Genomic DNA, 72,089 nt, shown 5'->3' with positions numbered 1-72,089 from the left:
AATAATCACTTCTCTTGCACATTCACTCCTAAGTTACTGTTGAGAACAACTGTCAATGGCTCCAACTTGCTTCCAACAAACTGCACTTTCATGTGTTGAATCCATTCTCGCAAACACTGTTAACACGTGGCAGATGATGTACAAAACAATTAATAATCAGACAACCCAAAATAAAATTAAAAAGGCAAATATTCACCTTGACTGCTACAAGTAAAGCACTCCAACTACTTTCTAAAGGTGAGGATGTTAACAAGGATATTCCTGAGCTTAATGTCTTTTGACATCTTCATTTTCCGGCCTCTGGCCTTTCTCCCCCTCTGTCTCTCGCACACCCTCTGTCTCCATCTCTCTCTGCTGTTTACAGCTTCGTGGCAATGTAAAGTCGAACCCTATTCACCCTTCCTGTTGATCTGCATACCATCTAATGCATCCTTTCATGCTCTGCCACCTCCTCACCCCATGGCACGATGCTGCTGACTGTCAGTTCACCGGAGGAGCCTCTGATGTGGCAACTTGTGCTCTATTGCTGCTGCTGGGCCCCTGGTGGGACCGAGGTTGGAAAGTGATGATGATGTGTTGAAAGAGGGACTCTAATACAACACACAGGTTTGCATGAGCAGGTATGCAGCAGGTGGCATCAAACAGATTTGATGTCAGTGTTAGGTTCCAAGGTTGGCTCCAGGATTTGAGATGTATTAAAACAACGTAACGCCAAATGATTTTTATTTTTATTTTTAAGTGTGCCTGTGAGAATGTGCATATTGCAAAACATAGCAATACCTATAGCTATGTTTTGCAATGTTTTATCTTTTGATGAAAACTGAACTATGAAGGTTGCTATGAAGTCTTTTCTTTTATTGTGTTCACCACAGTGCGGATATGGTAAATCCACTTTGATAAAAAACTTTTCTTTGACAGGATTACAACGCCAGACAGCTGTGTCTCTATCTTACTGCTGCCTTTTTGCTTGTGCCCAGGACTTCATTAAACCTATCTCAAAGAAAAATCCAAGATGTTAATCTTCATTGAGGACACAAAGATGTGTGTGCCAATCCAAGACAGAAAAAAAGTTGCATCATGTATCATGGAACAACAGGGACACTTAAATGGGATCTTTGATCATTTTGCATTGTGAATCATACGCCACCCATTTAGACCATTGTCAGTATTGATTTCCTCACCTCCTCTTGAAAAGGGTACTTAAAATAGAACCTAATCAGACATACCGAGCCCAATATTTGCCTGATCTTGATTACAAAAGTAGACAATTTATGTAGTGCATCCAACACATAACAGTCAGCCAGTCATAATTTACTTTGAGAGGATAACTGGATATTTATGTCAAAACTCCTTCTCCTTGCTTTCACACTATTGTGATTGGTACATTTTTTTCTCAAACTCTAACAATAGTCTTAACTTTTCAGTTTAATGATTGCATCGAAGCTGTGGGCAGGCAAGGAGTGATTCCCATCTGTTATCTTGTCAACACCTTCACTAAAGAGTAGCAGTTGTGGTTCTGCAGCACAGCGATCCCCTTCAAAGTTAAATGACAGTTAGTTAGCACAAATTGTTCTATTATACAGTGTGATGTGATTCATCTTATAAATGAAACAAATCAACCATGAAATTACTTGATCATAACCTGATGATAAGTCTGATGATGTTAAAGGTTGACTGGGGGAACTGGGACTGAGGTGTTGCTGGTAATGGTGTGTATGCTGGGAATAGCATGAACTGATGGCACAGCATGCATATGAAGCAAGGGTGAGTTAAGAAAAGCGGAAATGTGTACATATGGATGAAAGACAGAAAAGTAGATGGGTGGTTGATGGGAAATATTTGGTCAAACATGTTTAGTATCTTTCAGTGAGACTTTTTTTTTATCTGTCTGTGTGCCATGACTACGACTGAGACTAAGTGATGGCACAAAGAAAGATGGTCAAAATGGGAATGCATGCCCAGCTGACAAATGTTAAGTCGAACATGCTAAATGCAGTGAGACATGTGATACTCAACCTTACAGTTAATGTGTGCAGCCATGGGCCAAAGCGAAAAGCTAAAGTTGTCTAAAAGACAAGCTGCAGTGTAGAGTGTTGCTTTACACTCACACTTTTAAAGACCCTTTCACATTACAGAGACTAATTTGACTCAGTGTTAATATCTTAAATATTGCTTGTTGAACACTGGTTGAGCTGCGCTACATCAATAAAAACAGCAAAACCGACTATTTATATGAAAATGTTTGATTAATACATTCGACAACAATTGAGGTTTCTTTCGTCTCGCTTTTTAGTATTCATTTACAATTAGTCACAGCGTCTCAGTACATTTTATATGGTTTATTGTTCATCATTACACAATGCAGTATATTAAGCAGTATGTTCTGCATCATTTTATTGTTCAGCCATTAAAATATTGTCTAAACTTCTGGCTTTGACCTCCGATTGTTTCTTTCCCCCCAAAACTATAATGCAGGTGTTCTGCATGTCAAATCCATAACACAGGATTAACAATTAAGAAAAGTACTTCTTAACTTCAGGGCTTTTGGTAATTGCCATAAAAACTACAAAACCCAAATAAAATGCACTTCACCCTACTTGGAATCGCCCTTCTGTTGATAAAGACATGTTAATCAGTTTTGATGAGCAATGAAGAGTGGATTTTGGTATGAAACACTAATAAAGAAAAAAGTATTTTAAGGGCATTTTGCGTTTATTAGATAGTATGCAGGAGAGAGTAAATGATGGGAAAGAGAGGGGGGTGACATGCAGCAAAGATCCCATTGCAGACTTAAACCAGACCACTAGTGGACCACAATGCCCAAAAGGCACTCTTATTTACACCACATAATTACAATAATTTAGCAAATGCAGTAACTTTCCATTTTGCTTATCAAAGGCAGCATTACAGCTGCTGTCATGTTAAAGATGTACAGGTTATACACAAAGCTCTGATTGGTTAATTGTTTCTCACGCCAGTGGAAATAGCTGTCATTGGGCCAGTACCAGGCCTCTTTAAATCGTTGAACAAACTGGAGATGCGGGCCGTGATTCAAAGGTCTGGAACCAAGCTAACAATTTCTCAATGGCTGCATAGAAATTATACCTGATTCAGCATGCATCACTCACAAGCACTGGCAGCTTAGTGAAACTGTCAGTCGAGGATCTGCACAATTCGTTATTCCATGTATCAATTTGAGAAATCATGTTCCAGTTCCTGAGCTGTGACAAGCCAGAGACATCTTGAATGAGACTCATTACAGTCTTAAAACACAGATACATCTTTGAGGTTTAAATGTTTGATACCTGCTGCACACTGCACAATGTGACCTACAATCTAAATGTGTGAGCACTTAAACATTTTTGAAAATGTCACATTTTATGCCTCTTGAGTAGGGTTAAGAGTATAAAGTTTATTTCTCAATTAAAAAAAGCTTTCTTGACTCTGGCTGCAAAAGAGTATCAAATAAAATATGTGACAAAAGATCAAAGCACTACCTCTAATGGCATAAAAAGTACTACAAATTACTTAACCAAACCAGTGCCAAGGATATATATAGACTCAGACTGCTTTCACATACACTGGGCATAGACTGTCAAATAAATTGAGAGCTCCACCAACTTCTGGAGATATTAGCATTTTGGCAGCTTTAAGTGATGTCACCTTAGCCTCAAGTAATCTTTTAATAGAATCCCCAAACGCTGATGTTCTGTCACTTAGATCATCAAATTAAATCAGCAAATCTGTTTATGCACAAAATCCAATTTATTCTATTTCTATTCATAGCCACTTTGGCATCAAAACACAAATGTTGGCAATTAACATTATTTGATAGCCTTCAAGTAACTATCTGAGCTCAAATCACATATAACAACTATACTTGACTCAGTATCTGTGAAAATTAAACTGAGTTCAATACCAAAAATAAATCCAGACAACCAGGTTATTTATTAATTATGTTACCAGTTAACATTTTTTGAGCTACTAAAAAGGTTAAAGGTTGGGTCTCTAACTTAATTAATTTGACATCCCATCACCAGAAAGTCCAGGATGCTATCACAGGATACACAATTACAAAATGTGCCTTATTATAAATTAATAGATAAATGACAAATACACGTCTTTCTTGATGATAGAAAAAAAATATTTGAAAGCTTTTGAGCCACATTGTTGACCTCTCTCTCTTGAGATTTTTTGATGTATTGTGGGGTGTTTTTCATCAAACATCTTCAACTGAACATGATCCCTCCTTCCTTTTACCTTTTAGTAGTCTAACCTGACCATGTCCAAGATAGTAGCAAGAGCACAAATATTTCAAATGTGATTTTCTTTTAGAGGTGGAAGATAAATTACTGCTTGCACCTCCATTCTGCGTTCCATACTCAGCATTTCATATGTCTTCAAAGACTCACAAGCTGTCTGAAAAGCTACAGTTGGTATAGATCATTTTTACTGTCAACACAATACCAGTAACTGCAGGCTTGTAACAGCAACGTCTGCTCCCATTTCGTCACTCGCCCCAGAGCTTTCAGGTTTTTACTAGATCCTCATAAACTTCAAGCAACATTTCCACCCTGTCTTTGATTAGTTGTATTGGCAATTAAAATAAAACAACCTTCTCATGTCGTTAATAAAAACAGTATTAATGTAGTTACCACTTCTATTGTTTAAAAATGGGGAAATGATAATTAACAAAAGATGCTGCAATAATTGGCTACATGATGTTTCATTGCTCTCCATTCCATTGTGCCACGTCCTCTGCTCTTAACCTCGCCAGGACAATCTGGGACTGCTGAATCGCACAGGAGTTGGCATGGAACTGAGAGCTGCCCTTATCATGTTAAGCACAATGACACAGATTGGTAGATGAGAATAGCTTTAATGATTCTGTATTTGTGTCCCAGTGCTGCAATCACCCTGACCAACCCTTGTGTACCCATGTTTAGCCCTTAGGGGTGCAAGTGTTGGTGCCTCCGTTTTGAGAGTGCTTTTGAAAAACAAATACAGAGTTCCATCAGTGTGTGCATCGCTGTATTGTAGAATGCTACTACAATGTGAAACAACCCTGCCTGTATAGAAGTACACTTACTTGCATGACTATGCAGCAATAATCCTACAAGGTTATGAGTGAACTGAATTACAACCACATTTCCAATGCTACAGAATGACTAAATAGCATATGGCTGCACTAAATACTATGGATTGAAACGCTTCAAGAGGGATGTACAGTAGCAAATCAGAGCCTTAATTCTAACATTCATTACTCTTTTTTTTTTAAACATCTTTTTATAATGCTGAGTTGACAAAGAGATGTCAAATGCAATCTGCTCTGACTGTCAGCAGATTCAAAAAAGCAGTATATGAAAAGAACAGTGTGTTCTGCTGGCCTATTTTGAAAAGCCACCCACGGATTCACCCACTATCAGTGCACCTGCGGGTGCGTTTGTATATAACTACCATTTTCAAGAGGGAATCTGACATAGTGCATGGATACCAGGAGCTATTTCACAACCAGTGACACATCATGTCACAGTTTCAACAGTGTTCAAATTCCCTCTCTTCCTCACAAAATATGTATAGACAAACAAGAGGAGGAAAGCTTAAATAGTCTTGGTTTCCACACCCATTTCCCTAAATGACAGGGACTCTTATTTTCAGAAAAGCTTTTCTTTTGAGCAGGTAGTGAATGGCACTCCTTGACCTGTGCCTATTTAAAGCTCTAAGAATATTCATGGCCAAATCTATATCTATATCAAGTCATGCATGAAGCCCTGCTGTTTTTCCCTGAGGAACACATTTATTCATGCTAATAGAGACACAAAAGATTAACTTACCATACTGGAACAGAGGCAAAGAACATGTCTGCTTTCTGCCAGGAGAGCGGATAGGTCCCTACACAGACTCAGTCTGAAACATAAAATGGAAAGACTTCTGTAAGGACACACAATATGAATGACTTGTGTTATTCCACAAGACAGACACATCAGAAATATTTGGAATGTCAGCACGTAGGAAGCTTGTGTCATCTACTCATTGTACTCTACGTCACACTGAATAAGTGCATCAGCTGGATGTCTAAAACATAAATGTAAATCCAAGACCTTATATAACTCCCATCCAAGCTTCCTTGTATATTAAGATGTAGAAAACATTATTAATGCATAACTATATAACATAGGTTTTCAAAATTTGATTTCAATGAGTGTATTGATTCATTAAGAGATAATATCCTTCAAGACTCAGTAAAGCAGTAAAGGTCTTTAAAAAGGTCTATTTAATACTTCTGAACACGCTCATTTATAGATCCAAGAGACATACTGTCACTTCAATTTGCAAAAAGAAAAAAAGAGATATACTGAGTCACAATCTGCACCCGTTATAGCTTTCAGTCATTTGCAAAACCGCCAGTCACAACATATCCTATTTTTTTAACTGGTGTAGCATTTAGATACTAGTAAATGATGATGGCCTTCCATCAGAGTTAGGGTTGGGCATTATGATAATGTATTCCATGACAAAATAAAGATTTGGCTATTGTAGAGTTTGCACTAATGTTAATACAAGTATCTCTAGTTGCATTAGATCACTGCAGACAATGCTAGAAACTGATGAGCAGGTCTGATTTATGACAATATTAGAGTCACAGAATTTTTTGCAACAATGTGATGAAATAGATAGAGAGAGATTATGAAATACAAATACATATACTTAATGAAGAACGACATAAGGCCCAACTCCATCTGGAATTACATCAACCCACTTCATACAAGAGGCAAGTTTCACTGATATTTTGTACAAATTCGGTGTGTACACCTGTACATACAGTGTCAGGCATTTTACAAACAACACAAAAGGCACTTGTTGTCATTTTGGTTGAACTGCTTTGCCAGTTGTTCTCCCCGTAGGTACACTACCAGCGGCACTGGGTGACTTCTACTGCTGTCAACCTGAAGCACTTTAAACCTCTGTCATTTTCAGTTTTAAAACAATTTACGCTCAATATGGAACGCTTAAGTTTTGTTAGCAAAAATTTTTTTTATAGATCCAACAATATTGAAGTTCTTGGTTTCTGTGCTCGTTCCAAAATACTTTACATTCAAATTCTTAACTTTTATTTTTGACTGTAACACGTGTATTATGTTTGATGAGACTGTGTTTGACGTGAAGAGAAAAATAACAAGTACAGAAAAACCTCAATCTGCCATTCACTGCATTTCCACATTTCCGACAGCATTTTCAACATGTAACCGTCTTAATGATTGCATCTACGCTGTGTTATTCACATTTTGAGAGACTAACCACTATCCTGTCCGTTTTAATCACAGCCTTGTGTCGAATTAGTCAGGTGAACAATAGACACGCTGGCACCTTTTCCTTTGGATCTGCTGTACCACTCTGGCTCATAACCACAAAGGGAGAAGAACAGTACAGTCCTGGGAGGGGATTTGGGAGGAGCATGGGTGAGAGGACGAGGAGAAAGGGAAGGGGAAGAGAGGGATGAGACACCACTGGGATGAAATCTTGAGTATGCCAAGGTCAGCAGAACTCTCACTATGAAACGAAACACTGCCAAACACAGACACATACACACAAACACAGGAACACAAAAAGGCAAAAACACAGACACACGCACACACTTAGCACGTAGCAACACACTGCCCATATTAGCTCTTCCCTGAAGACAACCTGCTGAGAACTGCTAAATTACCACTGGGCTCACACTTGGCTATATGTGCCTGTACACCTACGCACACAAACACACACTCTCTTTAGCTCTCTCTTTCGTATCATTACATTGGTTTGTCTGGTCATTTTGAGATCTTCACCTTTGCCCTTTGCCATTACTGCAGTGAGATGGGGTCTGTCCTTTCTTAGTGAAAACCAGGATATTTAGGCTTTTGTATGAATGTGGTCTGGGGGTTACTAGTTCATCTGGTCCCCAGATTTTTTTTACTTTATTAATAGACGCCTTCGTAAATTCATGCCTTTGTTTGGGTTATCTCAGGTGATGACATATCCGTTGGGGTCATACATGTGCTAGGCATGTCGTGGTTGTTTATTTCACCCACAACACCAGCAAGTATCACTGCTGACTTTAAAATGGTTTATCTCTGGCTACTTTGAACAAACGCCCTTGACAAACACTTGGCTCCATACATTTTTCACAACACATATTTCACACATAAAAGCTTTAAAGAAATATGGCTGACTACAAAATAAACTTAAATAAAATCTGGTTTCATGAAAATTTTGATCTCATACCTTCAAATGCTGGTGTGTGCACAGAAGTTGGATTAATGTTACACTGGCATGTTTCCATTTCTTTTGGCAACCAAATACACTCCCATAATTTAGCTAAAAAATCACACCTTCGGCTGCACATCAGAGGACATTACATTCTATCCTTCCCACTTGCAACAGCTATTTATATTTGTGAATATCACTTTTATTTTTTACTGTTTTACTGATTTAAATGGTAACTGATGTTGTTTGCTGTGCTTCCTGAATTTAGTGGGCATTTCAGAAAATCGTTAAATGACGGGGCAGTGCAACGATAATTTCTGGTTTCCATCAGCTTCTCCCTCCACACACTAAAACAATATTAACTTAATCTTCCGATACAGTGCAATCCAACATAGCTGCAATGCAGTCAAAAATTCCAGAGATGAGCCAACACCTGTTTGACAGCATCCGTTGCAGACATGATGTATTACATAGCACAAGTGTTGCTTTTATTGTGTCAATGTGTACGTTATGTTATCAACTGAGTTTCGAAGAGAATCCAGCTCTCTGAGTCAGTCTACATTTAGGATGTCATGGTCTCCCATAATAAAAAATTATGGACAGCACATATTGTGACATAAAGGTTTTCATGAAAACAGTTTAGTGGATGTACAGAATGCGTCAATCCAATTTATCTTAGCATTTTGCTCCAACACAAAGTTAAATGAACTCCTTCTCTACGACTGAATTTTAACTTTACTTTTGACTAGACCTTCTTTTAACTGCTTGAGACTTATCACACATTGTGCTATCATCTTCCTTCCCTTTAGCAAGACTACAAATGGTGTGATAGGATGCATGCTCTCAACCCTCATATTACTTTTTCCAGTGATGCCATTTCAGATCCTCTTCTTTACTATAGCGTGAAAACAAGCGAGACTCACATATTGTACACTGCTGTCATACCCCAAAAGGAATGTCCTAAACTGTACTCTAGAAGGTTATTTATTATTTCAATATAATCCATATAGTCCATTAAAAACTCATCCTTTCGTCTTCTTATTAAATTTCAATGAGAGACAAAAACAATGTTCTTGTTTGGCTGCATGTTGAACTAGTTATCAGTCTTAAAACATTCATGCTTATTCATAATAAAGGACTCAGAGCAGACAAGGAGAATAGGGGAAACATTTCAACACCACATGGGTATTTACCCACTATAAACAGAGTGCCTTTTGTGATCCTTTCAAAGACTTCCCTTAACTACCAAAGTGCTTTTTGTGATTTTGCATTTTTTTTTTGTCCACGTATAGATAGGGAGTTCTGCAAAACATTCTGACATTCTGTCACAGCATTTCAATCAATCTTTGCCCTCAACTCCTGATCAAGAGACATTAAAATTACTATGAAAAAGGTAGATTTATAAATATACATTTCCTGTTTCTTGATTGCATTCATCATCATAATTTCTCAGGAGTTCCCTGAAGGCAACAGGCGCTAAATAATTGATGGGCATGAAAGCTGTTTGGCTCTGTGAGGGAGTGCCTGCAACTCTCTTGGGAAACAAAAAGCACCAGCAGTTTTGAAACCAGCGGAAACAGGCAGGCCTCGGTTAGAATTAGTATTGTCTTCTGTCATGCCAAACATTTGGTGCTGAGACAATGCAAAACAGTTTCATTACAGTGCTGAAGCCTCACAGGCTGAGACATCAAAGGACCGTTCTGTCTCGGGCTCAGTTTACCAAGACAATGAAGAGATGCAGATATAGTTAAGACTAATTTCAAAGAGAACTACTGACAGTTTCATTATGAAAATGTAAGGAGCTGAAATAATGAAACATTACAATATGCTCCTCGAGATATAAAACTGTGTGGATGTCCAACCTTAAATGGAACACATGTTTCGTATCTCTCTTCTTAAATAATTCACTCATACGCAAACATGAAAAACTCGTTTACAAAGCAACAAACAAGAGACCCCAAACACTGTGGAGTAAGTTCATCAATTGTGTATGATGGCTGATTTGTGAAACCATTTATTTTTCACATTCAGATTTATGTACTTCCAGTTTAATTGAACTGAACAAAACAATCTGCTCTGAGACAGGAATTTATCTCAAAAACAACTGGGTAAAAGTTGCTCTTCAATTAATTATCAATCATCTAGCTACAAGCTGTGTCTTCATCTTGTGACTTGTGTTGCAAACTTTGGAAACAACTTGTTCATGCTCCGGAATTTAGACTCCACTGCCCCGAGATCAGACAAATAACTGATTTTTTTTTTTTTTTAAATTTTATAGCCGACATTCACATTAAAACAGCATGAAATGATGATTGGCCCCATAATTTCTAAAGCATGTTATACTGAAAAAAAGTTATCTTCAATTTGTTTAAACTGGATGACACCCGTGATTGAGATAATAATTGTTTAATAAAATATCTGGAGCAGTCTTGTAAACACGGTCACATTTCCCATTGGGACCCTGGCAGCATACTTTGGGGAGGCTTTAAATCTCAAAAATCAGTATGTAGGCCACAGCACAAAGGCTGTAGAACACAAAGAGAACACAGGATTCAGTCAAGGTTTTTAAATGCCACATCAGAGACAGATAGTGCTGGAGAGATCTGCACACTGCTGAAGCAAAAGTGTTGTAGCCAGTAAAAATCTACAGTATCCAGAACAGCCCAGCACACAGACTACACTACCCCTTTGAAAGTTTTACTCCCCCAATTGTCCAGGTTTTATTGAAATTCACGCAGTTCAAGTCCAGTGAATAATCTTAAATAGTGCAAAGGTAAGCAGTAACCTGCCCAAAGTCAAGTGAAGTTCAGGTCACCAAAAACAGGAAAAAACATGTTAATTTCATTAAAAAAAACAGGCCTTTTTCAGGGATTAAGAGATTGGTTAACTTCCTGCTTTCCTTCAGGAAATGAAGTAAATGAAGCCTTGAAAGTTCATGCAAACAATTCCAGGTGCCCAAACTTCAGTTCGTTACTTACAAACCCTCTGTCTGCACAAAGGTAGCGTTGGAACAACTTGTGTTCCTACACTCTGATGCATTTTTAGGACAATACTGTACTGCAGGAAGTAGTACTATAAATTGCTATCACAATGGTGAGAAAAAGGTGAGTAAAAAAGGAAGACAGACTGGTTGGTCAGGAGTTCATCCGACATGAAGATAATGACCCAAAACATTAGAAGATTTAAACCCTACACATTCGTGGGAACTTCTGCAACAGTGTTGGGATGAGCTTTCCAAACAATGTTTCATTTCAATTGCAGAAAGAACATTCAATGTTTAGCTGCCAAATTAGTTTTTTTTTAATCTTTATTATTTAATACTATCTACACTTTCATTTCAGAGTGCACTAAGACACTGAAATTTCGGGAACAACTAGACAAAATGGAGGTAAAACGTTTGACCGGTAGTGCATGTCAAGGGTGATTTGGAGGTATTCCACTAAGGGAGGAAGGAAATTGAGAGTACAGATATGAAAACATTTCCAACTTCCTATAGTTTTACATAATTCTAGGAAATCCAATTATGAAACAGTTACCATCATAGTATATGCTGGTGATCTCATCTCCATAGCTACATGTAATTAATAACATATCAAAGAAAACCAATTCGTCATGATAAAAAGCCAGTGCAAATTTAAGGGTGCCCACACATACGGAAAAGAAATTGGTTGGGGGAAAATATGGCTCATGGTAAATCCTTTCCTCAGACATGGAAGACCTACAAATTTAAAATGTTAAAGGGTTAATCCTGTTCTCCTGGATTACAAGTCAAAGGAAAAATTATAATACTATTGCCACAATTTTCAAGTATCATCTGTAGAATGGGTGTTTGGCTTCTACTTCAGTGGTTAAATCCAGGATTCGTTTTACACACTCATGTGCTACCAACTGAGGCAAGAAGTTGAGAATAGTGTAATGTTTGCATTTGAAATGTATTTCTTATAGTCCATGAATTGGATGTATGGAGGAAGATGATCATTCAGCCCATTTATTAGCCAAGTTAATGTCTGGAAAGAGGCTGTGTTGAAATGGAAATACTGCCATTGCAATATTAATACATAATAGATCTGCATGGTCATCGGAGCATAAAGTCTAATCAGAATCATCATATGCTGTGACAAACGCACTACAGATGATTATATTTCCCATTTTCTTTTGTGAATATCTTTCATTTTAATGAGATTTGTTGGACTTTATCTCAAATGAAAACTGTTATGTCCCAGAAATGCATCACAATGTATCAACTACATTTGTTGCTTATGAAAGTAACTGTGGGACAGTCTGAACTTCCAAACATAGTTAAAATCTAATTCATCCCCAACAACATTTCCATTGGGCTCATTTTAATTAATTCAGACTGTACCAGACAAAAGAATGAATACAGTTAATTTTCACATGACAAGGGAAACAGATGATCTGAAATGATGCCATCCATAAAGAAAAAGTCTGTTTCACTGAAGCGCCCATATTTCCCTTTTACTTGTTACGCATGAAAAAGACCATAAGTTATGTGAGGGCCTAGTCCATCCATTTATAAATTCATGTGTGACCACAATACTGTCTCTGAAAGTAAGAGCCTGAATGTTACGGTACTTACTGAAATTTGAGTCTCAGAGAGGTAAGATCTCTTATGTAAAAACTAATTCAGCATTTTTTGTGCATATTTGTGATCCTAACAGGAATAAATGTAGTGATTTCCTGCATTGTCACCATCATTGCTGCCCTTATATAACTATTCCGTCCTGTACAAAATATTATTTTAGTCACAACAACATGTTTTGTCAGTCTTACATAACAATTCTACCCTATCAAGAGTTTCCCCTACCATTGTAAGACTCAGTTGAAGCACATAACTGTTTCCGGCAGCACCTAAGCCAAATGAATGAAAAAAAAAAAACAAAAAAAAAAACACACTATGCTGAGAGTTCTGTACCACTCTGCAGAGGACAGGACAATATTTTTCCTGGATTGAGAAAGTGGGGTCAAGCAGTTTTTACAAGTGGTTTTATGAGTCTTTGTTTGTAGGATAATATGCACGTGTGAGCAGGTGGGCAACACAATAGACAATTCTGCTGCCAGCTTCATGCTGTTCCAGTGAACGACAGTCGGTGGCAGTAAAGAAACGTAGTAATACATATAAAAACGCAGTGTGGAAGAAGACTGCTAGCAAGAAAACATAACACTGGTAATCCGGTATGTAAATATAATTTAGTTTGTTCACAAAGAAACTCCACAGGTTACCTGGGAGGCTCAGTTCTTTTTTTTTTTTTTTTTCAAATTACAATTTTATCCAAATGTATGTCTCCACTCATATTTAATTGCAAAACCTTTGTAAATTATGTTAAATTCTTGAATGACTTTCAATTTCAAGATAATGTTTGAATATATTACAGATTACTGATCTACTACAAGATAAAGCAAGGATTGCGATGTTTTACTCCAAAATACTCAAACCATAGAAAATAATGTCATACAAATGGACATGGTCAACAACAATACTCAGGGAGGCTGTGGCGTTTTAAAAGATGCTCAATTGGTACTAAGGGGCCCAAAGTGTGCAAAGAAAATATCCCCCCACATCATTACATCACCACCACCAGCCTACACTATTGATACAAGGCAGGATGGATCCATGCTTTCATGTTGTTTACACCAAATTCTGACCCTGCCATCAGAATGTCGCAGCAGAAATCGAGACTCATCATTTTTCCAATCTTCTATTGTCCAATTTTGGTGAGCCCCTGCGAATTGTAGCCTCGGTTTCCTTTTCTTAGCTGACAGGAGTGGCTCCCGGTGTGGTCTTCTGCTGCTGTAGCCCATCTGCCTCAAGGTTTGACGTGTTGTGTGTTCAGAGATGCTTTTCTGCATACCTCAGTTGTAACAAGCTCGAACCAGTCTGGCCATTCTCCTCTGACCTCTGGCATCAACAAGGCATTTTCGCCCAGAGAACTGCCGCTCACTGGATATTTTCTCTTTTTCTGACCATTCTCTGTAAACCATAGAGATGATTCTGCGTCAAAATCCCAGTAGATCAGCAGTTTTCTGACATACTCAGACCAGCCCGTCTGGCATCAACAACCATGCCACGTTCAAAGTCACTTAAATCACCTTTCCTGGGGAACGAAGACTACACTTTCTTGGAACAACCCTTTCTATTCTAAAATAATTGAAGGAACACTTTAACCGAGTTCCTTCTGAGAATAAAGGTAACGCAGTTTAAGTTACATAGTAATTGCTAATGACTCAAAGCATTTGAAAAGTGTTAATTAACCTTCTACAGAAGTCTAAAATTGTTTTTGAGCAATTTCTTCTTTTTCCTGCCATGTGTTTCCAGCATGTCAGCAAAGATAGGATTTTGATCACCAAGCTGTGATGTCTTTTGAACTATGCTTTGCAGACTCATGTCATAGAACAGACAACCCTCACATTAGTAAAGCAATATGTGCTCTCCATCCTCAGGGCATGCTTTTTATAAAAAGGTGCCTTGGAGAGTTAGTGAACATTATTTCAGATGTCAATCTTACAAAATCTGTCACAGCTCTGCATAGCCATAACCCGAGTTCAACAAAGACACTTTGCGTCATTCAACAGATTTCGCATGTGTCTACACCTCATCATGCTGCAGGACAATGATCCCATACTGCCAAACACCAGACTATTGGCAAGAAGCCCCCATAACAAGCAAGAAGTGTCTGCAATGCAGACTGAGCAGATGACCAGGAAAGATATTACAGATCTGCTGATACTGATAAGGTGTGGATTTAAGGCAGGTGTGAATTGCAAAGGAATTCTGCATATATGTTGGGTCCCTTAATAGTGGGGAGCTAAACAGGTCACTTTTAACCTGATGTGGATGTACACAACCTTGAATTTTTGCTGAGTTGTCACTTTAAACTGAAAGTCATGATCTCATTTCAAATATATTTTACTTGACATGTCCATGTCCATGTACATGTAGCTTTACCATCTAATATGTTGCCTTATGTAAAAAGATAGCACTGAACAACGGTGAGTTGCCTTGGTTCTGCTCACTCTATTTCCAATGTAGGTTTTTGTTTTTGCCCTGTTCAGCATGAGATTGCTTTTAGATTGGGCAGGTAAATTGCTCTGTATTTGTCATAAAAATAAATTATGATGAAAATGTTTCTGACTAGAATTATACCTTTGTGTCTGCTCATAGTAGAGGGCAGCCACAAATAATAAACACCTACATGCCAGGTCAGGTTTATAGGCCAGCACCTTCCCATTACATTCATTTAGAGAAGTTGAAAATAATTACAGAATTTTATTGTGCTTTTCCGTGCTTTCTTTTTTACTTGACATGAGTAGAAATGCTGTGGGTACTTATATAACTGGGCTGTGTGCCAGACAGCAGTTGAGAAGCTGTAACTAAGAGATCACAACTTGAATATGTATATGCATGTATTTTGAAGTTGCAAACAGACTTTGGCTCTGATGTTGAAGTGAAGTCACTATAGCTGTTGCTTCGGGCTAATGTGGCATACAGTGCTGATATATGTGAGTACTTCTTTGTGAGAGTTTCTTTCCCTAATGCTGCCATGAAATAACATCTTCAAACACTCAGAACACAGAAACAAGCAGCAGATTTCATATGTTTGTGGCAGCAAGTGACGACTAGTTTCCCCTTTTCAGCCCTTTCTTCACTTATTTCTGACAGAATTTTCAACTGCAGTTCTGTTTGTGCTAGAATTTATAAAATTAGCCCCATTTTTTTAATCCTTCACTAGTGCGCAGGATGTTACACAGTGCCTTGTTACATAGTTAGACTGCATGCTGCTGACTGGATCATAATGAATGTTTTGATAAAGACAAAAGGGTATTTTATATTGTGTTTTATTGTTTTTTTTTCCCTGTAATAAAATGTCTTATCAAATTTCACTGTAGAATGGTCAGAGCATTAAAACAAGACTACACCTGTGAGATCAAATTGATGATCAGATCAGATCACAAGATGGTAAAGTAATTACCGGAGACAAGTGAAATGGTGAGGAATCAAGCCACAAGCTCCTACACCATGTCAACTCCAGCACTCGCTCATTTAAGAGGGAAGTGTTGGGTTCAAGTCAAAGAGTCTAAAGTATGGGCTGTTGCAAGAAAGATTCCCTACCATAAAGCCCATGAAATAACAAAGGGTCAAGCACACTTTACTCATGCTGCTGAACTGATTCCACAGTTGGACAGCCTTGGTTGGACAACTGATCGGTAAAAAGACGAACAATTGATCAGTTTGCCTCAAGCTCTGAGTGCACTGAATGTATTGGGCCATGGCCCTGATTGGATGCAAGTAGGCGTCAGCTGCTCAGCTGCTCAACCACCTACCCCTCCCTCAGGAAAGAAGAGCGACTGCAGCTCATCTGACGAGGTTGACTACTTTTTTTTATCTAGGAATTCATAAGACAATGACAGACTTTATAACAAGCCGCAAAGCAAATGACAGAGTTCAGCTTCGTACCATATCACCTCTTAACTAGGTGGTTCTGTGTGACACTCGTTGAGGCTTGATTTATTAAGGTGTTCCAGTTTGTGACTTTATTATAGTCAGGTGACAATGTTGTTGCAAGACTATAGATATTTGTTGTAGTATTTGTTGTAATGATCTGTGGTACAATATTCACATAAAATAAACTATATTCATATTATCACATACTGTACCTTGTGTGCACATTAATATTCCTTTCCAACTGTATACAAGACATTTTAGATGTCACTGCATAACAGGATAATCTTAAGACTTCCTCTAATTACTGTGCAGCGAGATTGTTGAAAATGACAAACCAGTAATCTAAATCAAATCTACTGCGGCATAGAGGACATGAGATTTGCTTTGATATCACCCTTTTTACAACAGATAATCGTGTGTATATGATGTGTCATAAAACCTATCTATTAAGGAAAAGTAATGAAAGAGAAGTTTGGTTTCCCAAAATTGAAATATTGAATATTCTTGCTCTGTGTTTTATTAGTCTAGTACCATGGATGAATGTCATTTTGCACAGCAAACAGTGTCATGTGTGCGCAGTGTATCTGCTTTAGCTATCATACTCAACCCCAGTTTGTTCACTGACCCAAACAAACCTAGCAATGTCATTGCATTACTGTATGGAGGTAGCAGTGCTATGCATGCATGCATGCTCTTAATGCTCCCTGTGTACATATTTGAATGAATAAAACATGTCATCCAAAAAGGGTCCATTCCACCGTTGCAAACTCTGCAACTTCCCCTGCCCCTATGGTTCCCTGTGGTACTATTCTCTGTAATAGGTCAGAGTGACTGCCATAGAGGAATAAGGACATTAAAAAAAAATGAAAATAGTACTCTTGTTTGATTTAGAGATTACGCTCTTGATGTGGAGAAACTGGTACGTAAAGTGGCTGGTGAGAGCTCCGTGGACATGAACCATGTATACAAATCAAATTATAATTAATTTACAAAACCAAAACCTCTCAACAGCAAATGCAAATACACGAAGACAACCTGCCATATGCCAGCCACTGTGACAGAAGCTACATGAGCATATGCAAGAATGCATATATACAGTATGTAACATAAGTAGTTCTTTTTATTGCTCATTTGTAGAATTTTTTCTTTCATCTGACTGCTACATTACTGTTTGTTTTTTGTTTTACTTTAATCGCATTCTCATTTATAATTTAAATGTCAACAGTATATATAAGATGCTTAACATCAGCACACTCCGATGGCCTGCAGCACTGAGTGCAACTTAGTTAAACATACTTTACCCTTGTGGGACATTATTCCATTTACATTTGTAAGAATTCTAACTGAGTAGTCCACACTGCAGCGGTAAATTTAACATAATAAAACTGTTTAAAAAACGGATCATGATTAAAAGTGGACTTACAGCATACATAAAATTTGACTTTGACTTTCATTCTGTGCCATGTTGTCATTCTTTGATTCGCTAATTAATGTTTTCTATAATTTCATAAGGTGTAGTCTTTACTGCTAAGAGATGTTGCTACTTTTTCCTGCACAGCCTGCACAATAACCACATAAAAAGGCAAGAATGATGTGAGTAAATTTGCTTAAACCCTTTTTCAGGGTGAAAAAAGAGCATCTTGTCTTTTTTTCCCCCCATACCTTTATACGGAGAGCGTTATCTCTCTACTGCAGTGTTTTCCTTTTTTGTTCTCCCAATGTCATGCTACTATTCATCCCCAATCTGCCTCTGTTCTGAACAACAAATCACCGTTTGGCTCTTTTTGTCTTCAGGACAACCAACTGTCTGTTTCTTATTCAGGCTCTCAGCCTCCTTGCCACATTGTCCTCACTTGCTCATTGTCTTTACCTCCGTCTGCCCCTTGTTATTTATGGAATGCAAAAACTGCAAGAGTACAGAGAAGTAGCCTGGAGCTATACGATGCCCTCAGCCAAGCTGCCCAATCACCGCCAACAGATTATGGAAAGGCCTTGTCAGAGACAAGAAACCTTCTGTCACCTCTGCCATGGCATCTCCCCTGCGCAGTATCCTGTTTGCTTTTTCAAGTGATAACTTACGTAGTGGCTTATATGTTTTGTGTTGTTCATCCTCTTGGATCAGTTCTGTCATGCATGGGCAGTCTGATGACATCTATATATGTAAATTTTTATATTTCTAAATTCATTGATTGAGCTGTTGAAATATAATAAGATGTTAATATGTTTTGATAATTCCTTGACACTCCAGATATTAAATGGCACCTGAACAAAATGAATAAAAAAGCAATTAATAATTTTCTGTGGGGAGCATTATTACTCATTATATTTTTAATGTATTCATGTCATTCCTCGGCTTATCTTGTCATATATATGTTATACTCAGGATGGAAGCACCAGCTTTTGTAAAAAAAAAAAAAAAAAAAAAAAAGTATTTGCTTTGAAAAGAGGATCATTCTAGTCTATTGTATAAATACAACTAGGGATGTGCACGATTAGTCAACTAAACATTGTAAACCAGCAAGGTGGAAAGTGGGACAGATGACATCTGGTGAAAACAGTGCACTTCTTATTTTGATCTACAAAATGAAAATAAGGTATGTAGGCTGTGTCAGAATAAACTGGAGCGATGCGCAACCTCATCCACATTAACCTGCAAGGCAGCTGGTGCTAGCGTTGCTAACGTTAGCCACACTCGGCAAACCAATATGACATAATTCAAATGTTAAATCGATGGGGAAATAAGTAATTAAGAACATCCCTAAACACAACAAATCCAAAGAAAAATTGACTATTTATTTACTAGAGTAGCTGCCAAATTGTCAAACTCTTCAGTATACTACTACAACTAACCCTAATCCCAATCTACTGCAACAAGAATGCAATGACACCCATCGGCCAGTGCTTGCTTCCCACTGTTGTTATACTCCAGGCGCTGGTTGATTTTGTTGTAAAATTTAAGGAGTGAACTGCCCTTCCACCAAGGTTAGGAGAAGAGCTAAAACCCGGATGTCACATTCCCCATGTCTAGTGTAAACCTTAGGAACCAGAAAACCCCTTTAAACTCTACTGCAAGGCTTGGTTAACCATAAAACCAATTACCATAAAAATCACCTCATGGGTTCCACATACAAGATGGTAACACATGCTGCTGCATACAAAGCAGAGACAGCTAGAGCTTGATGACTGAGGAGCCATTGGAAATTGCTGACTTACTCCCTAATGTGTTTTCAGTGTCTGTTAGTGCTAAGATAAAGATCTGAGCAGAAGATGAAGGGACGAAAAAGGATGCAGATGGGAGTAAGAGCTTCCAGGACTTACAGCTCAAGAGCCAGCTTAAAGAAAATCAGAAATAAATATGATTATATTCAACACGCATGCAAATGTCGTATTCTCTCTAAAGTTTTTAAAATGTCCAGATAGGTATGAATGGAAAAGAATGCCTCAGTCATGCAGCATCAAAGCACTGTATATGCTTTGAATTAGAATTTAGAGATGGCATGAGCATAAACATTATTCCCTTTTTCACTCATGCCATGTACAGAACAGGGTACTGTTAGCAACCTAACCCACCTATCTTGCAAAATGTAACCTTTGGAAGCTGAAGTAGATCTTTAATGTGATATGGTAACTTTCATGTTCTGCTCTTTGCATTGTGTTTCTAAGATGACTCTACAATAAAGGTCCAACGAGCCCGAACTGCCAAAGACTCAAGGTCCAATAATCACTCATTCTCAGTGAACCATTAGGTTTCTGGCTGTAACTGCTGTCCAGTCTAACAGAAGGCATTTATTGAGCTGCTGCTCTGTTGCACAGCTAATTAGATAGGCTCTGTTGTTGCTGTACTCTTGACATGTATTAGCTTGTTTGTATGACTGAGTGCACGCCAGGCACCTTTTTAAATGGTCACTACGTTCAAGCATTTGGGTAAACCCTGAGACCACAGACAAGTTCCTAAAGATGCTAATCAGCAGGCTGAACATCCTGGTTACGGAAAGCAGAAGTGCTTGCTATATTCCAGCACTGACAATTTTATTGACAGTAACTATCGCTGAAGTAGGATGATAGCAGCATAGACAAAAAGATTTACAGAAGTTTACAGTTTGTCAAATTAGTCATGACAGAAACAGAAATGAGGATTTCAGATTTATTACACAGATTATTTTATATAAGAGTAATAAGAGTTAAGATAAGAGTTAAATATTACTATAAACCATTAAATGTTACTATTAAGAATTATTTTCAATGTTAACATCATAATGATACAATCACCTAAAACGCAAATTAATATTTTTGTCCTACTCTGGCTTCTTTGCACACAAACCACTCTGCAGCGGTCATCTTCCCTGCTTTACACACATGGTTGATGAGGTTTTGAGATGCCAGGTAGCTAACCTTGTTGACTGCGTTTTGGATTGCTATTCAAGAGTGAAATGTGTGAAGGAGATATATATATATATATATATATATATATATTCAGCTGGCCAGGTCCCTTGATGTCTGTTCTTCATGGATTCAGCTAGTAGCCAAAGATCCGGAGGAAGGAAGGAAGGAAGGAAGGAAGGAAGGGAGGGAGGGAGGATGCGGGTGTGTGTGTGTGTGTGTATGTGTGTGTGTGTGTGTGTGTGTGTGTGTGTGTGTGTGTGTGTGTGTGTGTGTGCCTGCACGTCTATTATTTACAGTATATCTTAATATTTATACTATATGTTCACTTCATGATGGATAACAGTGTACCAGCACCTGTGTGTAGCTATGTTCTCTACGTGTGTACGGGAGAGAGAAAGAGAAAGAGAGAGAGAGAGAAAGTTGCGCTGATAGTGTAAAGTAGTTTTGAATGTGGTCATTAAAAAATGTGATGTTACACACAGATGAGTATAATGCACACTGCATATGGCCAGTGAGCAACTGTCTTCAAAAAGTAAAACATCTTGTACTCTACAAGATTGTTGTTGAGATGAATTTAGGATAGCAGGATAGCAGGCATTTGGGATCTATGTTCTTTGTATGCGTCAACGTCTGCAACCTCAATTTGTTCTCAGCTACAGAAAAGCCTCCTTATTTACCCAAGTAAAACAAGAGGCACTCTTCTGTGTGAGGCTGCGACTCTGCTGCTGTAAGCAATATCCGCCCATGATCATATGTTGATCCAAGAGGACATGTCCTTGTAAACATTACATTATGATATATTTACGGCTTACCCCTTAAACAGTGGATTTAAATTGAGCAATCATTTCTGGAGATGATGCATGGCAGTCTCATGTGAAGAAACAACACGGAGCAGTGTAATGATCGTCAGCTACTTTCCATTCTTCCTATTAACACCTTGTTTTTCCATAGAAAAAAAGCTGTCTGGCTCAACCCTGGTTACAGCTTATCATTGGGAGCCTCCACTCAACCATTTGGCCTGCTCAGTGGCATTTTAATAATATTTCCATTTAAGACCCTATCAGTGAAGCCTGACTTCTGACAGCTGTGGTAAAGCAATAAATCATGAAATGAAGAGAGGCTGAAAAAAATCCTTTGCATGTAATTATAACTGTGACACGGTCAATGTGGCTTGGCTAGCAAACTAGTGCCCACGCACAGGGCTCATAACCTAACAACAGTGGAGGTATGTGTCATAATGTATTATTACCCATCATTTTAATTTTCACTTTGAATGATAATGAGACATATTTAATTTCATAGCATTTTATTTTTAAAAAAGAACTAAAACTATGCATGCAGGCATGGAGAGAAAAGATGACCAACACCAACCATGAGTCACTTTTCATGCCAACACCACATGAAGCAGGTGAATTAATTTTTTTCCCGCAGTGACAGTGCACCAAAACACTGCAGCCATTATGCTTAAACAGACAAATATGACCGATGCAATTTTACAGAATTACACTATTACAATTAAATTATGAACAAACTATTGACAAGAAATTAAACTGAACTCAACTGAGATGTTGTAGCCCAGCATGAAGTCTAACCTTCCTCCATGGATTTAAACTGGGTGCACGATTCAAGGGAGGTTGCCAGATTGCCATTAGGTTTTGCATCTTTGCCTCAACGGATGACTTCTCATGGCGGTTATTTTATGAAGGCAGAACCAAATTGGAGACAGGAACCGGCAAAATTGGAGACTGGAATTACACCACTTGAGCCAGAGTTTTGAAGATGTAGAACATTTCTCTCAGGGAAATGATCAGAAGTCTGTAAGACTGTGGGATCTCCAGTCATGGGGAGGAAATGATGCAGCATGCGCTCGTTCTGCACTAAGGGTGTGGCTTCACCCCTGTGTAGTGGTCACAGACGCACTCCAAGGCCTTCTGTCTCTAACATGCTGTCAGCACCAGGATTGTAAGACACGTTGCATGAAATTTAGTTACCTCCACCACCTCAAGTAACTATTAGAAAGAAGTATAAGTGTGCTAGGAACTTAGCCAGAAATGCTGAGCTGCATTCAATGATTGAAGGAGGGTAAATGCTCACCGTCTCTTTTTAAATGTTCCTACGTGTGGGGGAAAAAAAAAAAAAAAAAAGGGTTGAATAAAATGAGGGCGCTTCATATATGGCTCAGAGTAAATTGTACCTCCAGGAGGTGGGTGGAAGTGGAAGTCTCAGGAAATTCAATCACCAGACAAAGTGATTAAACACTATTTGAAGTTCTGATGACCAGCTTGCTCACCACAGAGCAAAAACAGAAGTGAGGATTGTGGTCTGGGGATAAAGATCTATGGCTGAAATACTAGCAACAGAAAAAATACATAGTAAGGGCAAATGTTCAAAATCCATAAATTAACAAATACTCCTGCTCTCTATTGTTGCCTATGCGTCAGCCAATTACTATTATCAAACGACTTTCACCTTGAGCAAGAGGTAATTCCCTGTTATCATTCCTAGTGCTTAGAAGGTATTTAGTGCGCTGTACTTTCCGCTGAAGGCAGCCCTCACTCACGACATGTCTTTAACAGCAGCTGCTGTGCACGCCAAGGAAATTGCTAAAAAACAAAAGTCAAAATAGTTTCACTATGGCCCTGAAAACATAATGGAGAACATCCATTGTTTATCCATTTAATTTAAAGCATGGATAATATTTAGTTGCTCCCGTGTCTTTGCTTGTTATACTTAATAATTTCCACAGCACCTTCTTTAGTATTGCCTATTAGTGCTTTGTGTTTTGTATACAATTCAAGTGTCACTGAGAGACTTTGGTTTGCACAAAATATGAAAATCTTTTCTTTTTTTTTTTTTATCTCTAGCATGAACCAAATACTAAAGTTAAATGCAGCACATTCACAGCATGGTACCCCTGATAGATCCTGCTGAAATAGAGGCAAAACAGTTTTTCATAGAAAATTGTTCTCTTCACCTCGCTCATTAAAGTTCACTCTCACTGTGAATATCTTCATTAAAACTGCTGGCTATTATTTAGACTATTTATTCGTGTTGCTTGGTTTGCTTGGAAACACTGCGTTCATATGGTTATCTCCCTTTGAATGTTTTACTTGTTTATTTATATGCAGAGTTTGTCATCAGGAGGCTATTTTCACATTCACTATTGACAAATGTAGGTTTATGGTTTCACTCGAATTTAATTGCTTAAATATTCAGTAGCACACATACACTGCATCTGATACATTTAAATAGCATGCGAGTTAACAAGTTGGAAAGTTATTCTAAGTATTTATGATATCTCTCTAATCATGACAGACTCCACAGGCACTAAGTAGTTCCTTAATGTAAGGCCATTTCTATAGAAAAGGAAATGGTTACATTAGCTAATTCACTTCTGGTAAATAACCACAAGAACTGGGCTCAGATGACCAGTCATGGGGAGAAGAAACAGGCACTCTCTCTACCAACTCCATTTTAAATATTGGCTTTTTATTGATAAATCAAATTATCATCTTCCTGTTCATTTCTGCAAACAATGGAGGAAATACTTTGGCTAATTGGATGTGAAGAATATTGCAGGTCTAGTAGTACAAAGTATTTTCCTGATTATATGAAATAAAATTACCAACTGAACTATTTGTTTGTCTAATTACAGTACATTATGTACTCAGCTCCAGCAAACCAGCACAGACGTGCTATCTCTTGGCAAAAGTGTTATCTCTATGCGTATCAAAAAAGCTAAAATCCTCCTTAGCTAAATAGTGCGCGTCTCATCGTACTACAAGACCACTGTGTACAAGTGTTACCTTAAACAGACTAAAATTCTGTATACACAAATATTATTCTATATACACAAATAAAGATGACAGATAAGCAATGACTGCAACATGTCAAAGATGAGTGACAACACTGAGGATTGGGAAACCGCACAATCAAGTCTTTTCATATAACAAACATCATCATCATAATCAAAGAGTTCAATATTTTTTCAACCTGAATATGTGTAGATGCTTTCCCTATATAAGTGCTGGTGAGCAGGCTCATCAACAAGCCAAAGATATCTTTTTCCAACAAACAAAAATGCTTTAAAAGGTCAAAGCTAACTAAATGTCACCACCTCCCAGAGCAGCTGAGAGATCAAAGTTCTTACTTTAGAGGGTCAGACAGAGGGACTAATACAACCCACAAAGGATCATTGGAGTAAGCCCCTGAAACCCAAGGGTATCCACTCAGTGCCTCCACCTTACAGCCCACATACTAGAACTGACAGCGAGAACATCCTGTGCTCAGACCTCCATCCTGGTACTTTCTGTTTGCATGTTCTCCCCATGTTAGAATGGGTTTCCTACCTAGATGCTCCTGTTTCCTTCCACAGTTTAATGGACGGAAATTCACTTCCCATTCATATTAATGAGAGTTAAAAAAATTAATTTGATCAAATTGTCTCTTTCACTTTGCACAAAGTTAAACCTGATTGACAAACTTTAAAGGTTTTAGGCCATTTAGAAATAGTGTCTCCTTTACATGGTTGGTCCATCATAGAGCACTGTCAAGTTGATTTTTCAATTGTAGATTTTATTCTTAAAAGAAAATCCCAAATCCAAATTATCCAAATTATAATCCCAAACATCAGTAATACTATCTGACCCAAAAATCCATTATCAGTCAAGCTGTAATGTAAACTGAAGACTATCCCAGATGTGAATTTAAGTCTGAATGTGTTTGTCTATGTGTGTTAGTTATGCAATAGATTGACGACCTAACCTGCTGAGAAAGGTTCACGCTCTAATCTGGAATAGGAGCTAAATGAGTACCTACTGCAATCCTAATTACCTACTGTACTATTATCATTACACTAGGATTGTTGTTATTATGTCTTGAGTGTGTTAGTAAACCCAGATGGAAGCAGAGTCTTAATATTAAAGGGCATTATGACTATTGGTCATCAAACCTACAACCTCTTGACTGTTATTCTCCTCTACCCTCCTTAAAGGCTTCCCATTTGACAGAAAACACAATCACCTGTAAAATGTCCTCAAAGTTCAGGAGCGCATCTTACTCAGTATAAAGAGAAACTCACTGGTAGTGTGAAACTCTTAAAGCAGAGATCAGAAGTAAAGAGAAGACAAACAAATCCTTACTGAGAAGGATATTTTGAATGTCTTTGTTCTGCAGCACCTTCAACAATACCATAACTGCCTATGAGACAGAAATCTTAAATGCAAGATCTTATCACTGGGAGAAATGATAAGAGACGTGACTTTAAGTCATGCAGTTGGAATGTGGAATAAAATGCAGCTGACAGCAGGAGAGAAGAGGAAACATAAGATATCGAAACCACGTGCAAATTGCAGGCAGAAAAAAAGCGTAGACACTAAAATATTTTATGAATCATCTGCACACAAACGAGCCAATTACCATACAAACTCATATCAAGATACCCTAAGTAACAATTATTGGGGTTCCACTGTTTAGTTTCAAAAAATACCTCTGCCGGTATCAACTGCTCCCAATTATCTGTGACAATTTTCAGTCACACAAGTTTTATAAGAAGAATATTCTGCTTTAATTCTTGAAACCATATGTCACAGACTCTGGACTACACATAAAAATCTAACAATTGTTAAGCAAGCTGTACAACCATGTTCGTCAGTATTGTGCTCATATCAACAACCAAAGTCACAGAATACCTAATATTACAATTTTCTGACAAATTATGGAGTTATGGTAATAACACTGGCCAAGATCAGTGCCTTAAATCTGATAGAACATGCAGCTTGTGTTACACACCCATGGCTAAGCCACATCTCCCAGGTGCACCTCTTCGTAGTAGGCATAATCTACTGTCTCCTGCTCCAGCACAGACAGTGACCTACTTAAAATCTAATGAAAGTAAACCCCCCTCTCTCATCAAAGTAGTTCACACAAGGTTACCTGAGCTTAGTGTCAACAAGGAGTCATTTTGAACAGTCTTTAAAAACAGATAAGTTAACTTGTGAAACGCAGCATTTTTAGTGAAGTGTACTATAACAATCACACTATCGGCTTTCCATCAACAAGATGAAAACAATCTGGATCTTTTTGGATACCTTATCTGTTTCCCAATGCTCCATGTAGACGGCAATTTTTATTTTATTTGACTTATCTGACCAGATGGCAAAATAAAGTCATCATCTCTTAATAACACTCAAACCACATTTTCCATTTACAGTAGGTGGTGAGTGAGGATAACATGACGCACTGCATTCAGCACGCTGAAAGGTTGACTTCTTTACTAAGGTGTTTACTCAACTTAATCAGACGGCAGTGACAAGAAGAGACGCTCCTGCCAACGTCACAGACTTTTCTAATTACACTCCCGATGACAGGAGCCAGCCTCATGTTTATCAGCTGACAGTCTGCGCCACATTTTCAATGATTATACAACTGCTTTGTCAGTGGTTGATAGTGGTCTAGAGGAGGATGAAGCAAAGTGATAAAAATTATATTCTAAAACAAAGTAGTTACTTCTCCAACTTCAGAAACAATACTTTACTCTGTTGAGTCAATGACTCATCGCACTGTTCCCTACTTTACTTTTTTCATACACTAAACAAAGATGGCACTTGCTTCTCTTAAACTTTAAAAAGGTTGAGGAAAATCACATGATCCAATAAACCAAATCACATTTATATCTTTTCCACTAATCCCTTTACCATCATTTATCAAATGAAAAGTATGCATTTATTATATGATTTTGACTGTTTTAATTTGTCTCCCGTTTGGTGTTCTATTGTTTTTTGTTTTTATTATACTTTTAAAAAACCCAAAGGGAATACAGGTGGGAGCCCTGCTGCTTTCATAATAAATGTTGCTGGAGTTGATTCAAATCAGTAAAGTCCACATTGTGATCTGTCTTAACTCTCCCTAGACATGGCATCTTTTAATGGGCGTAAATTCTGTGTGCATATCTCATTTCAAACCAAACTCTGAAACATTCTCAGTCTCCATGGCCCAGGTAGCATTCCCTCTTTCTTCTACACGCAACAATCACTGCACTTTTCTGTTCAGTTCAAACCCAGCTACAGCCTTGTGGCACAAGCTTGGTACAGCATGTAGCAGTGGAAGTACTGTAAGCTAAGGAAAAAAACTGTGTAAGGCCTTTTGTAGCGGGTGGAGTCATTGTCCTGTGCCACTATACAAAGAACACTGATGCATGACTGCACAGTCACATTGCAACAGTTTGCCGATTAGCTATACAGTTTTAATCCCTCAAATACTGTCTGGAATGTAAATTAAACTGATAAAACTAAGATATGCTCACTTGGGAACTGAACATCAAAAGATGTCTCCTTAACCAGATCCAGTCACTACCAATGGTATGACATCTGAGTTACTGAAGATGCGTGGCACATGCACTGTTTGATGCCGATTGCGTGCAGACCTTTGATCTAATTTTAGTGTGCGCCTTGCCCTTCACACAAATACTCATTATCCGTGCCACAGCCAGAGTGGTGGTACAGTGCCAATCAGATGCACCATCAATTCCTGCTGAAAGAGTGCACTGTAGGATTTTTTTTTTTTTTTTTTTTTTTTTTTTTTTTTTTTTAAATCTGAAAAATAGATTATTTTTTTTCATGGTGAAAAACTTGGGCTATGAGCCCAGCCATCTGGGTTAGGGAGGAACAAGCCCAGCAAGGGGTATGAGAGGAAAAATAAATCTGTGCTTCTGTGCTAAAAAGTTGTGCTGTCACTTGTTGCTTGGTCCAAAAAGCTAAACATCAACTTCTTCAGACGTTTAGACATTTGTGACTTAATTTCGAAAAGCAGTGATAAGGCTTTTGTTCACAAACCTGAATGATGCTTTCTGTGTTAAAGTACATTAGCTGTTTATGTCTTGCCTAGGCAGGAAAATCCATCCAAGTTGCATTACACCTCCTACTGATTTGTTTAATGCTATGACCTGTTCTATCAGCTCCTTTTAGATGATCAAGTGCTCTGTAATTTGTCCCTTTTCTCTGTCATATTGTATGAATACAGCAGAGGCTAGCCCGCTGTCACGCATACAACTTTTTCCCAGAATCCCTATGAGGAATAGATGCTGCATGACATCGTTTTCTTTTCTCCTCTCTTTCTCCTCCTGTCTCTCTAACAGTTCACCATTACCATCCATCTGCCGTTTTCATGTCTCATCAAAGATTATTCTTCTCCTCACCAAGTTTAAATATTCACTTCATGTTCTTTCAACAATAGCTCACAAACACTTGGAAATAATTGAGTCTCAGCGGACTGACAAAAAAAGGAGCAGTGATCGTGCGCAGTGGAAGTGATCAAATATGGCCTTGAGCCAACCGTCTTTGTAGATGGTCTTTGTATTGCCATTGATCCGGGGGTGGATACACCCGAGGAATACATTATTTATGCTTTTTTTTTTTTTTTCACCCGACAGTTGAAAGTACTGAGTCACAAACAGTAATGGGATTAGATGGGTGTCGCACCGGAAGAGAGGAAACTAGGGCCGCTGAGTATATGGGCAACCCTGAGGACTAAAGGCAGTGGCCACAAAACAGTGTAGTAGAAGGCTTTCATCTCTTAACAGAACAGCAATTGTCAAAATAATGTACTCCTCAACCTTACTATACACAAGGTGCCATGTCATCATTACTGTAGGCACAGAGAGTTCTTTTAGCAACCTCACAAACCTCAATGAGTCGATCATATACCCCTGCAGTAAGCCGTTAAGTCATTTATTTTTCTTCCTGCAGGGCAAATAAGTAACTGTGTGATCATCAACTGTACAATCTGCCTCTGAGTTTACCTCGTGTGGAACATTTTCACTGTGTATCCCCATAAATCGCAAAAGATAAAACGATAAATGTGGTGATTTTGTTTTAGCATTCTCACTGTCTCAGGTCATTAAGTTGCTAATTATCTAAAAGAAGCTTAGCGCTTTCCTTCTCTTAAGTAACACAAACATGTTGAACAGGCTTCCTGATGCAGTCATGTACAATAATCCCATTACTTTCTGTTGAGTGCTTTTAGAAATAATGCATCTTAACATGTTCATAGCATCTACATTATTCAAATTTCTATGTGTGTTTGTGTGCATATGTATATGCACTGGTTTGTATGCTGGGTTAGTTGGGTGCCTCAAGGGTATGGAGAGCTGAAGAAGTCATTATTTGTCTCATTTCCGTGCCATTCGATGTTTAAATATAGTTTTGTATTGTCAGTTGGCATTTATAAACATGCTGTTGGAAACAGTAGTTGGCGACTGTGAATGCTACGTGCACATCTGGAGTATGACCAGCAGAGGGCAATCTCTGATTAGCATTCATAGATGCCGCTACCTGCATCTGTATAATATGACCAGCAGAGGGCGATATCTGATTGGCGTCTATGCTTACATGAACAGCATTCTGTCCGGCAACTACATCAGCAGTGTGTGTTTATGTCGGTGAAATATAAAGAAATTAAGCTGTTGCTGTCTTTCTTTAACTCCTTTATTAACGGAGTGGTGAGTAAATGTAAATAATATGATAAAGGACCTCCACAAAAAAAGCCGCTGGCTAACCAGCTAGCAGCAACCAGTATGAATATGTCTCAGAGAAGCTTTATTTTGCGCTGCAGACACACAGCTAATGAATCACTCGGCTGCTAGAGGGAGAACAACTTCCAATCCGATGTGTCTGAAACAACTTTGACATGGTAAGAAGTCTATTGTCTGACAATGAGTCGCTAGGTGGGTAAATACGATATAATTTTGTGCAGAGAGGTTAACAGGCGAGGCGAGAAGTTACCGCTAGACAGCATCAAAGGAATGACTTCAAGGAAATACACGAGACAAACCACAGGTAACATAACATAAGGCCATAGTTCAAGTTCATGTTTGCTTATTCAACCAACAAATATTGTACAGCAAGGCATTTACTAAACTTCAGAAATGTGGAGAACAATCTTCTCAAAAGTTATCCATCAGAAAAGACATTGTTTGCAAAACACTATAAAATGTGGCATGCAATGATGCAATTTAGCAACTATACCATAACTACAATACTGGTACGGGACTGACAATTTCCTACCAGCTGGTAAACAAATAATTTCCTCATTTGCTTTCCACATTAGCTTCCAAATGTCTTAAATAGGTTAAAAAAAAAAATTGTCATAACCCCACCACTTCATGACAAAGTGTGCTAAATACTAACAATATAGTATAACAATACCAATAATACTTCCGATAGAAAAGTCATATTAGTGTTACTTTTCTTTCCAAATTATTTGCATGAAACAATTTCAATGTAATCATAGACATGCTATACTATGGTATACCCAGCAGGTTTGCAGAAGAGACCATAGCTTCCTCTGCTGAATACAAGCTTATTTTTCACATCAAACAGTCACAGGTAAACTTAATGTTGTCATTCAGTGACTCTTATTTACTGCAACTCTGACACTATCTCCTCTGTTTTACTGAAAACAGATAGTAAGCATTATGGCTTTCAAGGACCATGAACTGCTGAGATACTAAAAGTGTGGGTCATATCCACACCAAAGAGCTTTTCTACAAACATTTCTGATGCTTTCTGATTAACTAGTCTATCATAGCCAAAAATCAATGTTGAACAGATTTGTTTTCTTTTTCTTGGCAGGGACAGCATCTTTGTTGCTTAGCACCCATTTCTGCATTGTATTTGCGATGCACATCACATAGATCACTTTTTGATCAAGAAGTAGGCCTATGTCTACTACTGTCATGTCTTTCTCTCTTTTTATTTCAGATGAAATCTGAGTTTCTGTAGCTGGTGATCTTTGCTCTGTCTGTTTAACCAGTCTGTTCCTGTAATGACTCCAGACTATTGTTACTGCTGGCAGACAAATAACCATATGATTTTCAGAAATGGTAATTGTTTTTAACGGTTAATGCAAATGTTACATAAACATATAAATCCATGTGGATTTGTAGTTCAACATTATGTATCATGCAACAATACCTTTTCCTTTGTTCAATATGTAGGCTGCAACTATTCCTGAAACTCCCTGAAGCTCATCAAAGCAAACTCACACAGACACAAAGAAATGCACTTTTTTTCAGAATCAGTGCAATATAAGCCCCCTGTCTCTGTGTATCTGTATGGATGAGCTCCAGGCTATGACCAGCAGACCCAAAGTTGGACAGCCTGGTATCCCCCGAGGTGCCCCTGTTTCCCTCCTATTCATTCGTCCATCACAAGCAAAGCCCCAAGTGCTGGAGGATTTTACACTAATACATGCTCATTGATTTAGAGTTCACAGTGAGCATGCCGGCATCCAAGGCTAGGAATTACAAATGTTGACAATAGCAGAGGCTCTTGAATACTGGGAAGTAAAGGTCAATGTTTAAATTTAGAGGTTTAATTCCGGGCTCATCCAACAGGAGTGCGCAATACAGTTCCCTGTAATATAAAATGTGGCAGTCGAGCTGAATTCGCATTTCTGAGGACATGTGCATTTAATCTGTCATGTGTTCCATGAACATGTTAAGGCTGACAGGAGTGAGCTAGTTGTTATAGTGCTGTCATCCACAATTTTACTCCAAAAGCCATGTGATATCATTTCCCATAGCCTGCATGTTTGAGCAAAGGATATATGGATTCCTGATGATCCAGCTAGAATGTGCCATTTAGTAGAGACCTTTGTACAGTGTGACTTACAGTACTTTAAGTACATACATATATTTGCAGTATAAAATTATTAAGAGGAATACGTCCCCTAACAATGGCTTTGTTAGATGTTCCACCATGTTATTGCAGTGTTATTGTATACTGTCTTAAAATATCTGAACACTGGTTAAGCCTCTGTTGCTTTTTAAACCCCATGTCACAATTTAAAATATAAGCCTTTCAGTTACTTGTAGTTAATCATTCAATTATAATATATAATTTATGTTACTGTTTATATACGTACATTGAAAATTTAAATAGATCTTTTTACAATTTGTGAATACATATGCAAATCTTGTGGTGACAACCGGAATCGCTCACCTAATGTCAATAGAAGAAACGAATATCAGAGGGAAAGAAAGTTCTCACTTTAATGAATCACTGTGTAAACAAGGCCAATTGTGGGCAGGCGGTGTTTTCACAGAGAATGTCATACTGTAATGACAGATTAGAAATTAGAGTGAGAATAAACATTCTGTTTGACTTTCATTTCACACCACTTGGATGGTTGTTGAAACTTACTTCTTTTCAAAAGAATCGCAATATTCAGCACAGTAACTCTTGTAGCAACTAAGGGTATATTCAAAACCACATAATAAAATAGCATATTACTACCTGATGAATTGGCAACCTGAATAGGCAAAAATTTAATTAAAACATCATCAAAAGAATTCTTGGTAATGTCTTAAAATATTTAACCAGTAACTACTACTTCATAGAGGTTTGCAGTGAAATAATTTAATTGAAGGAGGGCATCGACTAATGTACAACAAGTCACCAACTAAACACATTATTAGTCAGTATTATTATTATTATATCAGCTAAAACTCTGACATAGCCCATACAATCACTAGTGAACAATACGTTTTTGTGAATTATTCAATAACTTATTTAAAGAGACATAGTGACAACCAGACAATTCCTAGAATTTTTACACTGTCAATTCCGACAAACCTTTTTTCTCTCCCTCTACCCAAAACTATGCATAAACCAGCAAACACATCTCTACTCGTACACACACAATAGCCCACATTTGCTCCAGACAAGCAGCTGAATCATCAGACAACATCCCTTTGTAACCAAAGAGAAGGCGAACAAGAGTGAGACCACAGCAGGCAGATGATTATGTGCTGCCATCAGAACCTCCATCACCTCCCTGAAAGACTCTAAAATGTCTATAGCTTCCACTTGACAGACAAACCTCTGGTAACACACTGAGCTGGCTGGTAAGAGGAAAGGAGAGAGTTGGAACGATAAAGGGAGCGAAAGAAGCATGGGGGAGAGGAAAAGGAGTTCTTATCTATTCAGTATGTTCCCCGGCCCAGGAGCGATGGCATGACAAAGGTTCTAATGAGTCTCTTGCCCAACTGACAGCTGTCTGAGATTACAGGAAAATAAGAAAGCATGCACTAAATTGAAAAGGGGCAGAAGTGAATTGTAGCCCCTCCTCCCAATTTATGAAATAGAGCAGGAGGTGACTGCAGTATATGGGGGTTCAGGACAACACTGCTGTTATGAAACTGGGTTGGTTGTAGCTATTGGATGGTAGCCAAGTGTCAGTATCTTAATAGAACGGTGCAGGTATGAGCGTTTTGTGCCTGTACAGGAATTAATCTCATGTCATCTTGCCTTTCTTCTTTTACACAAATATTCTACACTGACATTTAGGCTCTGATAGCCAATAAAAGGCTTAGTCTTTAACTGTGCTTTGAGGATGACATACAGTATACTGATGTCTTAGAGGAAGCTTTACCCACCAGGAGATGAAAACTCTTCCACGAGACCCAACACAACATTCTGTGACCCTACAACACCTGGGGAGACAAGCCACTTCATTCTCCCAAAACAACTCTGCTCTTTGTGGGATTTTAAGGTGTGTAGGCATTCTTACTCTTCCCCACAGACTCCTTAAAGCTTAAGCAACTAACAAACATCCCAAGCTGTACTTTGGTCTATACCAGCTGTAAGCCCAAAGGAGGCCAGGATCAGTGACCTGCACTAACAAGTGCAGTCCCAGTGTCCTGCTGAGAGTCTTTCATAGTCTGGCAGAAGCTGGGTTATAGGAGCTCGTCCAGTGTAAGAGACACAAGTGCTGGAGAGTCCAGTCCCCTCAGAGGCAGAGGAAGTATCCATGTACTTACATTTCATCTGTTGTTTCAATGAACAGAATCCAGATTTCAATCTACCTGTGAAGCATTAGTTAGAATACTGTAGTTAGGATACTGTAGTGTATGTTTCTGGGCATCAGTCCAGCAGCTCACAGCTCAAGAATACATTCTAAACTGCTGTCTGTCTAATACTGTTACTAATACTATTTTACAGATCATTTTTGCTAAAAGCAACAAAATTAGTCTGTTTTTGTCAAATCCATGCACACATTTATGCTTGAATGTTAATCTTGGATTAAATTAATTTTACAGTTCAGTACAGGTGCACATGCTGAAGAAATCATTTCTCTTAACTTGATATTCAGCCCTTGACCCGCGCTGCTAATACCCATCATTTAACAAAACTATAGATCAAGCTTAACAAAACAATGCCCACAACAAAGAGGTGAATATGTAAGTAGCTCCTCACCTTGATACAAGAGACACAGCATTCCTGTTACCATCTAAAGAGCAAAGCAGTCAATACTGTAAATACCCTACTTTCACAGCTGAAAACTGAGGGTGCAGGGAAAGGATGAAGGTGGCAAAGTCGCTGTAAGGACATCCTAAAGTGGCTGATGGAGGCGAAACACAAAATGGATGACTCCAACATTGGCCTCTTTAAAAATAACCAGTATCAATCTTTCCTTGCCATTAGGATATAGGCAGGTTATTCTACTGAGTGAATATTTAATGAGCCTTAATTAGTTTTTTAAAAAAAAAGAAGAAAAAAACAGTACTGGTCAGTAATGGCACATAAGTGGTTTGGGCTGTCTTGTTTGCATGTTTGTGGCTCAAATACTGGGTGGATGAATACTGGCTGAGATATACAGTATGAAAACATCCATAGCACAAGGACACAAGGACACGAAATCCCTTTATTTACTGCAAAAGGACATTGTAAAATATCTCGGCCAAGGATGCTAAATTATATCACTTATGAACTTCAGTGCAATGCTCGGTTTAAATGAATTGGATGTTAATATATATATACAAAAAAAGCTGGTGGGAATGAGCTTTGGAGGCAAACTCCAGCACTAGTATAACAATATCCCTTATCACAATGTAGGATTTGCTTTCCTGAAACCTCTACCTGCATGTGAATCGTTTTATTTTCTGCTTCTCACACATTGTTCTAGTTAAACTTATATTATAACTTATAAACATATGCGATGCAGGTCTTCAAAAAGGTTTGAACGTCAATATTCAAAAATCACTTTCAAATCACTTTTGGAACTGCGCCTGACAGGAAAGCACATTGCCCATGAATCCTGTCTTCTTTTTTTTTTTTGTTCGTTTTATGTCCTTTGTCTTTGTTCATGAGGGTGATTAAGGGAAAAAAACCACAAAAACTCTGATCTAACATATGATTTTATTCTGATTTATAGCAGCTGAGCTTGTAGCAGAAGCAACATTCTCTAAAATCTCCCAGAAATAAAATAATCATAGAAGAAACATGCCAGTTTGCTGGTTCTATGCTTGGACTCTGTACTATGCACTTGCAGGTTTGGGGAAAGACTTGGGTAAATAGATACATTAAAGGAAGCAAGATTCAAATCAAAGTCATAATATAAGATCTCTTCATTCAAGCTCTGGACACTGCCCATTGACATTTGGTCTTTGTTTTGTTTTTTGTTTTTTTTCAAGAGAGTAGCCAAAAAGACATTTTTCTCATTTGCTCTTGTTCTGTCTCAACTGCCAAATAGTGCAACATCCTCTGCCCCTTATTCTTCGCCAGCTACGTCACCCCTGACCCTACTAATGCTCCTTGTTCACACACATGGAATGGGACTTTTTCCGAGGGTGATACGACACTTATTGCCCTTGGCAGCTCGCCCAGGAAGGTCACACTTCAAAGTGACACAGACAGCAAGGTCACTGTCAATGGAGGCTGTTCGTAGATCAGACCTCATGCCCCAGACAGCCTCTTCCTGGTTACTGTATCCCAAAAGGTCTACACTGCCACCAGCAGTCACTTAGCACATCACATCAACAACAGACACCAGACAGAAATCCTTTGTGCTCCTCTTCCTTATCTCTTGTGCCAAGCATATCTCTTTTGTACATAAAAGAAAAGGGTTATACTTCTTATGTTTTATTTCAGTCAGAGTTGCTTTTGGTGAAGCTGTTAGCTAAGTACTAGACCTCAAATATGAATTAAAAAAAAAATTAAAAAAAACAAAACCAAAAGAGCTACACAACCAATGTGCTCTTACTATCAAATATTCAATGAAGTATACTGTGCTCAATACATTTGACCAACGCTTTTATTCATGTCACTTTTATAAGTAGTTGCCCTGTTTACCCACAGGTCTTCCCCCAATCCCTTCCATTTTTGTAAACGCATTAATGAGATTGATTTAAAATAATCTTTTTAATAGACGAAGCATACTCTATTAAAAGAGAACTCTTTCCCCTTCCTTTTAGCGGCAGTCGACCATGATGAGTAAGCATATTCAATAAATGACCCAGCTGTTCGAGCATATTGGGTTTCGCCTCATCAGGGATTCAAAGGGGCTGACAACGGATCAGTCGCATCCGTTCACGGCTTGGTCTCCAGCTGACCAGACCTCAATTTAAAATAAGATCTTCTGTTTGTCTCAGCCAGCTGGTGGTGTATATGCTACAGATGTATGGCTCATGATAGCTAGCATGAGTATGTTAATGTGTTTCTAAGTGACAGCAACAATAAAATACATATTAGACTGTAATGTGAACATATGTGGTGAAGCCACATACAGTAGCTGTGTGACATAAATGTGAGGAAAGTACATCTGCTATTGATATTACCCAGACACAAGAGAGAAATGAATCTGTGAATGTATTGGTAAACTAATAACTATTGTTATTTTTATACACATAAATTATATTAACAAACAAGGCCTTGTTCCATTTATATCTGTGAGACACTTTCATTGACCGAGTTTGAATCTGATATTTACAAAGTACATATTCCCAACAGTATCAAAAGGTCATAGTGGAAAAAAAAAACTTAAATTTGAAACCCAGTGTTTCTGTCTGTGATCATTGATTTTTCTTCCATGTCCTTAATGGACAGGCTAAAAATATACTGTTCTGCTTCTGAGTACAGGTTATGGACAGAGCTTTATACATCTGTCTTCCAACAACAAATTGTTCAACATGTATTTTGAAGGAATACAGTCCAACTATTTTTTATGATATACAAATGTTACATATTATACAAACTGTTTTTCTCTACACATAAATGACTTATGTATTCCAAAGTGCTTTACAAAGGAAAAACCTGAAAAATCTTTATAGGCTGCACAGAGATGCCACTGCATTGCAGCTGATCTTTGAAACACTGGAACAAATTCAATTTATTTTCAATCTCAGCTTCATTTTTCACAGCTTTAAATGCATATCAAGTATCAAATATGTGTGATTTCTGCCATTTTGTGTGTAGATATGTCACAATTTCTTTTAATACATAGCCAAAAGGTAATATGTAATCTAGTTTAAAAAACATTTGAAAAATTAAATTTAATAACAGATTAACCTTTACTTCAAGGAGTAGTTGAGACTGCCGATGCAAACATTTTATCTTTCAGAAAAATTATAATGAAAATATCTGTTCTGCCTCATTTGTTTCAATAACGGAGATAATCTGATGTAATCGGAGATTTACATTCACTATTACAACAAACAATGCAATGTATATTCCACAACAGGTACCTCCCCTACACTTTCATACGCCACTTCTTTACAGCTAACTTCATGATGACGTATGACATCTTTAGAAAAGCTGCATCAATCAGTGATATTCAGAATATCCATTATATTCATGAGTGAAGTCTCTGGGTACTACAGGTAATACAAATATATATATATTAAAATATTAGACCTGATTTGCAACTTCTATAATTGACTGGTATTTTGCTGATACCAAACCAAATAGGCACACATGATTGCAAATGATTTATTACACTTGGAAGCAGGTGTGTCAGATTTCAGCTGCCTACTGGCGTGTATGCATACTGATTCAAACTCTGTTTCTGTGAGTAATAAATCAAAAGCCCAGCGTTTTTGCCATCGGAGTTGTTTCGTCTGATTCCTGCCCCATGTGAACATGCTGTCAACGGCACTGAATAATCACAAGGTAGATGAGGGCCCCTTCCCTCTGTTCTGTCCATCCTGTGATTCAGTGGATGCATAATATCACTGAAAATGGAGGGCCTTGTCTTGACTCCTCTGCTAACATCAGAAATGGGAGAAAATATGACTACGTACTGTATATCCCCTTTTACACAGAGAGAAGGGGATTATACACACGGAAACAGAAACTCTCACCTGCAAACACACACACACAGACACACACATACACAAACAGCGCACATATACCCTATTTGCTTACACACACACACACACACACACACAAATGTATACAAGCCCACAGATACACAAACACACAGTCTCGCACCAATGCACATATACAGCGCCTGAACCAAATCATTTACCAAATCCAAAGGGCTGAAAGAGGCAGACACAGCATTGCTAATTCAGAGTTAAAGGAAATACAAGGAAGAGCAAAGTCGGTCTTAGTACTTTCCTTTAACCATGCTACTCCATATCAGAGGCAATGCGTCAGTCCTACCATGGTTAACACTCAATAAAACATCAAAAGGGATGAAGCTCAGAGCTCTGGACAAATACACACCCACGCAGATACCAGATACACTCAGAAACTCCCTTTCACTCCTACACACTCCCTTACACTACTATGTGCATGCAAGTCCACATATTTGGCATATACATACTGTAGATGTAGCTCATTAGATTAAATGAATAGAGCAGGCAGAGCAGATGAGAGGTTTGCATCTCTTTCAAGAGGAAGCAAACACTACGTCTCCTGAATGCTAAATGCGATTTCAATGGAACACTTGTGCACAGCATCTTCTTGTAATCAAGCAATATATGCAGCAGAACAATTGGCCATTTGAGCCACCTATAGCCAGTCAACGCCAGATACACAGGAGCTGTCATCAACTTCCCATCAGGCTCCACTTCCCCCCAGTGGATGTTTTGCAAGAGCAGAGACACTTCTTTTGAAATTTTCATATCCAGAGGCAAAGGCATTTAATGGTCACTGTTTTGCATGTTACATGAGGAGGTGGCATTATTATCATCTGCCCAGACTAAAGGTGGGCTTTGACAGCTTAGACAGGATATTTATTATTCAATTATTTTAAATATTTCAGGGGACCGACAGGATGCTCATGCCATCATTAATATTTCAGCCATTGCCTTACAAAAGGAGGTAGCCTCGCACTAATATTGATCAAGAGGGCAGCAGATTCACAATAGTGCTCCTTCTGTCTGTTAGTCTGTACACCGTCTCCTTAAACAGTCTTCATTTCCATCTCAAAAGGAACTTGGCCAGCAAGAGACATAAAGAAATTACTGTATCATCACTTTCCCATTTGAGAGACAGAGACATGGAGAGAGATGCACAGCCAGACCAGAATTGTACCGACAAACTTAAATATACATAGAAACTAAAAGTGAAGGTATAATGTAGGGCATCTGAAATAGTGAATACTGGACACAATCAGTTCTCTGTGAGCAGAGATAAAAGGGAGAGAGCAGCCTTTAAAATGCAGAGAGGCACTCACCATTATGAATAAAATGTGGCCACTGTACAAAAGTAATTCGCCGCACTCACAGATGCTAGCTGTTGCAAAGACGAGGACAAACAGCCACCGCAATTATGCCCCTTCCACTAGCAGCCTCCCCTGGTGATAACCGCCATGTAGCAAGGATGCAAAGAGATGAATTGCTTTGCAGACAGGCATCTCCTCTCTCAGCAAACACACATGCACAAGTATGCAGATACACACAGATACGTTCTTCTCTGCAGAGGGGAGTAGCCTTCCAATAGCCATAAAAAACATCATGTTCTCTGTAAGCCCTGGGACATGTTACTGTATTATTAAGACATTAATCCCAACTTTACACTTTCTGTAAAACTAGCTAAATACAGTGTAGGATAAGACTCACGCACCATTTCCATCTTCCCTTCTTTCTCGCCCCTCTTCCTTCTATCTTTCATGCTGAGCTTTTTCGACTCCCTAATCTGCCCTTTTCCCAAAAACCTGGATGGTGCAATTAATGTACAAGAACCCGTGGATCCTTACCTTGAAATACCATCCAGAACCCTATAGTCCACAAGATAAGCTGATTGAAGCTCAGTGCTGCTCCACAACAAAGGGCAAAAATCCAAGTCTTTCAGAATCAGAACCCAATTCAAAGCCTTTTCTGATTAGAACTTACTTTTTGTGAACAGGATGTCCTTCATTGATTCTGTACATAATCTGTTCCTCTTTACTTCCCTGGTTCAGGAGAATTAGTTTTGGGTTGCTTGCCCAGATATTCCACCTTGGCACAGTGAAATAATGTCATGTATTCTACTGGAAAATGTGTGTGTCAGAAACAGAGCGAGAGAGAGAAAGAGGCACTGTAGGATCTCTTCTGGTGCGCACTACCAGCTCCACTGCAAGTGAATCCAGCCGGTCTTCACAGCTTTCCTCCTGCCTTCAGGAATGAAATTCAGCATCCGCTGTTCATCCCCACAACAAGGGAAGAGTGTCCCCCAGATGGAAACTTTCAGGCACCTCTGTGAAAAGCTGTAAGAGGTGATAGTGGATGCCAGTAAGCCCTGATTATGTGTTATTTTCCTCGATATCCTCCCTCTTCAATGGATTTTTTCCCCCTTTTCCTTCTTCAATTTGCCTGTTATGTAGCTCTCTCCTCTCCGGAACAGGGTCTCACAGAATGGATGCTGAGAGAGCAGCGGAATGAGGCGAACCGCTTGTTCTCCCACTACGCTCGCTCTCTCTCTCTCTCTCTCTCTCTCTCTCTCGCCTTCACCCTCCCTCGTACATGCTCCCTCCTTCTCAATGCACCTCCCCACCCTTTCGTTTTCTCTCTCCTCCTCTCCTTCCCTCTCATACACACACAGAGATATGCACTTCTCTAGCTCTGGCTTTTGACAATTACTGCTGTGCCATTTCCAGCCATGTCAGACAGAAAGGTTCACCGCCCATATTCCTCAGAGAAACAAATAATGCTTGATAAATATGTAAAATTAAATAGATATGAAGAGAAGGAGCAGCAGCATGGAAACAAGCACTGAGCCAAGGGGCAATCTAATCTCCTTTCTTCATCCTCGTTACCTGATTACTAAATATCCCTAGAGTTTACATTGTTTTGCATCTCTCTTTTGTTGTAACTTTTTTGTTTAGGAGAGTCAGTTCAGTAGTCGATGCTGGCCAACTGTCAAGAGTGACTGAAGAGGAAGACAAAAATAGCAAGCAAGAGAGCAGCACACTGCATAGAAACAAGGACAAAACATGTGCAGTAGCGGCCCGTATAATTATATAATTAGCCACCTAAACAAATTGCCAGAAATTCTGTTATCATCGTGTGTACATACACAGTGACTAATAGCCCAGAGGTATAGCACAATAACAAACAATGTGAAGAACAATTGGAAACAAAATAAAATTCTGAAACGTTTCTGGAAAAGCTTCCCACGCATACAGTATCTCACCTCCCCACATGTATTTACTGAGGGACCCTTTATGGCATACTCAGTTTGTCATGTATCGAGAGCTGCATGACAACAATACATGCTGTTTTCACACACCTACTGAGAATAACTAACATTACTTGAGCCAGGCAATTATCTTGCTAAGCCTAGGCTTCACGGTCCAAGTAATGCTGCTGCTTTTTCTGTTTACTGCTATGTGTAACCCCTCACACATTCATCAGTAAGGACCCCCCCCACACACACAGCATGACAATTTAACCTGTCAGTCATGAAAGACTGTAACAGCACATACAGAGTATGCAGAAAACATTTTAGCTTGTTTTTGGTCTTGATAAGAGGATACTGACCTTGATATTATCAAGGCAAGGTCACATCTCATCAACACCTTGTCACCTAAGCATTGGGGCTCATGTTAGAATGCCTTTGGCAGGGTCGCTTGCCTATTGTATTCCATCCATCATCTACGTCTACCCTGGGGAGTCATGTCAACAATGTCATCATGCTTTTCACCAGAAAAAAAAAGAGGAGTTTAGGAACTAAACAAACCATCTCACAGTATGGTATTGACCACAAAGTGTCCGCTTCCTCTAAAACTATTGTCTAAAGGCCAGTTCTCACCAACAGCATATGATCTGCATCATCATCAGTTGTCACATGTCACCAAGTCAGATGAAGTCTCTGTCCTATTTCCTCAACGTCAACATGTGTCAACTCTCCAGAAAAGCAGCAATTTTATCACTTTCCATCCCAGAACAGCACATCTCAGCTACTTTACCTCGACCACTTCTTCTGAACAGGCATCAATTGACTAATATTGATGCAATGCTTCATGACATAGCCAGTGTGTATTGGATTTAGGAGTACAAGACCCTTGGCTGTTCCAGCTGAGGTAATGAGCTGCTTAAATTGGAAGATGGTAGTCGTACTAAGCTTCTCCTATGTTTAAAATGTGTGCATACTGTATAAATAACTGAAGATGTATTAGCATTATTAATCCAGTTATGAGGCAATACTTCATCTATGTGTGGTCTGGGATTAACGTAAAAAGATCTGCCAAATACAAGTGCCACAAGTGTGACGACAGCAACAACAGTGAAAAATAGTGGACGATGAAACACAGCAAAATGGTTCCACACCATCTCTACTTCATGCAGCCATGACAGAGCGTGGAGCATTGACAACAGAGTAGAGACGTACCAACTGATCCGCTAGCAATCGGAAAAAGGCCAGTTTTCAGTGTGATCGGCTAGGATCGGTGACCGGCCGATCAGTCTCAGGTATAACATTCTGTGCCGGTTAACTTTTACACTACTGTGCCACACAATGGTTCATGTCACACCACAGACATAGCTGCGCACACACACACACACACACCATGCCGTTGCCGTGGAAGTTCTTCACTGTGAGTGAAGAGGACAAAAAGCTAGCAATTTGTAATACCTTTCGGGCCAAAATCGTTGTCTGCAAGTCAGACTTTTAGGAAAAATCATCTCTAATGCATGTCTACAATAGAGCTTATGTTGTCAGATTGACGGTCACTGTCCATACTGCAAAAAAAAAAAAAAAAACACCTACATCTAATTTTCTTACTGCGCTTTCTACATGCTGTGCTGGACAGGACTTTACCACTGCCAGATGGGCCAATGTGTGGCTGAATGATCACACCATTTAGACATACACTGTCTCAACTTAAAAGTAGCAGCCTTCAATATGTTTACTGTGGAAGGCACTTTAATAAAGTCTCTCTCTTTCTCCGTCATTCTCCCTCTCCCCCTTTCTCCCCCAGTCTCTCTCTCACTCCCCCCCCCCCCCTCTCTCTCCCTCTCTCTCTGTGGTACAGCTTGCAGATAAGCCCGGGTAAGCCCTCTGGCTGAGGAACCAGCACGGCCCTTCCTGAATCTCATTATCGAGGAAAGCACAGTTTCCAACCAACTGTCCACAGTCTAGACCCACGTTCAGCACAGACCCACAGCCAGCAACTACAACTCGCTGTTCCACTGTCACTGCAACTCGGCTGTTTTGGAAACTTCTCAAATAAGGCCACTAAAGTCGTATGACTAATGTATCCAGCTGGTTTTCCTTTTCGTATTAAATGTCAATTTAAACATGTAGACCCACAAACCGAACTACAGAAGCAAAATTTGAATCCTAGGCAAACCAACAATTGATGATTGCTTTTTTTTTTTTTTTTTTTTTTTTTTTTTAAATCAGTAACCGCATGATTTCCCCAACTTAACCACAGCCTACCGTTTTAATAACCTAACAACAATGGTACCTAAACAATTATGTAGCTGCCAAGCACAGATCATGTGGGTATGAAATATTAAAAAAAACAAAAACAAAAAAAAAACACTGGCAATGACCATTCAAATCATCATCAACACTGAATGCAATCTGGGGGTTTTGCAGAATCACTGATTGCCCTCCCTATAACCGTAAGTTAGAATTTAAGACAGAGAAGAGTAGGCGAACGAATGATCTTGGTTCAGTGTCATTTGAAGATAAGGCTTTAACTTGCAAAAGGAATTAGGGAACATTTACTTTCTGTCAATTAGGTGTGGTCAGTTTTGACCAGTGGATGAGGCCATGTGCTAAACCAAAACAATACCACTGTTTTTTCTAATAAAAATACTGTCTCCACAGGACATTAAGACTTTAGCCTTAGCTACAGTGCTCTGCACAGGATGCATTCAGGCACACTATTGATTAGAGGGTACTGGCATTTTGACAGCGCTCAGAGCCCAACACACAATCATTTTCATTACTCCTGTAACACAGAACACAACAGACAGAAAAATAGAAAAGATAAAAAAAAAAAATGCTTCAGGTTGCTTTTACATGTGGACAGTGACCACGCGAGTCAGTATGCAGCCTGTGTACACAACAAGACTGACTAAGACAGAAGCATATCTGTTTTGACAGCCACATATGAAACAAATGATTGAAAAATGCGGTTGAAACCCTTTCTGTGTAGATACACCATAACAAAACTAAAAATGGTAAACATATTCATACAGATAAAACAGTACTCTAAATTATATATACCGATTAAAAATGTTTTAATGACCAAGTGTGTGCCTTGAGGTAATGTACTGTGTATCTTGTGTTAGCATATTCTAGTGTAAACATACCAAATATTTCATTGATGGGTTATTTTAGGAGTGTTTTCTAAACAACAAAATTTGCTCCACTTGTTACAAGTCAACATTTTATAACAGCTTGAGGACAGCAATCACCCACCTTACAGGAGGTAGTAGAGCCAGCAAACTTCCGGAGCTTCCTGACAACTCAGTGACAGCCATGATGCTCCGAGTTTGGGTTTTGCCTCAACACCCACTGTCACAAATCATCCTCCATTCTTTCCACATCATCCTGTCTCTGGCCTTTTCTAACAAAAAAAGCAAAAAGAAAAGCATATTTTCATATTACATTTTGGACTCAAACTGCATGTAAATAGGAAGATGAATGGAAATCATACACAACTCATGTTGACTGCTGTAAGTGTGTCCACAGGCCACTTTATTCTTCTTTATTTTAACCCAGGGCCAGAGAACTGTTCTTAACGATGAAGACAACTGAGCAAAATACCCGTAGGAAAATGCGACAACCCAACGTATTTACTTGTTACGAAATACAAGCTTGCATATTCATAATATTTACCGTGTTTTGTAACTCTCCTCGCTGCTAATGTCAGTTTTAACATTAGCTGTTATTAACTCGTCTGAAGGTTACGACTTTCACTGTGTTGGTTGATTCAGCCGTTGACCATTCACCTCACAAACAATTCGGCTTCTTCACAGACGGTCGCAGCCGCAGCGGTAGACCCTGCGGCTGAAGCCCCATGTGCTCTCAGGAGGCGACAAGTGTTTTTTTTTCAATGCTGCATTAACTACCTGACACTCAACGCCGACTTCTTTTCCTGGGGGGCGGCACAATGCTGTAGCACCCAATCCTAAGGGCTCTAAAGACGAACAAAACCTACCTGGGCACAATATTAACGCTGCTGCCGGGACCCGCACTAAACACAGAGCGACACCTACTGGACGGAAGAACAACGTGGGATGGATAAATAGATAGATAAATAAACTAATACTTTACTTACTTTCTCAAACTTTTACTTATGTAAAATAACGTTTGGGATGCAAATAACCCTGTGTTAAATAAAGCTTTAAAAAAAAAAACTGGATATTTTTAGAAAGCACATGTCCACACATTAAGTAGATTATTGAAACAAATTTTTGCAAAGCAAAGACAGATGTTTCTACATGTCACAGACAGCTATGATTTAGCAGTGAGTGGTTGTTATTTTGTCTGGTTCTGGCTTCATTGAGCTCAATCTACGTCTGTTGCTACATTTGCTGCTTTACTTTGACCTGTACTTTTGCTATTAACATCGTTATTTTAATAGTGTGCTCTCTGTGCTGCTCTTGAGTCATGAATTTCACACATTCATCCCATTAAATGAATAAAATCTTCCGCACTTAAAAGAAATTTGAGAGCTTATTTTAGGACTTGAAACAGACCACTGGCTTATATTGAAAGTTATCACAGTTTATACAGCATTATTATTATTATTATTGCTTTTATTGTTGTTTTTTCATTTTGTCATTACTTTTGCTAATAACTCAGCTGTCAGGCTATTTTCAAAATATGTTACTTTCCAGCACTTAATTTGTCCCCTTCCCCAAGGATCCCCTGCCCTCAGTGGAGCTGAGTTCTGAAACACATCCAGTATATCCATTATCATCCTTTTTTGCAGTGCAAAGATGAACCAGCCTCACCCATCTCGTGCTGATCCTGAGAGGCCTGATTTTACCAGGCTATGGTCATGTCAGCACAATGCCCCTGGGAATGTTTCATCTTTTCACAGTCAACAGTAAGATGTTGAGAGAGACCAGAGCAGATCTCTTTTTGTGATCAGGGGATCTGGGTGCAGGTGGCATTACCTCTTATCTCTTCCCTCTCATACTCTTAACTGTATGTCTCCATTGGCACCATTAGCAAAAAGCCATTTGTGTGGTTTTTAGCTGTTGCCCATGACACTGACTGGCCACTCACACTCAGGTATCAGTGGCAGTATTCATCCTTCATGGTTGGTCTGTTTGTGCTTTTCTAGCTATTTGTTAACTGTTTACCTCATTGCTCTAGCGGCTCTGGCATGCCCCAGCATTTGGAATCATTAAAGGCTGGGATTCCTACAAAATGTTGTCTGACACCTTTAGCCTTGAGGTAAATTAAATAGCTTGTCTCCACCCCATCGATCAACAGTGGAATTGAAACTCTGACATGTTAAGGGAGAACTAATTGGGTGTGGGGTTGGGGGGGGGGGGGGCATATCTCATTAAGCCTCATTAGAATAAAGATCAGAAAGACACCCAGCACATTTCTGTGATCCAGAAGTTTTAGCTGCCCCATAATATGATAATAAATCCCCAGACTAATTGATTCTGAAGTAGATGTCTCCATTATTACTTAACGTTACTACACCTCCAGGGGGGAAATCCTCCTTACCCTCTGGTAACGGCACAGGGGTACTCAAGTAGGACCAAACTTGGGAACAAACCTGTAATGTGTAAGAATTGGCCAACTGTCAAATTCATACTCCAAACAAAGGGGGCAGCATATTCAAGAATTTCCCAATTTTTCAAGAATTTTCCAATTTGGGATCAATAAAGAAAATCTACCAAAAAGTTGGGTGTCCTCCCCTATCACAAGGAAATACACTCTTTGGTCCCTCCTCCCGCTTCCCTTCCCCTGTGCCACAGCTGGACGGGCCATACCAGGGCAAATCTGGTCTGGTGAACTTATAATAATAATGATAAACTTTATTCATTTATTCTTTCTTAACAAATTTATCAAGTGCTTTACAGAAAGAAAAAGGGGAAATAAAAAAAAGCATCAATGTAAAAAACAAACAAACAAACAAACAATAAACAATTTCCAAATACCATCAGATGAAAACAAACAATGTACCTGTCAAAACACAGAAATGTACTGTAAAGTACCTGTCTACATATGTGTGTGTTTGGAACTCCTGATGGGCACATATAATAGACATCATAAATCATAATAGGCTGAGCTCATATGAAGTGTCTCAGTGGTTCAGCCATGTTAGTGTGATGTCCATCGAACACTTTCAAGAAAGATGTGGTTCGCATCATGTAAATGAAGCTTATCTTTAATAATGATAAGGGAGATTAAGCAGGAGAGACTCGGCTGTCCAGTGTCCGGTCTTCAACAGATTTGGACACTGATGTAATTCAAATAGCATCTCCATCAGAGTGAGCCTAAGCTCTGACCTTAGGTTATGTAATCATGCTGATTTTAACTTTAGCTCTGGAGTGGAGCTTTCTGCCTGCAGTGTCCGAGCTTTTCCAACAGCCTTTCAGCGCGTCTGAAAGGTAGCAGAGAGAATGTGGATAAGGCCATGTGATGGTACTTGAGGGGTCTGAAAGCTTGTGTGGGTTTGACTTCTGTGTTGTTTATGTTTATAGAGTGCTATTGTTTGCATTGCTGCAAATAGAGCCTGTCCCTTCAATCATGTTTTCCAGAACAGTAACAGTAACGGCATCTAAATCTCTTTTTTTCCCCTCAATCTGTTCTTATGCACAATAGAGAAACTTGATCCATGTTTTCTGGTACCATCTTATTGACTCTACCCCTGCTTTTTGAGGATGTGATGCACTAGCCCTATAGTCTCCTGCTGTGCCCAGAAAGGCCAGTAACAGTATGCCACTGTTGGGCTTGACTCCATTCATGTGAGTGTTAATGTCATAATTTATAACTTTGATCAGCTTAACATGTCTGCGACCTGAAGCAAGTTTAGTTGCCTTCGTATAGCTCTTAGAGATCAGCTTGACATGTTTCTCATTGAGTATAATTGCTTCTGAATTTGTTCATTGCCAATACCCGTAGGTTAAAACAATCCATTACTTTTGAAGTTGATCTGTTGTCTAACTACTTCAAGTGATACTGCGTAAAGAATGAAACTAATTACAAACCTCTTGTGATTATCTATCCTGTCACATTTCAAACCACACTTACATTTTGCTCACATCAAAGAAAATGATGTCCAAAAAAAGAAATAAATTCTTAAATGTTTATGGAAACAATTTTGAATGGGCTTCAGTTGAATGGGACTCCTTGTCCTTAAGCTTGCTTTATAACCTGTTTTACTATACACATCACGCAGATGAATCTATGATAATGGCACTTGATAGACACTCAGCATGTTACACATTTCACACATTTTTTTTAAGCGATTATACTTAAGGAACCAGAAGAGTAAACTCACTGTAATGCCACAGTCCGAACATCTCACAGGGGTCAGTTCAGACAAAAACAACTCAAGTCATAACTCTGCCTTGATTGACACGATACATCATATTTAGCAGCACATACATTGCAGTCAAACTCGCTTGATCTATTAAAGTCATGTATCACACTGGTTGCACTGTCACTTTTTTAATCACTTTGATATATTGCATCCTTTAGAAGCAGCTAAACACAATTTACATTTTGAAACAGATACAGTATGCATACTGTCATGAAGTAAAGTTTTTAATTAATAATTTCATTATCAAAATCGGTGTAACAGTGTGTCTTTATAAACTGCTCTTATTCTACAGTTAGGAGCATTTGTGTCTTTGGAGAATGATTTGTGCAACTCCTTTAATGTATTCTGACACAGACTTTCACAAATTTGGATTCTGTATAATTTTCTTGGGTTTGACAATATGTCTGCTTCTTGTGGATTACATTATGTTCCTACGGAATGTCCTTTTGTTCTCTCGTTGGTTTTTTATACTTGAGGTGAACATGGAAACCATTTTGGGGGTGTGCAAAAAGAGCAATAATGATTGATAAGGTTGAAATAATCAAATGATTGCAGATGTTTTGCTTTCAAGGCCTTGATGAATACAAATCTAACTACAAGTGAAAAACTGCAAACTTCTTTTTTTTTTTTTTTTTTAAATTGCATAATAGATAGCAGGTTCTTGAACTGGCACACCTGATTCTTACTCATCGATTTTGTGCTTGTTGTTTTTCTTGTGTTTGCCTTTTTTTCAATTGAAGTTTCAATTGGTGAAGGATAAAACATGGGGGTACCTGATTAAGAGCAACTGCATACCTTATCATTATAATTATTATCTATATTATTATCTATTACAATTATTATTATTATATATGATGTATTTGTACGATTTTTCATACTTAACATATTTCATTTGAATTGATCTGAAGATACAAATAAGCTGAGCTTGTTTGTTTGATGTGTGGAGTAAATGTATGCTGTTGTATGTTATGTTTTGTTATGTTTTTTTTTTTTTTTCTTGTAGTTTTGTCTTGTTTAGGTTTGTTGTTAAGATTGTGGGTCTTTATTTTGTTTTGTTGATCTGGGTAGAGTAAACTGTATATCTTGAAAAATCTAAATAAAATCTTAAGAAATAAGATATAAGACAATAAGAGAAGTTTTGAGAAAGAGTCAAAAGCTCCAAGGAAATGAAGCTCACAGTCAACCCACTCTCATGTTTTGAAGTCTTGGTTCAAATGAATTTTGGAAATTGGAAATCCAGCACCTAAAGTAAACACTCAAAGGTGCTGACAAATATTGGTGAAGTGTGTTTTTACAACGGGCTCTGGATGTCAGAGGAGAGCTCGGACGTTCTGAGGATCCTTATTAGGCTCAGTGAATTTTGGCCACCCAAAGACCCAAATGCTCTGAGACGTACTGCTTTGAAGTGTCTGACCAGCTGACTCAGGGATTTAAAGCCTGCTCTGAAGTGTTGAGGTTGTGGAGGACCATCCTTGGTGAATTTTGAAAATCCCACACGAGATGAAAGACTAAAGGACTCTGAGAGATGGTGGTCAAGTATTTCTGACCAAATAACTTCATGTGTTAGAACGTCTGAAGATGCGGGTTCAATACTTATGAGGCTCAGTGAATTTTGAAGTCCAACACCAAAGGTGAGGAGTGAAAAGTGCTTAGAAAGAAGCTCCCAGTGCAGCTGGCACCATGGTGGGTTATATTTTGGAACAGTACGGTTCAAATCCTGCCCCTTTTTAGGTACCTGGATAAAAACAAGTCCGACGGCAGCCATGAAGGCCCCTCTTTACAAGTGTTAAACGAAAATGACACAGGCAGCTTTGCATTTGTAGTGTGTTATGTAACACAACATCGAACAAAAAAAGAAAGGATTTCATTTTTGTTTTTCAAAATGACTAGAAACAGTTGTCCACACATAGTCAGCGTAGTCTAACAGATAACTGTTGGTAAGGTAGGGATGTGTGTGTGTTTGTGCGTGTGTGTGTGTGTGTGTGTGTGTGTGTGTGTGTGTGTGTGTGTGTGTGTGTGTGTGTGTGTGTGTGTGAGAGACAGTGGAAGTGTTTAATTTATTTGATGAAAGGCAGACATCTTGAGTACACAGTAAATTGTAGACTTGTCATGAGAAACTTTTCTCTCTGATAAGCCTGTTCTTATTTTCTGTCTCCTTTTGATGCTTCTTTTATGCAAACAATGTTTTTTTTAAGACTAAGGAAACTTCCCCGACAGACAAGCAGATGTATTACTTTTTGAAAAAAAGGGAAAATGTGACAAGCCACAGGGAAAGGACAAAAAGGTAAAAGCAAAAGAAGAAAATTTCCACACGTTCATGAAGACAAATGAATTGATTTTGGTTTTAATATGTTAAGATTTACATAGACAACATATTAATTTAACACGCTTTCATATCGAAACTGCTGCTCTTCTTTTTACTTTATAAAACAAACATGTGGTCAAAGGGCTAATGACCTGATTCAAGATGCTGCACTGGTTCCTTGTCAGCAGAGATATGCTAGATGTTAAAAGGTAATGTTTAATGAGGATTATTCCGTAACTGTATTACTTGGGTGTCATCCAGTCTCTTGTTCACTGTATTCATGGTTTGAATAGCAAAGTATTTAAGGTGATGTTCGCTTCTCATTCGTGCTCTCATTAAGATCATATATGGTCATCATAGACCTTATTAAGTTAAAAGCTTCTTGTTTGGTAAAACACATTTTTAAGGCCTGTGGTGTTTTGGCACAGTACATGTTCTACGTAGGCGGAACAGAGAACAGCACAAATTTTAAGAAAAAATGAAATTCCAGGCATCAATTAAAATATTCGTCATCATCAAAATCATCACACCTGAAACATCACTAAACACAGTGAAAACTAACATAATGATATATTCATGAACAAGATTTCCATTCTTTGTCATATCTTTGCATCCTGCAAGCAAAGGCCAGAGGAGTACGTGTGTGGGCAGAAAAATACAACTTCAAGATGTGTAACAGTGAGTCAGATAACACTTTGTCCTCAGACAAGAAAGAATGTCTGTGATTACTAGTTCGAGAAGAACATTTCTTTAAAAATAGCTTATCTAGCCACAATGGAATTGTTTTTAGCAGTAACATATGCTCATTTTTGAGGTCAATTTGAGGCGATTTCTTTACAGGTAAACCTCAGTTACACTTCACTACGATACGTGATGTTCTACAAAGGCTGCAATCGAAGAAACCATATTGTCTAAGTGTGTAACATTTCATATCAAACCATTGTATTGTAGAAGTAATGACCTGAAGTAATGACTAGCCACTATTACTAATGCTGAAACCAAAACAGGGCAGGCAGGCTTTCTCGTCTCCCTCCCCCCTCCTGTTGCTTTCTGCGGGTACTTCTGCCTCTGGAGCTGATACAGCCTAGATCTGTGATTGCATGATCCTGCTAAACACTACTCATCATTATTAGGCTCGTTAGTATTAGCACTCTTAGTATTATTATTGTTAATATTAGTCTTATTATTAGTCTTATTACCTGTCCTCTTATTTTGTTTATTACTACTCTATTATTATTACCCCCCCTGCTCTTCTCTTCCCCTTGCCACATTTCTCCTTGCCACTGTTGCTAAGTTCTTACTCATGGGGGAATGTTGGGTCTCTATAATAATATTATAAAGAGTGCGGTCTTGACCTGCTCTGTATGAAAAGTGCCCTGAGATAAATAAAATTGAATTGAAACTGAATTGAAATATAAAAGACATATTTTCTGAACAGCAGTTATATAATACTTTAATTTATGGAAAAGCTGATGCTGGATACTGGCTCTCTCTATTGCAACAACATTTATTGTCTAAATCCTTTTTTAAAAAACATAATCATTTCACCTAATGCAACTTTGAGCAACAACTGTAGATCCCGTAAATAATAATAACCCACACCGGTGCAGCTAGTTATTTTATGAAGCTGTCTCCGTACACGACCTGTACATGATGTGCATTACTGTATTTAATTGAATTAGTATTCAAACACTGCAGAGCAACTGTTACAAGACATCAGTCATTCTGATGCACTATGGCTAAAATACATTCAAAGCCCTTGGCCATAGGTTACATTATGTACTGAATATTCAAAGAGTGTAGTATTTAAAAGTCATCCTGCTGGCATTGCCTTGGCCCTCAGTCAACATGACCCCACTGTGACCCCAGTTTTAACCACCTGGCACTGGTTGGATCCCACCCAGCCCCCTGACTTACTGTATAATAATGTATAATTATCTCTCAAACCTTGAAAGAGGTTGTTCTACTCTCTTGTGTATGAGATTCTGCCTGAAGTGCTGTGTTAGGCTGTCAACAATTGCTGAATAAGTATATGCTGAAGCTCTGGGTGCTTTGATGTCGTAAGTATGTTTCTTTAATCAAGACTTATCCAAGGAGATAATAGCTTCATAGATAATAAAACGAATATAATGTGGTGGTCATTAAGGATTAAACATTAAAAATTACAAGTGAATGGACAAGTAAGCCCTGAAGACTGTCCTGTCCTTCACAACTCCCTGCTGTCTGCTCATAGGCACACATTAATACTGCAATAATCCTCTTTGACTTTTTGCCATTTAATACGTATAGTGTATTAGGAGTATGCATAAATTCACCTCAAAATTGTGATAGCAAAGTCCCTTTATGGGTAGAATTAAGACTATTACCTACTTTCAGTTCTGTATTGGGTTTATTAGCAACTGCGTGACTGCTGAATTTTTGTAGAAAATTGATACTGAGAGGAAGTGTTGTGCTTATAATTCATCCTTCACCTAACACGATACTTTGGCGAGCAGCTATTTGTGCTTATATAAGAACAATTTAAATTACATTGATTGCTTACAATGAATATCACCAGTTCATGCTGAAATGCTGATCATCATAAGAATTTTCCCATAAATAAGTTTCAGACATACTATATATGCATTCTGTAATAAAATAAAAAAATTCAAGCTTGTCGAGTTCCCATTTGCAAAGTCCTTTAGTCAAACATCCTTCAGCAGCTTCGTTCATTGCAAAAATGTTTAAACATATCTGCTAAAAATGATACCACCAAAATGTTTACATTTGGATATTCTTCCAATATTCCAGTGTAGAAGCTAAAGTACTATTGCAAAATGGTTGCGATAGGCATAGTCATAGTTAAATAATGAAAATGTCAACAGTCTGCACACTGCAGATGTGAGACAAAATGTGTTGAAAGTGTTGAAAGCTAATTTTTGTACATACGATCTCCATCACACTGACCTGTTCACTGTTGCCTGTCACTGCACTGTATGATAGAAACAACACTTACTGCATTGATACTGAGCACTGCCATTGAACACAAGCCCAATAGTTGTGTGTGAATGCAATTCATAGAACAGTGCAAACACGACCAATAGGCATAAGTAAGGAGAAGGTCACTTCAACATCTCAAGATATCTAAACTCAGTTCAACTACTTTGTGAAGTGAAAGTAGAAGCAGTACAAGCAGTGCAAATGAAATCTTCATTCACCGAGGATGCAAGGATATTTTCCACTAAGGATCTATATTTTTTATGATGTATAATTTATCATACAGGTGTTTTATGATGTGCCTTCTCTTTTATCAAATGGTAGTAAGGTACATTTTCAAAAGGCATGGGAGGCAACAAAGAAGTATGGTTTACTGGAGAAAGGAAGGACAAAGACCCCCAGTTCTGTCATTACTTTTCATGTCATTCATGGAGAAGTGAAAATGTCACACAGGCACATTATTGTCACATTATTTGCCAAAAATAGAAGAAAAGAAGTAACCAGTTTTTAATCATTTGCATTTTGTAATGAGCTAGCAACCAGTGGGAGAAATATTACAATATAATTATCATTGTCATGGGGTTTTCAGAAGTGTGAAATAACCTGAATCCAATATTAAATGTAATCTGATTCTAGTCTGACACTTCTCAGATATTCCATGTGTCCTTTTATCATGTTGTCCAGTCCATTTCTATGTATTTGTACTGCTTACATGATTCAATCTGATGTGTACGATATTGTTATCACACCCTATCCAGAATCATCTCTGTGGTGCTACATAGGCTTGTGGAACAAAATTGTTGATTTGTGTGGATCTGACTGTCTGGCATTGATCGCTAAGGGCTCTCAAATACTCCTTTGCTTTTTCCCTCAGTTGAAATGATTTTGCACTGCACTGTCATTCAGCATCATATACTGGGAGTTTTAACAGCAAGCATTAATACAAGCTTAGCAGTTGCATCACAAATCAAATTAACAAATGCATAAACAGTAAAAGAAAGAACAGCTATTTGAGACATTCTATATTTCCACTGACAATGCTCCGGTCTCTGCTGGTCTTTACTGCAGCTGTAACAAGATATCCATGTTAAGTATGCTAGTATGAGTCGACATACCTCAATTTTGTGTTTAGACCATTACACATTTTTCCATTTGCATTTCTCATTCCTTTAATGTCAACATTAGTTTTCAACAGCGTTAACGAGTTAGTTTCATTTGTGCTTGATGTCCATCTTTCTCCTCATTTCTATTACTAGATGCATTTTCTGAGCTTTCAACATTGTAAAAGGATACTTTTGTGATCAGCATCTCCTTGCAGCAGGAAAAAAAAATTAGAGCGCATATAAAATCAAGTTGAAACTCCATCCTGCTCATTTTCAAACTTTATGATAAAGAAGGCCGATGTTGGCAAGCACTCAAGTACTCATTGTTGTCACAGACAGTTTAAATTAGACTTTTTCTCAGAATTAATCACTTTTTAATTGCATTATAGAACGTGACCTTATCATATTATGTGATTGTTCTCTGTGCCCAGTTTTAAATCTAATAACACAGTTGACACAATGTCCATGTTAGAGTAGGATGGAATTGATAATATTTTATTGATATTAATCCAGTGATCGATTCTGTTTATCGGTCCAATTCTCTAACAAGTCCCTTAGCGATTCCTAATCAATTTTCTTTGTGGTTAAAAACAAAACAAAGGTCTACACATGTTTTTGCCAGAGTCACACCTGACACAGCAGAGCTCCCACTACAATCCTCCCTCCTTTAAAACAGCTTGCTCCATCTGTCAGTCAAGTACCCTCACACCTACACAGAACAGAATGAGGTATAAACAAATATAAATATTTATTGAACACACAATTTTCTATAGAATCTTAAGTGAATATAACATGAACATCAATGAGAAATTGAAGAACATATAAAATGTAATTAGTGCCTGGTAAATAGTCCAGTCCTCACAATATTATACAATTAGCTTTGGCTATATGATGTTAACATAAGCCTATAGGCCCTCCAGGCCCATTCACACATGCTCCCTAAGATTTCCTTTTTAGGAATGTTCAAGTATAAAATACTATTTATCCTGTCAATTGGCTTAATACTTGGTGGTTCTTAGTTACTGAGAGATGGGCATCCATATTGCCCAATATGCCCAGCTAATCAATTATCATTTTCGATGTCAATGTCAGCCAATTGTTTTCCATCTTGCATTAGTCCAGAGTTTTAACTAAACCTTGGCTGAGAGACTAGATAGTCCTTGTCATGTTTTAAAATGATGCATGCCATATATCGTTTGAACTGGTCCGCACAGACTTCGCAGCTGGTTGTGGACGTATGTTCACACACGATGTGGTTATCTTTTCTGCAGAGATGCAGTTTATAAACACAGTTGCCTGTTAGTATTATGCAAACATAATAAATAATGACATCTGTTTATCAATAATAATAAGATGTGACATCTGCGACGTGTCGTCTGCAGTAATTTTATTTCACCAGTTATCACCAAATGATTCAGCAATGTTCTTACATAGTTATTTTGTTTATATCAAACTAACCTCCATGTCAATGTAGTGCTGTTAGACTAATAGAAATAATAATAATTGCCTACAGTGAGTCTTTACATTCAAATAGTAGAGAGTGGATATAGAGTTATATTGATAGCAGAGGGCCCAAAGGACGTTTTCACCATTTGTTTTTTTGGTATAATTGACAGTCAGAAAACAGAAACAGGTTGTTATTTTCTGTTCTTACTGACAAAATAAATTTAATAATTGATGATTATATTTGAAAAATAATTTATTATTATGCTCTCACTGAGAGGTGCTGCATCTGATCTTGTTTTATGACCTACAATGTCAATAAAGATGTTTTTCATATCTAATGTTCTGTTGGTGCATGGATTAGTAAAGTAATGCAACAGTGTTTTTACTGTATTGCCGATTCATTTGCAGCTACGTGACCATAACACATCATGTCTATTTTGAAAATGAAAGCAGTTTAGTCAGTTTTCCTCAGGATGTACTGTGGACAGTAAAGTCTGCTCTCAACAATTACAAAGAATTTCAGTGGAAATGTTCACAGTAGTTCCGTGCTCCTGCAGAGATACAGAGGTGGCCAGCAGGTTTACAAAAACCATGTCTTCATCAAGGAGAAAAAGTCGAGCGTCTATTTTTCTTGGAGAGCACAACCCCCTCTGCTTACCTGTTTCTTTCGCTTGTTGCTGGAGCTGACATGGATATTAATTACCATTGTGATTACAATGAAATCAACATCAACTGGAACAACAACAGAAATCCAAGGCTCACTGCAATAACCCAAAATGTAACAGTCTTGCATCGGCATAACAACAACACACTGTGAGCAGAATCTTTATGCAGCATACCTGAGTGTAGTTGCAGATTTGGCATGTGGGTTCATTTCAATCTGAATGAGTGCACCAAATAATCAAAGTGGCACTAATGCAGAACTGCTCTTTGTGACAGAGAGATTTATGAGGGGTATAATGTGAAAATGTGTCACTTGAACACAAAACACGTAATGAAAAAAAGCCACACATATAGGAAAATACTATTCAGTAACACAAGCTTACAGATGTATGGTTACCCCGAGCTCACAGAGAGGGAAGAAAAAGTAACTGAACCCTTTGGAATTACCTCCATTTATGTGTCTTGTCCTAAAATATGGTCAGATCTTCATCCAAGTTACAGTTATGAACAAACACAATGTATTGTAACTGATGATGCACAAATCATTGTTTTGTTCTTGTGCATATTGATAATATTATGAAAACATTCATGGTGTAGGCTGAAGAAACTATGTGAACCCACCAGCTAACGGCATTAACAAAAGCTAATTGGAGTCAGGAGTTATCAAACCTCGAGTCCAATCAATGAAACAAGATTGCAGCTGTGGGTTAGAGCTACAAGAAACATCTGCTTATGTGAATTGTGCCTCATAAAAAAATGATCTCAGAGGAGTTTGCAAAAAGCTGGAAAGGTTACAAAGTCACCTCAAAGAATTTTGATCAGTCCACAGTTAGACAACTGTTTGTAAATGGAGATGATTTAGTTCTGTGGGCGTCCAGCTAAGATGACTCCAAAAGCACAACGCAGAAAGATCAGTAACAAAAAACCTCAGAGTAACAGCTAAAGGCTGAAAGGATAATTGAAGCTGGTTAACATCTCTGTTTATGAGTCTACCACACACAAATCATGGTGCATATTTGCATGGACCGATGTGTCCTGCTATGGACACCACTGAGGAAGATACTGCTCTCCAAAAAACCATTGCTGCACACCCGAAATTTGCCAAAGAGCACTTTCACTCTCCACAATGCTACTAGGAAAATGTTTATAGACTGATGAAACTATGGTTGAATTGTTTGGGCAGAATATACAGCACTATATATGGTGTAAAAAGGACATATACCAACATGAAAACATAAAGATGACGTAGGGTGGAAGACGCAACATGATTTGGGCTTTGCTGACTCTGGGGCTGAACAGCTCGACATCATTGAGGGGAAAATGAATTCCACAAGTTTATCAAGGTCTCTTACAGGATAATGTCAGGGTGGCTGTCCATCTGCTGAACAGCTCAGTAGAAGCTGGATGATGCAGCAGGACAATGACCCTTAACATCAAAGTAAATCTCCTACAGAATGACTTCAAACAAAGAAAATCCACCTGTTGCAGAAGCCCAGTCCGAGCCCAGACCTTAATCCAGCAGATGCCGTAGAATGACCTAAAGAGAGCTGCTTACACCAGACATTCTCATAATACGTCTGAGCAGGTCTGTCAGGAAGAATGGTCCAAAAGTTCAGCAGCTACTGGAAGAGCTAAGTTATTGGTGCCAAAGGAGGTGTGGCCAGTTATTAAATCCAAGGGGTTCACATATTTTTTCTTCCAGCACTGTGGATGTTTTATTAGCTGTGTTCAATAAAGTCATGAAATATTATAATTGTGTGTTATATTAGCTATCTTATGGACACTGTGTTTGCTTACATTTGTGAGATGTCGAGCAGATCATATTTTACGATCAAACAATACTGAAAAATTCCAAAGGAATCTTATATTTTGAAGACATCATCCAAGTCTTTGGCAAGAACTATACTATGTAATCTGTGAAAACAGTCTGTATATCAGCTATTTCGATTCTTTTTGTGGGGTGGAATTCACACAAAAGCAAATAGGAACCTTCTTCCCCATCTACACATTCAATACTAGTTGTTGCACATCCAGTCACAACTACATTGCAAAATATATATTTTTTACTTTCACTATTTATGTATTTTAAGAAGCTATTCGTAAATTTTGCTGTTGCAACAACTTTAGCAATAACAACTGTTAGAGACTTACCAGTCTAGAAGAAACTTTGCAAGTTCAGCATCAAACTTCATTCTTCTCTCCAGCTGTGTACAGCAACACTAATGTATCACCTCTAATCTTTTTCTGAAGTTAGCATGCTAACCGGCTAGCCCCAGTCCGTTCCTAGTCTCCTCACTTTTGATAGTGACTCAGTGTGGCCTTAAATCTGCCCTGAAGATGCAGCACTCCTCAGTGGGTGCATTATACCTCTTTTATTATAAAGACAACAAAGGCTGAAGCTCTTGTCACCACCATATGTATATGGTGGGAACAATACATACAATACATATTCCCAGGATATATATATATATCCTGGGAATTCATTACATTAGAGAATTTAATCTGGAATATGCTGTTTGATATTTACAGTATGCAGAAACAGGTTGTTAACATGTTACCTTGCAACACAGAACACACATATAGAACAAGGACAGCAGGGCTACACATCATGTACAGCAAAAGGTGACAGAACAGGATACACAGTACTGGAGATTATGCATATAAATGAAGCATATACATTAAGCATCTGGCTGCTGTAGGCATTCAGGTAAGCACGGAATACAATATGAGCGCACGGGTACACAAGAGTAAGTGCGTCTCAAGCCGTGTTTGTTACTGTGTGGGTTGAAATAAGTTATGACCACAATTATGGAAGCTAAAGTGGTGTGGCGAACAAAGGTGACTCATTTCTTTTATTTAGCCTGAGCAGCTAAATATTGGCGTTCGTGCCTTTGATTGCAAAAACAGGATCAAATGATGTCATACACTGTTGTCTGCTAAACAAGTGAATAATGAAGATTTAGATCACCAATTAGGGCTTCAAACATTAACTGCTCTCCGCACACCATTTGAGCCAATAGATCAAGGTTTTCATGCAGGTTCAGCATGGCTCCATGGGATGATCAATTGCCATGCACAAATTCCCAGCTATCATCGAGGCTCATTTGTCAAAGTGAGTTCATACAATGAAAAATTAAATCTGCGTGGCAATATATCGCGGATCGCAAGGCAGCGTATTCTGTCTTTACCTTTGTGTCTTTTGTTTGGTAACCCAAAGGAACATGCATATATGCCATTATTTCCCACATGCATTCTCATTGCCACTGCACTCTCATCACCAGTGACACTCAGGACAGCCTATGGGAGACGCCTGCCGTTATTTATTATGGCTTAATAACTGCACGCTTGCCAAGTTGGGAAGTGGTCAATAAGAAAAAGTGGCTGTGAAAGTGTTTCATATTAAATGTGTCAGTGTTTGTTGAATACAGAGTGTGCCTCACCACTCTGTGAAGTGAAGAAAAATTGCATTTGAATCAGGTTCACCTTCAGCCCTTATTTTATCTGTATTAGTGCCAGAGTGTAGTGATTAGTCAAAGGCTGCTTTTGTTTGGATCAGAGCTGACATAGTAAGAGTGAAGACCTGCAGGGCTGAGAGGAGTTCAGTCAACACAAGTTCAGTCTTGACTCTGAAGAGATAAACATAAAAGCTGAATTATAATAAATAATAAATTAAAAGAAGTACAGCATGCAAGTTATATTCTGCTCTCATTTTTAATAGCTTAAATATTTGCTGAACTGGTAGAAAAACATATTCATTCCCTTCACAGTCTGTACTTTCCCAGTGCTCTGGGAGAGCGGGTGTTGAACATGGAAGGAAAGAAATCATTTTGTATGAAAATACTGGATTAAACAAAGTACACATACCTTAATCCAACCTGTAGGGGATGAATGATGGGTCATGGCATGCAGAGTAAGAATAGTTTTTTTCGGTCAAATTTAGTAGTACATACTGGACAAGGACTTTGAAGGAGCTATGTGTAAATGTTGCTATATAACCAGTGTTTGCATTAACAGCTGTTTACTTTAAAGTCTAGAAGAAATGTTGTGAGTTCAGCATCAAACTTTGATACTTTATTTGCCAAGACCTGTCTCCAGCAGTGGAAAGCAACACCAATGTTAACTTTTGTCTCAACTTTTGTGTTATCACGTTTTCTTCTACTGAAGTTAGCACGCTAACCAGCTAACCCTGGCACCGTCTCGTCACTTTCTGATAGCGACTCACTGCAGCCTCCGATCTGCCCTGAAGATGTAGCGCTGCTCAGAGGGTGCTTTATAAACTCTTGTCTTGTAAACATAATGATGGCCGAAGCTCTTGTCAAGCGACAATCACCACCACCTGGATTTGGCAAGAAACTACATTCAGACAGATTCTTCTTCAATCAGTTTGCTGAGGAAGACTTTGAGATGCAGTTTAAAATGTGGAAAAAGCTAAAGTAAACGTAAACCTTTGACTTGAAACAATTTTACTGCACTACTTTACCCACGGTCAATATTAACCTCCCTGCTTAATCCTGCATTACAAAAATGTACATAAACAGAAGAACTGTAATATAAAACTTAAAATGTAATAGAAAGATCAAGACTTGCAGTTACTTCCATATAAATACAAATAAGTGAGACCTGAATACACAGGTGATTTCACAGTCTTCATGATGGTTGTATTTTGGTGGACTCACAAATCTTGCTGCTGTGTTTGCACATTGCTGTATTTCACCCAGCAGATATGGTGGGTTTTTTTTTTTGTTTTTCTTTACCAGCCATGTTTTCAAAGTCCTTTGCAGCGGTTATAATCTGTGGGTAGTATTTGTCTCTGATGTCTGGGTACAGTTGGCAGGTGGTTAAAAAGTGCAGCTCAGTTTCCACCTCCTGTTGTGTGCAGTGGGTGCAGAGTCTTTCCTCTCTGAGGAGCCGGGTCTGCCTGTGGCGGCCTCGCTCCATGGCGAGGCTGTGCTCACTGAGTCTATACATGGTCAAGGACTTCCTTATCAGTCACAATGGTCAGGTAATCTGCCACAGACTATTTTCTGCTTAGGGCCAAACAGCATTCTAGTATGCTCTGGTTTTTGATTGATTCTTTCCTATATGTCAAATAGTTTTCTTATAATTTGGTTTGGTCTAATGGGTTTTACTGTCTTGGGGCTCAGCTTGTGTTTGTGAGCAGAGCAGGGGCTTCTCTCTAGGGTCTCTCTGTAGGTGAGGGCTTTTTTATGGAGCATGTCAGGGTCACTTTCTCCTTGGTGATTATACAATTTAAGTGCTCCCTTTTGAATTTTCATAATAAGTGGGTGTTGAATTCTTCTCTGAATGTCTCATCTGGAGTTTTCCATTGGAAGCAGAGAATGGATTTGCAGAATTCTGCATACAAAGTCTTAATTCTGTGTTTGTCCCATTTTATAAAAACTTGGTTAGCGAATGGACTCCAAACTTTGAGACCATAAAGGGAAATAAAGATTCTGTAACGGTTCTAGTTCACTATTTTAAGACAGATTTGAATTGGCTTGTCCAACTTCATGATCTTTTTGATGGTGTAAAGCCCTTCTTGCTTTGTCTCTCAGGTTGTTCACAGCTTTGCTGAAGTTACTTGTGGTGCTGATGTTTAGGCCAAAGTTGGTATAGGTTTTTACTTGGTTCCACAGCAACGGTATCTAGAAAAATATTTGTGGTTTTGGAAGTTGGGTCTTTTTTGGAATATCATGATTTTTGTCTTGGTTATATTCACTGTCATGGCCCAGGTCTGGGAGGTTCAGTGCAGATGATCAAGGTGCCTTTGGAGCCTTTGTTTGGTTAGAGACAGGAGCATCAGATCATATGCACTAGGCAGCTGACTTCTGTTTCTGCTAGGCAGGCGCTGCTGACTGTTCGAATGCCCTTGCCACTTCATTGATGTATATTTTGAAGAGGGTTGGACTGAAGCTGCATCCCTGTCTGACCTTTAGGGAGAGACGTCAATCCAATGACAGTATACTCGTTGTTACTGTACATTGAGTTAATGATGTCATAGGTTTATCCCCCAAAACCACTTTCTAATAGTTTATACAGCAGAGCCTCTTGTCAAATTGGGTTTTTGAATTACTGAAGTCTTTTTTGAAGTCAACAAGGCTGGAAAATAATTAGCTTTTGTTTTTGTTTAATAGGATGCCAATTTGGGTGCTGAGGGTCAAGATATGGTCTTTTGTACAATAATTTGGCAAAGAGCCAAATTGTTATTTGCTCAGGACATTATTTTCATTTAGGACTTGTAGAAGTCTGTGGTTTACGATCATACAGAGGATTTTCCCGAGGGTGCTGTTGACACAGATCCCACGGCAGTTATTTGGGTCAAATTCGTCTCCACTTTTGTGGAGTGGCGTGGAGTGGGCTGTCAGTGAACGCTCTGAGAGACACCAGGCAGAGGTCAGTGATGAAATAATCTACTGTACTGATACTCAGAGATGAGCTGTGTACTAGTGTAGGAGTCCCATCGAAGCCTATCGTTGTCCATGTAAAGACACAGCCACCCTGGGGGGGTGAATGGCATATTGGAGAGGGGATGTTTTTGCCTCCTGGTAAGTGAACATTTCATCCTTAAAATATGGGGATTCAGTTGTGGGGATGTAGGTTGCACCCAGGAGGATGTTTTTCTTGGTTGAGGAGCGTTCCTTGTTTATCTCACCAAATATAAAAAAGCCCCTTTTTTTGATTAAGCTCAATGGAGGATATACTGTGGTCCTCTGCTGGACCACCATCTTTACCAGTTAGATGCCAACTTTGGTTGTGTGTTTTTTTGTGCTGAAACCAAAACAATGAGTTGAAAGACACCCTCTGTAGACTCTGTTGCTAATTGTCTGTGCTTCATAGTTTATGTAAAAATGTTCATTCGAGCAGTGTTAAATTTACAATTCATTAAAACACATGGCTACTTACGTTAATCCTATCAAGTCTAATCTAGATATTAACTTTAATTTTAAAGGATTTAAAATGGCTTTCTCAACATCATCAAAGATGGAATGAAGTCATTACTTTACATCGCAGTGACTCATATTCTTTCAACTTTATTGTGGGATCATCATAAATTAAAATCACACATTTGAAAGTGCAGTGGCAGAAATCCAAAAGATGTATAATGTAGGAAACAACAGTCAGCAGGACATGCCCACATGCATATTTTCCTGTTTTCCTGTAATGTGCTGAAGCTTTTTAATTGGCTTACGTGTAGGTAGTGGAGGTTGCACTCCCCTAAGGGTAAGGTGGGTGGATTAACTACTGAGTTGCCACTATTGGTGCTATAATAAGCATGTGTACTTTTATATACCACAGGGTGATTTCTGAATGAATTTGTCCTCTCTGACTATATGTCTCTCCTACGTGTGTGTTATCATTCAGGGGGTCAAAACTGTATTTTACATAATAGAATTATAACTGTCATCATGAATTTGGAATTGAATGCTGCAGTCATGATTCATGCCTTCCATTAAAGGTAAGCCTTCCCAATCCATGTTTGACAGGGAATAGTTAGTAAGCCCATATAGCTAAGTGGCTTGTTATCCTTGAATATGTAATGAATTTAACCTCACGGAGCTCAAAGAATTTGATGAGCAAGCCCACCACTTTGTGTTCAGGGATGAGCTTGATGGCTTCTTTGCTAAAACGCAGAATATGGTCTTTAGAAAACAGCAATTTGCATCTCTACAACTATTTGGCACGCTCCAGTGGTACATGCACAATAGATAATATGCTCTGAATGTAGGAATTCCAAATCGTACTTATAAGCATGTGTGCCTCATGTAAGTGGTGGAGATAGATAATGAAATACTCTGAATGTTAAAATTTCTCTTCCAAGATCCTCAAAAAGGCAGAAGGCAAGCTGATGTGGGTTTTGAATAAATATTGGTTTGAAGCCAACATTAGAAAGCTGCAGCCTCTGATTTTATTATTATTATGCCTTTGGCTATTTCTGCTCTCATACTATGTCCATAATCTTCTAATCAACCAATTTACCCAGTGATTTTTATTACACAGCACTACAGCAATGTGCATTTCCTTGTACCCACATTTCAACATCCGGAGGCTCAAAGGTACTTCAAACAGTGGCTGGATACACCCTCGTAGTTATCACATTTTCTATTTCTATGCACTTCATGGTCTGTTTGATGTTATTCATGAGCTGTAACTGAAAGTAATACAACTGCATGGGGCCAGAAAATGCTTTTGAATACAAAGTGTGGGCTGCTGTGCTGCAAGATCATATACATACCTGCTGTTAATAATGAATTGGAATTAAATGCCGCCTATCAGGCATTACTGCACTCTTCGGTTTGTGCCTTATGAAATGGGGAGCGGGGGTGGGGTTCTCAGCTATCTGTGGAACTGTTATTAAGGGTTTGTTTTAAATTATGAATTTCATAATGGGTGTGCTCTCATTATTATGCAAAGAGACTAATGATAGATTTTAAAGTGATACCCAGGTTTTGTTAAATGAATGCTAGTGCTTTTTAATGTGACTTCAGTCTTTCTGCCCCTTAGCCTGTAAAGAAAATGCATACATAGACCACATGTTGAATAAATCAACATTTAATAGCAGCGTGTCTGTAAACTGTCCCACATTGTGAAGTTAATTCATCTTTTCTCTGGAGGGAAGGCAAAATTTATTTATGAGCCAAACAAAAGATTATAATCACAATTTCCAAGTCTGCCCGCAGGAAATAACATTTTGTTTTCAGATCCTTTAATGACCCATTGCCCTGTTCAGGTCTTGCAAATACAGCACTCATGTATGCTGTTGTGTGTATGGATATTCTCTGTGATTTCTATTCCCCACTTCATATTTCTGTAACCGTATCCCTTCATTTGTCAAGTGACTGCAGAAATTAAGAAGCTGGGTCTAGATATTGATTCGTGCAGCTGAATCTGCAGCTGAAGTCTTCGCAGACACTGTATATATGTGTACATGTAATATTGATATGTGTTGTCTTGGTTTCACTTACAGCCCTAGAATAAAGAATGCAGTCAAGGGTGTTTCAGGCAATTTTTGAAACACTGCTTTGAACCCAGAGTGTCAACTAGAGGTTGTATAATACATTCCTCACCAGTCTGTGGGTGGAATAGATTAGCCACCACTGCTTGTGAGGTGGCTTTGTCATTTTTCTTAAAAAGCTGTTGAAGATGTTAAGGTTTCTGACTCATTATCATTGCCACCAAAACAATTCTCAATCCCCGCTGAGGTTCCTGTGGCTTAGCAGACTTGGGTGTGTACTATATGTTCATGATAATGTGGATAAAAGTCAGTTAAATAACCTTCGCTGCCTGTGATTTCCCTTCCTTGTTGTATGCCATCGCCTGTATCTTTCCACTCTGTACTTCCTCCTCATAAAGGCAGAAATACCCTAAATGCTGCCTATTAAAAATGTCTTATATTAAACAACCCATGCCTGGGCACTGGCTGTTCTCAACATTGGCTGCTGTTCATTTGGTGATTATTGTGGAGGAGTACATCAGTGCTTCCTGTTTCTTGGCTATCATGCTAGCCATTTGTCTACCTTTCTGGAGGGATGAGTCTAAAGGCAGAACTCCTTGAATCTATCCAGCATCAGCCTGGAACTTTGCAGGATGGACATAAAGTGCCCTCCCTTGCTTCAGTCCTAATGTACCAAGCCACTGCTAACCAGTTTATGCTCCCTGATTGTTGTTTAATGCAGATGCCAGTTAGACACTGCGGGAATGTCTCCCTTTGTGTTCTCCTATTGCATTTTTTGAAATCAGCTTTGTGCCAGTGTTGCCAGCATCAAAGTGCAATATGCCTTAACGCTCTGTTCATGTCAACATGACATACAAAGCTGATTATCTCTGGCTAGAGAGTCATTTGGTCTTGTCACTGTGGACCTAACAGCAGCCATATTGTCCTTTATGACATTGTTGGCCAAGCATGTACCAGGCTTGGGGGCTTTATGCTGGCTTGGGCTATAATGAAAGTTGAATCCCCACTACAAATGTCCTTAATTATGATTTTGTTTCCTACTGTTTGATAGGATGAGCCTCCAATAACACTGAAGCAGGGATAAGTCAGCCGGGACATTCACCAGTGCCTATGCTCCCATTTCAAATCATAGACAGTCCTCACATCAAAGGTACTCAAAGACTGTCTCTCTGGTCAAAGCAAACAACAAACAAACACACAAAGCAGCCAATCACAGGCGCTCACACTCCAATGAGAGGAGCTTATTTCTAAAGTTAGGGAAATGGATTGGAACAGCCTTGTAGAGAGGGACATAAAAGCACAGATTACAGTGTACACCTTTGATACCACAAAGTTTTGATACTGATACTAAGTTTGGTTCTGTGGCGTTACGTATATGAATTTTTAAACTCATCTCCCTGTTCGCAACAATTCCTTGAGGATGTGGTGTTCAAAAAAACACACGCAGATCGCGCTGTCCCTACTGTGTGTGAAGATATGGTGGCAGAAAGTACCAGAGACTGCAATTTTATGCACTTTTAAAAATGAGCCCTTCGAAAGCCAGAAATCCCAGATACTGGCATAATAAGTATTGACATTTTGACAACTTGATCAAATCCCTGCAGACACCTTATATTGTGATTAGTTTGTCATTTGGTTAAACTTATACCTTACACTTTTCATACTTTTAAAGTTGAGAGCGAAATTTGTACCAGTAGACTTTTATTAGGCTACTTGTCTTCACTGGAGTCTGGTGATATCAGGAAACCTACATTTATGACATTAACACTGAAGGTCAAAAAACATCACCATTGAAATTAGGTGGTTTGCTTTGAACCATGTCTTTGACAAAAAAAATCGCATCTAACAGCCTTTATCAGCTCAGTTGTTGCTGCTTTGGTTGCTCATTATGTATTGCATCATTTTGTTTTGTGACTGCTGATTATTTTCTGACAGAGCTTGCTCTCTGTAAAGTCCTTTGAGAAAGGCTTTGTGAGCTAAACATTGTGTGAAATAACTTAATTTGCCTTGATGCTAAGTAATAAGGGAAGATTAGAGAGCTTAAATTATATATCATCATTTCAACTGTATTAGATCCACATTAACATCAATGTGTTCATAAACATACATAGTCTGTGTTGATGTTGACCACAGTTGTACTCATCTGCAGCATGTTGTTGACTAATGTTGGTTGCAGCCAAAGCTTTGGAATTGAGAATCAACATGTTGGACATCAAGAGGATTTTTTTCACTCTTGTATGAAACTAGGTCTTTGTATATATAGCTGTTTTGATTTCAAAGGTAAACCTAATTGACTGATGTCTTTATAGTGGTTCTGTCTCAAGAAATAAGAACTGTATTGACTACGAAATTCATAGGATCCCACTATGTCACATATTGTAATTGCTGTTGGCGTATTATACAAAGTGCTATTCAGCCTGTACTAAAAGGCATTTCCAAGTGTAGATACAGAATAGCATAATGCCTCCAGACATTTAAAATTTTATGTGTTTATGGAAGACCTTGGATAAAAGCCCATACATCACATCACATACGCAAGCTGTCTTGATAAGGTGATAAAGTATATAGTCTATATGTGATGACATGTTTTGATGTTCAGACAATGTGAGGGAGAGGTGGGGGGGCTTTACATCTAATCTCCTCACGTAGCCTATTTTAATGAGGCCTCATTGGACTGACAGTCTGAAAGCGGTCAGTCTGATGTTGTGTGAGGTGCAAAGAGAGATCACAGATTTCGTGCGAAACTAGGCCAAGGTCAGCAGGCTCTCAGCACTTACTGCAGATGCTGAGCACAACACTTAAAAATCTGTTGAAAGGCAGATCTGTGCAGGATAATCTTGGCAAGAATTCACAATGCAATTGGGCACTCTCTCAATAGAAACAGAGCCAACATGGAAGCTGTTTTTCTTTCCAGAAAGCATTATTTATTTATTTTTTTTGGTTTTTGTGGGTAATGTGTTTTCCACATTATTTACCTGTTGTAAATGTGATCAAAATAAAGCTTAAATGAATTTACCCATTTATTTTTATATAGTTCCATTTATATAGCAACATACTGTAACTATTGTTGCTCATCATGTCCACAAGGAAAACAGCTTGAAATATACAGTATATACACCACATAAACTCTAATTAGTAATAGTATAGCATTTTTCCCCAACATCCTCAAATTGCATTTGCATAATCACTTTCCAGTTTATTGCAAATTTGAATTGGCAACATTCCCAAACTTACTGATTAAATTGGACATAGCAGCTCTTCAGAATTTATAGAAGACTAATTTAATGGTGCGTTGTAGACACTGGTTGTCAATCTCTGTGCATGACAGTCTTTTCTAATGACAAGACAAGTTCATGTAGAGTTAATGTAATAGGGAGTGAACAGTCAATATGATTTGACAAAGTTTAATCCATGTTCTTTTGAGTTGTGCAGAATATAACATGCTAAATGATAGATAACAAATCATGCTGAGAAAATGTTTCCCCCTCTTCACTTAAAGAAGACACTTGTGTCACACCCCTCTGTATATAGGCTACCTGTCTCTATATATGCAGTGTGTCAAAAACAAACACTACCTGGGTTGAGTACATCTAAATCAAACATGACAGTCCCTGCTCTCTGTGGCCCCTTCGGTCGAAAGCTAAGTTTGGTGTGAAGACCTTCGCTTTCTGTCTTTGCTAAGAAGATACACCCTTGTCACTCACAGTCACTCCAATTCAACAGATCAACATGACGGCTCCTCATGAGAGCCCTCCGGCCTCCCCTGCAGGCTGGATGCACTTCTCATCACTTTAGATAACAGTAGGTTTTGAGTTAAAGATAGTAGGATAGTTACCAAACCACGCACCCATTTAAGTCATTTCAGGAGCCAGATGGCAGGATCACATGGTCAAGAGTCTAGTGCTAAAGATGTTACTCTTCCACAAATTCCCACATAACCATTTCAGAATTTACTATTCAAGCACTGTTGTGGGTTCTTGGAGTAATAAAGCATCACTGTCACTTGTCAGACAAAATTACATCAAGATTGCACATACAGACACACGTGCAAACACAAGCACATGGTCCTTTCTGCCAAAAGAAAAAAAAAAAAAAAAGGACACTTGAAGCACTGCAATTTTTTTGTCAGCATTTGTCTGACATTCATCCCTAAATAATACTTATCACGCTGTTGCAATTGGTTCTCCCAAGAAAAACAGAGTTTTTACTCAGTCCCCAACCACTTTCTCCTTGACTGCAGTAAGATGCTTTTCTCTGATGTCCTTTTTAAAGAAGCACATGACCTTTGTGTGGGGCATCTTCATTTGTAAGCTGTCTTTCAGTATCTGCCTGCTAAAAGGTCACCTTCTCTTTGACAGAATGGAAAAAGGCATCACACGTAGTTGACTAATGGTGCGCTAACTTTTAAGTGTGGAGGTCTCTCAGCCTAGTTTTTATTTGTAATCTGTTGCAGTCAAGAGGAAGTTAATATTTATTTAAGCAGATTTGTAGTGTGATGTTCTTGAAATTCACAAAACTGAAATTTACTTTGTGGATTTTCTTTTTTATTTCTTTTTTTTTCTTTTGTAGATCTCTATCGCAAACAAGATTGGAACTACACACAAAACATAATGACAATTGTCTTTCATTAAGCAAAAAAAAGTCACAGATGTTCCACTCTTTAATCTCAAACATGCACACACTACTTGAGATTTGAAAATAATGGCGCATCACATCATACGCTACATGAAGATTATTGTGCTCAAGGGAACAATCAGGCAGCAATGCATCACCTCATGACATCTCGTCTCACGTGATCTCATCTCACATCATCTCATGGGGAAC

Source organism: Seriola dumerili, unplaced genomic scaffold, assembly GCF_002260705.1.
Source record: "Seriola dumerili isolate Sdu_G_001 unplaced genomic scaffold, Sdu_1.0 BDQW01000331.1, whole genome shotgun sequence".
Lineage (NCBI taxonomy): Eukaryota > Metazoa > Chordata > Actinopteri > Carangiformes > Carangidae > Seriola > Seriola dumerili.
Note: the sequence above shows the minus strand (reverse complement) of the source record.